Source organism: Patiria miniata, unplaced genomic scaffold (assembly GCF_015706575.1).
Source record: "Patiria miniata isolate m_02_andy unplaced genomic scaffold, ASM1570657v1 HiC_scaffold_9, whole genome shotgun sequence".
Lineage (NCBI taxonomy): Eukaryota > Metazoa > Echinodermata > Asteroidea > Valvatida > Asterinidae > Patiria > Patiria miniata.
In genome coordinates, this window is record NW_024037076.1 from 11,418,605 (window position 1) to 11,476,454 (window position 57,850).

A 57,850-nucleotide genomic window follows, 5' to 3' on the forward strand; every position below is an offset into this window, starting at 1 on the left:
GCTGTTTGAAGGGTTGAGGCAGTAAAATGGGTCCGAAGTAGCATACGCCGGCCAAATCACGATTTGCATGCCCTCAAATTCTTCAGTACCTGAGCACATTGTGGGCCATGCACTTGAGGGTTCGTAAACAGTGAGGATGGAAGCCGTGCACAGGAACGTGAGCTTGTATTTCTGTGCAATTCGCATGAAATTGGGGCTCTAAAAGCGCTCTATTTTGCATTGGGGTGTAGGTGCCGTTTTTCAAAATGGCGATGGGTTATCATATTCGGATGGAAATTTCTCCCACTCAGATAGGCCCTAACCACCAAAAAATTGAGGAAAAATGGGAAGACGATCAAACTAAGCTTTCATTTTAATGTGTGTCTCCAACACCTTAGAGAGCAAATTGTGAGTATTTTCTTGAATTTCTAAAGTGGGGGAATTTATCATTGCAGTCTTTGGCAATTCATTGCAGCTATAGGGGCACTGTTGAAAGCGGACACTCATTGACACTCTTTGGCAATAGGTGGCGCTCTTCATCCCTGCCGACTGACGAGACAAGCTTTTTACGACCGGCCGATGTCGCCGGCCCGATTTTTCTTCGCGCGTCCCCGCCTGACTCGCTCTTAAAATCTGCAGCTAGCAGGGTTTGTTTAATTTTTTTTTTAGGGGGGCGGGGGGGTCATTTGTTTGGTCCACGATTTGACCGATATGTATGTGGCATATTTTCGAGAAGTATAATAGGGGTGTAAGTGGCGCCACCAACGTCCAAATATTCCCCCCCCCAAAAAAAAAACCCAATTTGTTTGAAAAAAAAAACAAAATTGTGAGCACCCCCCCCCCCTCCCTCAGCCAAATCCTGGGTGCGCTATTAGGTGAAATAGGCGCCTAAAATATCGGAAAAGTAGAAACTAAAATATCCAACTAGTTTGCAGGCCTTTACACAGTTCTAAAAATTGGTCCTCCAGCGTGCTCCAGTTCTGAAATTGCGCACACAATTCAAAACGAATAAGGATCGGAGCGTCCCGCTCTAAAATCGAAAATTCAAATTAAATAATTGAGAAAAAAATCAGCTCATGTCGATGTCAAGCATTTAAAAAAAAAAAAATTTGCTGCCAAAATTGTGTGCAATTTTTTTGGATTTTTTTTTAACTTCTACACAATTTTGCAATTGACGTAAGATTAATGGTAGTCATATTGATCGAACGAAACGTAATTTTGATAATAATCAATTATTTAATATTCATAGATTCACGACGTATACCTTTGATTCGATTTTAATACTACCGGAGACCTGCCGGGCACATGTAAATATCCATCTAAAGCAAAGTTTTAAAAAAAAATAGAGGATTCAAAAAAAATCAAAAAGTTATGTGCTAGCCAAGCTTTCAGGGGTCGGTCTGAGCCATAACAATGCCCCAGCCAACCCCTTAGTTCTCTTCCAGGGTCTGGGTGTCCCCGACCAATACACACTTCCTTCCCTGTCCATCCATGTAACCCCGGAGGGCCAGGCGCCATGTAAAAGCAAAGAGCTAAGGGAGGAACAGGGCGGCACCCTAAGCCCTGATCCTCCGAGTGGACCACATGCCCTGAGCCTGTACGAAGACGCCAACCTGGAACTCACGGACAGTACCAGCCGCAGAGCTTACCGATTAAGCTAAGGTACCGTTGGTATTTGACGACGGGAAATTAAACATCTTGTGCTAAATGTATTTAGAGTTACGCAACAGTGAACACTATTATTATGCAGGCTTTTTTGAGCTAACGGGTGCGTTCAGGGGCGGATCCAGGATTTTTTCCGGGGGGGGGGAGGACCGGGCACCTTATATATTTATATCCGATTTTTGAGGACAGGCGGAGCGTGTCATTATTATATATGATTAAAAATTATTTATTTTTCGCGTGTGTCTGACCGGTGGGGGGGGGGGGGGGTGTTTTCGTCCAAATTTCATTTTGAAAAGCACATCTGTCCAGAAATCGAATTGAAATGTTTTCTGGGGTCCTATGGGCATCTTTCCAGCAAGTTTAAAACAATTTGATTTTTTGGCCAAAATTGGAAAAAAAATGCAAGGGTTAAAAGACAAAATGATAGCTGCGGCTGTTTAAAGGGTTGAGGCAGTAAAATGGGTCCGAAGTAGCATACGCCGGCCAAATCACGATTTGCATGCCCTCAAATTCTTCAGTACTTGAGCACATTGTGGGCCATGCACTTGAGGGTTCGTAAACAGTGAGGATGGAAGCCGTGCACAGGAAGGTGAGCTTGTATTTCTGTGCAATTCGCATGAAATTGGGGCTCTAAAAGCGCTCTATTTTGCATTGGAGTGTAGGTGCCGTTTTTCAAAATGGCGATGGGTGATCATATTCGGACGGAAATTTCTTCCACTCAGATAGGCCCTAACCACCAAAAAATTGAGGAAAAATGGGAAGACGATCAAACTAAGCTTTCATTTTAATGTATGTCTCCAACACCTTAGAGAGCAAATTGTGAGTATTTTCTTGAATTTCTAAAGTGGGGGAATTTATCATTGCAGTCTTTGGCAATTCATTGCAGCTATAGGGGCACTGTTGAAAGCGGACACTCATTGACACTCTTTGGCAATAGGTGGCGCTCTTCATCCCTGCCGACTGACGAGACAAGCTTTTTACGACCGGCCGATGTCGCCGGCCCGATTTTTCTTCGCACGTCCCCACCTGACTCGCTCTTAAAATCTGTAGCTAGCAGTTTTTTTAATATTTTTTTTTAGGGGGGGGGGGTCATTTGTTTGGTCCACGATTTGACCGATATGTATGTGGCATATTTTCGAGTAGTATAATAGGGGTGTAAGTGGCGCCACCAACGTCCAAATATTCCCCCCCACCCCCCACCCCCCCAAAAAAACCACCAAATTTTTTTGAAAAAAAAAAAAATTGTGAGCACCCCCCCCCCCCCCCAGCCAAATCCTGGGTGCGCTATTAGGTAAAAAAAAAAAGGCACCTTAAATATCGGAAAAGTAGGAACTAAAATATCCAACTAGTTTGCAGGCCTTTACAAAGTTCTAAAAATTGGTCCTCAAGCGTGCTCCAGTTCTGAAATTGCGCACACAATTCAAAGCGAATAAGGATCGGAGCTTCCCGCTCTTAAATCGAAAATTCAAATTAAATAATTGGAAAAAAAATCAGCTCATGTCGATGTCAAGCATTTAAAACGAAATTCATCGGCCAAAATTGTGTGCAATTTTTTGGGATTTTTTTTAACTTCTACACAATTTTGCAATTGACGTAAGATTAATGGTAGTCATATTGATCGAACGAAACGTAATTTTGATAATTATCAATTATTTAATATTCATAGATTCACGACGTATACCTTTGATTCGATTTTAATACTACCGGAGACCTGCCGGGCACATGTAAATATCCAACTAAAGCAAAGTTTTAAAAAAAATAGAGGATTAAAAAAAAAATCAAAAAGTTATGTGCTAGCCAAGCTTTCAGGGGTCGGTCTGAGCCATAACAATGCCCCAGCCAACCCCTTAGTTCTCTTCCGGGGTCTCGGTGTCCCCGACCAATACACACTTCCTTCCCTGTCCATCCATGTAACCCCGGAGGGCCAGGCGCCATGTAAAAGCAAAGAGCTAAGGGAGGAACAGGGCGGCACCCTAAGCCCTGATCCTCCGAGTGGACCACATGCCCTGAACCTGTACGAAGACGCCAACCTGGAACTCACGGACAGTACCAGCCGCAGAGCTTACCGATTAAGCTAAGGTACCGTTGGTAGTTGACGACGGGAAATTAAACCTCTTGTGCTTAATGTACTTAGAGTTACGCAACAGTGAACACTATTATTATGCGGGCTTTTTTGAGCTAACGGGTGCGTTCAGGGGCGGATCCAGGATTTTTTCGGAGGGGGGGGGCCGGGCACCTTAGATATTTATATCCGATTATTGAGGACAGGCGGAGCGTGTCATTATTATATTTGATTAAAAATTATTTATTTTTCGCGTGTGTCTGACCGGTGCGGGGGGGGGGGATGTTTTCGTCCAAATTTCATTTTGAAAAGCACATCTGTCCAGAAATCGAATTGAAATGTGTTCTGGGGTCCTATGGGCATCTTTCCAGCAAGTTTAAAGCAATTTGATTTTTTGGCCGAAATTGGGGAAAAATGCAAGGGTTAAAAGACAAAATTATAGCTGTGGCTGTTTAAAGGGTTGAGGCAGTAAAATGGGTCCGAAGTAGCATACGCCGGCCAAATCACGATTTGCATGCCCTCAAATTCTTCAGTACCTGAGCACATTGTGGGCCATGCACTTGAGGGTTCGTAAACAGTGAGGATGGAAGCCGTGCACAGGAACGTGAGCTTGTATTTCTGTGCAATTCGCATGAAATTGGGGCTCTAAAAGCGCTCTATTTTGCATTGGAGTGTAGGTGCCGTTTTTCAAAATGGCGATGGGTTATCATATTCGGATGGAAATTTCTCCCACTCAGATAGGCCCTAACCACCAAAAAATTGAGGAAAAATGGGAAGACGATCAAACTAAGCTTTCATTTTAATGTATGTCTCCAACACCTTAGAGAGCAAATTGTGAGTATTTTCTTGAATTTCTAAAGTGGGGGAATTTATCATTGCAGTCTTTGGCAATTCATTGCAGCTATAGGGGCACTGTTGAAAGCGGACACTCATTGACACTCTTTGGCAATAGGTGGCGCTCTTCATCCCTGCCGACTGACGAGACAAGCTTTTTACGACCGGCCGATGTCGCCGGCCCGATTTTTCTTCGCACGTCCCCACCTGACTCGCTCTTAAAATCTGTAGCTAGCAGTTTTTTTAATATTTTTTTTTAGGGGGGGGGGGTCATTTGTTTGGTCCACGATTTGACCGATATGTATGTGGCATATTTTCGAGTAGTATAATAGGGGTGTAAGTGGCGCCACCAACGTCCAAATATTCCCCCCCCCCACCCCCCACCCCCCAAAAAAAACCACCAAATTTTTTTGAAAAAAAAAAAATTGTGAGCACCCCCCCCCCAGCCAAATCCTGGGTGCGCTATTAGGTAAAAAAAAAAAGGCACCTTAAATATCGGAAAAGTAGGAACTAAAATATCCAACTAGTTTGCAGGCCTTTACAAAGTTCTAAAAATTGGTCCTCAAGCGTGCTCCAGTTCTGAAATTGCGCACACAATTCAAAGCGAATAAGGATCGGAGCTTCCCGCTCTTAAATCGAAAATTCAAATTAAATAATTGGAAAAAAAATCAGCTCATGTCGATGTCAAGCATTTAAAACGAAATTCTGCGGCCAAAATTGTGTGCAATTTTTTGGGATTTTTTTTAACTTCTACACAATTTTGCAATTGACGTAAGATTAATGGTAGTCATATTGATCGAACGAAACGTAATTTTGATAATTATCAATTATTTAATATTCATAGATTCACGACGTATACCTTTGATTCGATTTTAATACTACCGGAGACCTGCCGGGCACATGTAAATATCCAACTAAAGCAAAGTTTTAAAAAAAATAGAGGATTAAAAAAAAAATCAAAAAGTTATGTGCTAGCCAAGCTTTCAGGGGTCGGTCTGAGCCATAACAATGCCCCAGCCAACCCCCTAGTTCTCTTCCAGGGTCTCGGTGTCCCCGACCAATACACACTTCCTTCCCTGTCCATCCATGTAACCCCGGAGGGCCAGGCGCCATGTAAAAGCAAAGAGCTAAAGGAGGAACAGGGCGGCACCCTAAGCCCTGATCCTCCGAGTGGACCACATGCCCTGAACCTGTACGAAGACGCCAACCTGGAACTCACGGACAGTACCAGCCGCAGAGCTTACCGATTAAGCTAAGGTACCGTTGGTATTTGACGACGGCAAATTAAACATCTTGTGCTAAATGTACTTAGAGTTACGCAACAGTGAACACTATTATTATGCAGGCTTTTTTGAGCTAACGGGTGCGTTCAGGGGCGGATACAGGATTTTTTCCGGGGGGGGGTCCGGGCACCTTAGATATTTATATCCGATTATTGAGGACAGGCGGAGCGTGTCATTATTATATTTGATTAAAAATTATTTATTTTTCGCGTTTGTCTGACCGGTGGGGGGGGTGTTTTCGTCCAAATTTCATTTTGAAAAGCACATCTGTCCAGAAATCGAATTGAAATGTGTTCTGGTATCCTATGGGCATCTTTCCAGCAAGTTTAAAGCAATTTGATTTTTTGGCCAAAATTGGAAAAAAAATGAAAGGGTTGAAAGACAAAATTATAGCTGCGGCTGTTTAAAGGGTTGAGGCAGTAAAATGGGTCCGAAGTAGCATACGCCGGCCAAATCACGATTTGCATGCCCTCAAATTCTTCAGTACCTGAGCACATTGTGGGCCATGCACTTGAGGGTTCGTGAACAGTGAGGATGGAAGCCGTGCACAGGAACGTGAGCTTGTATTTCTGTTCAATTCGCATGAAATTGGGGCTCTAAAAGCGCTCTATTTTGCATTGGAGTGTAGGTGCCGTTTTTCAAAATGGCGATGGGTGATCATGTTCGGATGGAAATTTCTCCCACAATCAGATAGGCCCTAACCACCTAAAAATTGAGGGAAAATGGGAAGACGATCAAACTAAGCTTTAATTTTAATGTATGTCTCCAACACCTTAGAAAGCAAATTGTGAGTATTTTCTTGAATTTCTAAAGTGGGGGAATTTATCATTGCAGTCTTTGGCAATTCATTTCACCTATAGGGGCACTGTTGAAAGCGGACACTCATTGACACTCTTTGGCAATAGGTGGCGCTCTTCATCCCTGCCGACTGACGAGACAAGCTTTTTACGACCGGCCGATGTCGCCGGCCCGATTTTTCTTCGCACGTCCCCACCTGACTCGCTCTTAAAATCTGTAGCTAGCAGTATTTTTAATATTTTTTTTAGGGGGGGGGGCATTTGTTTGGTGCACGATTTGACCGATATGTATGTGGCATATTTTCGAGTAGTATAATAGGGGTGTAAGTGGCGCCACCAACGTCCAAATATTCCCCCCACCCCCCCCCCCCCCCCGAAAAAAAACCACAAAAAAAAAAATTGTGAGCACCCCCCCCCCCCCAGCCAAATCCTGGGTGCGCTCTTAGGTAAAAAAAAAAAGGCGCCTAAAATATCGGAAAAGTAGGAACTAAAATATCCAACTAGTTTGCCGGCCTTTACACAGTTCTAAAAATTGGTCCTCAAGCGTGCTCCAGTTCTGAAATTGCGCACACAATTCAAAGCGAATAAGGATCGGAGCTTCCCGCTCTCAAATCGAAAATTCAAATTAAATAATTGACAAAAAAATCAGCTCATGTCGATGTCAAGCATTTAAAACAAAATTCTGCGGCCAAAATTGTGTGCAATTTTTTGGGATTTTTTTTAACTTCTACACAATTTTGCAATTGACGTAAGATTAATGGTAGTCATATTGATCGAACGAAACGTAATTTTGATAATAATCAATTATTTAATATTCATAGATTCACGACGTATACCTTTGATTCGATTTTAATACTACCGGAGACCTGCCGGGCACATGTAAATATCCAACTAAAGCAAAGTTTTTTAAAAAAAAAAATAGAGGATTAAAAAAAAAATCAAAAAGTTATGCGCTAGCCAAGCTTTCAGGGGTCGGTCTGAGCCATAACAATGCCCCAGCCAACCCCTTAGTTCTCTTCCGGGGTCTCGGTGTCCCCGACCAATACACACTTCCTTCCCTGTCCATCCATGTAACCCCGGAGGGCCAGGCGCCATGTAAAAGCAAAGAGCTAAGGGAGGAACAGGGCGGCACCCTAAGCCCTGATCCTCCGAGTGGACCACATGCCCTGAACCTGTACGAAGACGCCAACCTGGAACTCACGGACAGTACCAGCCGCAGAGCTTACCGATTAAGCTAAGGTACCGTTGGTAGTTGACGACGGGAAATTAAACCTCTTGTGCTTAATGTACTTAGAGTTACGCAACAGTGAACACTATTATTATGCGGGCTTTTTTTAGCTAACGGGTGCGTTCAGGGGCGGATCCAGGATTTTTTCGGAGGGGGGGAGCCGGGCACCTTAGATATTTATATTCGATTATTGAGGACAGGCGGAGCGTGTCATTATTATATTTGATTAAAAATTATTTATTTTTCGCGTGTGTCTGACCGTGTGGGGGGGGGGGGGTGTTTCCGTCCAAATTTCATTTTGAAAAGCACATCTGTCCAGAAATCGAATTGAAATGTGTTCTGGGGTCCTATGGGCATCTTTCCAGCAAGTTTAAAGCAATTTGATTTTTTGGCCAAAATTGGAAAAAAAAATGCAAGGGTTAAAAGACAAAATGATACCTGCGGCTGTTTAAAGGGTTGAGGCAGTAAAATGGGTCCGAAGTAGCATACGCCGGCCAAATCACGATTTGCATGCCCTCAAATTCTTCAGTACTTGAGCACATTGTGGGCCATGCACTTGAGGGTTCGTAAACAGTGAGGATGGAAGCCGTGCACAGGAAGGTGAGCTTGTATTTCTGTGCAATTCGCATGAAATTGGGGCTCTAAAAGCGCTCTATTTTGCATTGAAGTGTAGGTGCCGTTTTTCAAAATGGCGATGGGTGATCATATTTGGACGGAAATTTCTCCCACAATCAGATAGGCCCTAACCACCAAAAAATTGAGGAAAAATGGGAAGACGGAAAAAATGGAAAAATTAAGCTTTAATTTTGATGTATGTCTCCAACACCTTAGAGAGCAAATTGTGAGTATTTTCTTGAATTTCTAAAGTGGGGGAATTTATCATTGCAGTCTTTGGCAATTCATTGCACCTATAGGGGCACTGTTGAAAGCGGACACTCATTGACACTCTTTGGCAATAGGTGGCGCTCTTCATCCCTGCCGACTGACGAGACAAGCTTTTTACGACCGGCCGATGTCGCCGGCCCGATTTTTCTTCGCGCGTCCCCGCCTTACTCGCTCTTAAAATCTGCAGCTAGAAGGGTTTGTTTAATTTTTTTTTTAGGGGGGGGGGTCATTTGTTTGGTCCACGATTTGACCGATATGTATGTGGCATATTTTCGAGTAGTATAATAGGGGTGTAAGTGGCGCCACCAACGTCCAAATATTCCCCCCCCCAAAAAAAAAACCTATTTGTTTGAAAAAAAAAAAAAAATTGTGAGCACCCCCCCCCCTCCCTCAGCCAAATCCTGGGTGCGCTATTAGGTGAAATAGGCGCCTAAAATATCGGAAAAGTAGAAACTAAAATTTCCAACTAGTTTGCAGGCCTTTACACAGTTCTAAAAATTGGTCCTCCAGCGTGCTCCAGTTCTGAAATTGCGCACACAATTCAAAACGAATAAGGATCGGAGCGTCCCGCTCTAAAATCGAAAATTCAAATTAAATAATTGAGAAAAAAAATCAGCTCATGTCGATGTCAAGCATTTAAAAAAAAAAAAATTTGCTGCCAAAATTTTGTGCAATTTTTTTGGATTTTTTTTTAACTTCTACACAATTTTGCAATTGACGTAAGATTAATGGTAGTCATATTGATCGAACGAAACGTAATTTTGATAATTATCAATTATTTAATATTCATAGATTCACGACGTATACCTTTGATTCGATTTTAATACTACCGGAGACCTGCCGGGCACATGTAAATATCCAACTAAAGCAAAGTTTTAAAAAAAATAGAGGATTAAAAAAAAAATCAAAAAGTTATGTGCTAGCCAAGCTTTCAGGGGTCGGTCTGAGCCATAACAATGCCCCAGCCAACCCCCTAGTTCTCTTCCAGGGTCTCGGTGTCCCCGACCAATACACACTTCCTTCCCTGTCCATCCATGTAACCCCGGAGGGCCAGGCGCGGCACCCTAAGCCCTGATCCTCCGAGTGGACCACATGCCCTGAACCTGTACGAAGACGCCAACCTGGAACTCACGGACAGTACCAGCCGCAGAGCTTACCGATTAAGCTAAGGTACCGTTGGTATTTGACGACGGGAAATTAAACATCTTGTGCTAAATGTACTGAGAGTTACGCAACAATGAACACTATTATGTAGGCTTTTTTAAGCTGTCGGGTGTGTTCAGGGGCGGATCCACGATTTTTTTTCTGCGGGGGGGGCCTCCGGGCACCTCAGATATTTGTATCCGATTATTATATTTAATTAATATTATTCATTTTTCGTGTGTGTCTGACCGGTTGGGGGATGTTTCGTCCAATACAGATACAGACAGATACAGATTTTGAACTCCGTCACCGTACTATTTCAACATAGGGCCTATGGAACACTGGTGCCTGCCTGCCTACGAAATACTTCATCGAGGCCTGTTGCACCTGAAGCTGGCATGGAAACATTGAGCAAGTACTTCCTGGTCCACTTTTTTTCAGCGGACTGTCCGACCTTTCCCTTTATACGATCTTTTTTTCCCGATCGCCCAAATTGTATTTAGTTAACAGCAAATAATGGAATAGGCCTATAAAGGTTAGCATGCAATGCTTTCCGAACCCGAGAACCAATAAAAAGGGCAGGATGGATGCGTAGTCTCATCATTGTTGGAGGAAACTTTCCACTTTCACACACAGCTAGTCTATCTATCTGCAAGATGAAAGTGTTGATGCTTCTTTTGCTCGTCGGTTCTGCACTGGCCGGGACTGACCAGGGGGTAAGTTCAGATAGGCCTACTCGATCATGTCTAACAACAGAATCTAAATGTTTGCAATAGCTTAATTGCCATTCAGGACAGAACGGCCGGAAACTGGTAAATAGTGTCCATCCATAAAATAGTCAGTGGGCTTGTGGTAGCCCATACGCATATTCGGGTACATTCTTTGAAACTCTCAGGATCACTTACAGATTTCAAAACCACTTGATGCCATTTTTTCCGACCCTTTTATGGGCGGGGCCATGACTTTAAAAAGTGGGGGCTTCGTGTTACAAAAAAATATGATTCACTTTTCTTTTTAGCATTTGGACTGCTCACCCAATTTTGCTTCTTCGGGGGTCCGGGTGGGACCTAATTTTATAAGAGCGGGAGGCAAATGCCATTAACAGACAATCGAGCTGTAACCGATTTTTTTTTTTTTTTTTTTTTTTGGTGTTTTCGGTTTTTGTTTCCATTCAGTACAGTAAACTGGGCGGACAGAATGTTTACCTGTCAAATCATAATAAAAAAATGTTCCCTATATGCCGGGGGGGGTGGCTGTGGGGTATGTCACACTTTTTTTATAAAAAGGGGCATATTGCAAAAGTGAGCTTGCGGGAGCCCATATGCAATTCAGATATACATTCTTCGAAACACTCAGCATCGCCTATAGATACCTCAACAAGCCCAGAAAATTGCTTGGTCTCATTTTTTCCAACGCCCTAGGGTTGCCATTTTGAATTTCCAAATGGCACCCTCTTCATAGTACACATATAAATTGACGAAATAATCGACTTTTGAGACATTTATGTTTTGATCTGTTTTGTTTTATCCTGAATACAATGCTGACCTTGACAGAACACTCAAACTGTAACAGTCATTTTAAACTTCAAAATGGCCGCCACTTACAGTTTATATTAGAGATACTATTTGCACATATTGGAAAAAGTCTGAAAATGAGAAAGTTCAACAAGTCAAAAACCTAAGTAATCAAGCTGAGATGATTAAGCGAATGAAATGTAAAACACTTGTAATTGGACACAAGTTTGATGAGGCATTTGATATCCAGGACCTTATTCAGAAGAAAAAAAATAACAGCTTGAGACCTACAGGTATCTGTCCACAATTTCTCAAGTTAAATCCAGATTTGGGTGAATTACACAAGAGTAAATGTTATATTTTTTATGTAATTTAAACTGGCTACGTGCTTTCCTGGAATTTTATTAGTCATTTTATAAGTTTGCAAAAGTGTCAGCATCAGGGTGGCTAGCTGTATTGCACACATCTCTTCAGCCTCACATCTGCATAGTTCAGTGCAAACTAGTGGCTTTGCATGAACATCTTGCAGTTGCACAGTTGTCGGTGGAATTGACCTGATACCTAATGACGTCACGCTTTGTTTACATGTGCGCTTTCTAATGAAAGTTAGGTGTCGATTAGGGAGACATATTGACAGTGAAACGGTAATTGACAATTTCGGTGTAAATGACTTAATCTAAAGTTTTATCTTCGATGCCATTTTCACCATATAATATGATAATATAATAATATCTTTATTCGCACAAATCAATGGCACAAAATACAAAACAGATGTAAGTAAAAACGTAAACACATCAATATAAGAATGAAAGACATACAAAGATTACAAAGAACCAAAAATTATGTCAATGGACACAGATGTCATTAATTATTTCAGAGACATCATTGTCATCAAAGATTTCACATCGAGCAACGCCGTCTAAGTACACAAACATTTGATCTCACACTTAACGGTACACAATCAGGCCATGTATTTCAGGAATCCCTCAGTTCAATGAAATTGTTAAAAACACCGAACAAGGATTGCATAATGCCTCATTGGCTACAGACTTCAACAAAGAGGATCGAGATTTTGTTAAAAATGCTCCAGTTTACAAAAATGGTGATTGTTCCCATGTCATTAATTATTGCCCCTCATCTGTCTTGTCGTGCTTCTCAGATTTGTTAGAAAAGTTAGTGGCAAACAGTCTTTAAAAAAGTCATACTGTCACAATCTCAATACGGCTTCAGGTCCAAATATTCGACTGAACTTGCCTTGATTGAGTTAGTTGGTAAAGAAACATCTAGTCAGTAGTCTGGACAGACGTGAACATACAATTAACATTTTTCATGATCTTTCTAAGGCATTTGATACCATGGATCATGATATTCTAATTAGTAAACTACAAACATATGGCGTCATAGGTACTGCACTCGATTGGTTTAAAAATTACTTGAGAAATAAAACACACAATTATTTGTTTTCTGGCAAAATAAAAAGTCCGGTTACAAACCAATCACCTGTGGTGTACCTCAGGGCTCAATCCTCGGGCCCATCTTATTTCTTATTTATATTAACGATATTTGTAATTTTACTCAACTTTTGATGTTCATCTTATTTGCAGATGATACAAACATATTGTACAAGTAGTAAACATTTAAAGATGCTATTGGCATAATGAATAGAGAGCTAACTAATATATTTGAGTGGTTTGTATGTGGTAAATTATCTTTGAATTTTAAGAAAAAACACATTACGATGGTTTTTACCATTCCTGTCGATTTTTGGGTGTCATTATTAATGATAAGTTAATGTGGAGAAATCATTGTCAGAAAGTCCTTACACTTATATCTCGCAACCTTGCCATTCTTAGAAAACTTAGATATTTTGTTCCATTCCGTATTCTGTTTCAATTTATAACACATTATCCTTGTCTCATCTTCAATACGGTATACTTACCAAATTTTGGCTTTATATTGCTTATGATTGGATACCTGGTGACGTCGTGATGACGTCGTAAAATGTATCACATCTTCGGGCGGAGGCTCAAGTTCATACCAGACTTTATCATCATCACGTGGACCGTTTTAAAAGAAGTATTTTAAAGCAACATTTAAAACAATTTGTCCCAGGCTCACAGACACAGATGAAGGGATTTTAAAAGCCGAAAATTGCTTGTGATTTGATCTACAATGACCTCATGATGACGTCTCAAAATGTTCACATTTGTTGACAGTTGTTTCCACAAGATTTCGTCTTCATGCCTTAAACCGCTCAGAAGAGTTCCGTTTGTGTTAATATTGAGGTCCCTTTTGTTCGTTGGCTCTTGCCATTGAATACAACTATACCTAAAATAGTTTATGTTTCAACAATAATTCTGCCAGACATAATATATTTTGAAGGGCATTTCTGTTGCCGCACATAAAAGTTATAGCTTCTCAAAATAGAAACAGTATCAGCAGACTTCAATATGGAGTTTGACGGAGCCTGCACGTCCTTGGAGTTTGCAAAACATTATGCTCAGCATCTAAAAATAACGTTGTATGGCTGTTTTGCTTTTGCCTGGGCATAATACAATTCTGCTCTGCTGACGAAAGAATGGTTCGTGGCTACACTGCACGAAATAATAAATATTTCGAACCGTGTAGTGAAATCTTTCAATTAGGTCATCAGCCTGGGGGGGGTTGGTCGGTATCAAAAGAGGGGAATAATGCTCATTGTGATTTTTGGCAATGTACGAACCCCTGTAGTTGGAAAGTATGTGATAGCATTGCAGCGGTGGCAGCTTTGTGGGTGTTAAAAAAAAAAATGGCGGCCCAAGCATGCTTGTTTCCACATATGATTAATACGGTCACAAGCATTTTGAGAACAAAAATTAAACGTGATAACAGCCAAACAACTGCCACCGCTCACACTGCAATGCTGTCACACATTTTCCAACTCTAGATGTGCATACCTTGCCAAAAATCGTTATGAGCATTGCTCATTTCGATCATTTGATACCGGTTGCCCAATTTTTCGACCAAAGCTGATAGCCCAAGTAGCTCAGAGCACAGCTTTATTATGCCCATGCAAAAACCCCAAATAAGCCATTAAAAAAATTGCGATGAAAAGCATATGCTGCATTTTCCCTGCAAATGCAAGTTATGCAACATATGCCTATCTTCTAAAAATAAATGATATATGTCCTTTTTGTATTTGCATGAACGTACTAAGGGGCCATTCACAATTTTCAATGTTTTTAAATTTGGATTTTTTTTTCCAAATTGTTTTGACCCACCCACCCACCCCTATTTTCGATTTAAAAAAATATGATTTGTTGTGCAGTATTAAAATTCCAATGCACTTGCATGCACACACATTTGTAAACACTGGCAATCGTGGACCCCCTTGGTTTTGCACACAAATTTCAATCGAGGACTATCGGTCAATCGTGGACGTATTGTTTGTGTCCTTACCCTTATGACCTTGGTCCACGATTGCTGGCGTGTAACAGCAGGTCATTCTGTACATCTGTATTGGGGACGAAATTAAGTCAAAATATCTAGATTTTTGTTTTAACTTGCTTTTTTTGCATGAAAAGTGAATTTGGATTTTCAATTATTTGCCTTGACCCACCCCACCCACAATTTCGAAAAAAAGATCCAAATTTAAAAACATTGGATATTTTGAATGGCCCCTAAAATTATGCTCATAGCTGTTAACCGGGTTCCTGGCTACGCGACACAAATATTACTTGCTTAAGATATGATACGAAAACATGAGGTACGACCACCTTCAAAAAGTTACTCCTGGTCTGGAGACGTCATCATTTGGAGACTTCGTCATATTTCATGTAGTTTGTCACTCTCCAATGAATGTTTTTTAGTATATCGTGCTTTTTCGAGTGGTGACATCATGATTGTTTTTGTTATTACGGGGAATTGTTACCCGAGGGGGGCATTCCCATAGGGTCGTGCACAAACTGTTTCCACCTATAATTATCCCTAACCCCAATTTCCCTTACCCTAGCCCCACAAATTCTGGTATATTTATGTTTTGGACCATGAGCAATCGATCTAGCCTATTTGCTACGACAAAATGTTGCCTTTAAGTAGGAGCTGTGACATTAGGGAGACATTGACATGTCTCCCTAATGTCCGGTGTTTCCCTAAGGTATAACTTAGGACGAAAAAATGTCTCCTTAAGGGTGGAATTAAGCTTCTCACATTGAACATTTTGCATAAATCTCTTTTAATAATACTTTCCGAATAATAAATATTAAATCCATTTATCGCTGCACTTTCGTTTACCCCGGGATTAAGGATTGAGAGGTTTTGTTCTCGACAAAAAAAAAGTTTGCAAAAGGCAATATTTACCACCTCCCAAAACAGAATCAGTTCCAATTTATAAAGCTGAAAGTATTTTGTCAATTCTAAACCATAAATCGCTTCTTAGGTTAAAATGTAAAAAAAAGCTCTTCGTTTTGTCAATGAGTTATTATAATAATAAGTTCTTCCCTTTTTTTAAAACTAAAACCACTGATAATTTGATATGAGATGACGTCATAATGACGTCACACTACATCTTGCAATTAAGATTAAATAAATGTAAAAGTTTCAGCTTTATGCAATGATCCGTTTATAAAAAAAAAAAAAAAGCTGTGGAAAAGTATTGGCTATAGAGGAAAAAACACAGAAAGAAGAGTCAGCACAAAACAAAAATAATGATGGGGAATCAGCCACATTTCCCCAAAAGTCAAACATTAATTTCAAAACTGTGATCGGATTGGACAAAGCATATATCGCACAGAAACAAAGGGTGATCGAGATCGGCCCAATCACTCCATTTTAACCATTTTCAAACGGTTCTCGGGTTGTGCCCGATCACCCAACAACACAGAAATACAGGGTGAGTTTCGGGGTTTTTTTGACTCACCCTGTAGACATCCCGAATCACGCGATCAATCCAGCGGCTTGCATACATGTATAGAGCCACGAGTTTTCATCTGAGGGACGAATAGCTGTATAGAAAACGCAAATGCTTCACTTTTATTTTATGTTCTCGACATAATACAGGGTGAGTCAAAAAAAGTGAGTCATCACGGCCAACGAGATCTACAATGAATACCGTGCCTTATTGTCACATAACAATATTTCACCAGGTACGAGACGAATTCAATGGAGAAGCGGTAGACTTTTTCATGGGCAAGGACAAGATGGCGGCCATGTTGGAGATGACTCCGTCTCCGCATTGCCTGGAGGGCGACATGGAGATGAGTGAGGAACAGAAGGAGGTCTACTCCATGATGCAGGAGGTGACGGCCGAGAACAGTGCCCGAGTGCGCCGTTATTCCAGCAATGCCTTCCGACAGTGGCCCGACAAGACCTTGGTGTACCAGTTCGATTCATCGCTGTGTGAGTAGCTTCATTTTTACTGGGGTTGAGGAGGTTGGTGGGTCAAAACTCGGACTCGAGTCTGACTCGAGTCCCATTTTCCGTGACTCGGACTCGGACTCGAGTCATGATGACAATGACTCGGACTTGGACTCTACCCTGTGGACTCGGACTCGACCCTGTGGACTCGGACTCGGATTAGGACTCGACCTGCGTGACTCGGAGCTCGACCAAAATTACCACAAACCACTCATTTTCTTTCACCAATATCATAAGAAATTATTTTGAAGACGTTCCTCTCCTGAGCAAGCGATACGTGCAGAATAAACGCATCTACTGTACATACACACTCGCAGCTGGTTTGTTTCCCAATAATGATATTGATTTGGGAAATTAATGTATCGAAACATGTACCCCCAGCGTCTACACTTGATATTGCGTAAATGCAACCTTGATAGTCTTTCCAGACACTGCAGGTCCCTTGTCTTATTTTACAAGTTATACAGTAGTTCCGGTTATTAAAGAAAAGCTGTGAAAAATGGAAACATTTTACACTGTGGTGAAAAATGGAAACATTTTACACTGTGAAGCTTCAGCAGTAGGCTACCTCCAGTTTATTTCAATATATATCAAAAGTTGCTCGTGATTCGGACTCCGACTCGACCTGCATGACTCGGGAAGAGGAGACTCGTGACTCGGACTCGATCTGCACACTTACCCCGGAGATTACACACTTACCCCGGATAGTGCTCAAATTTAGTCCCTTTGATAATGATATCACTAACATTATTTTCGCCGAACGACTACACGCGCAATTCGTCGAAAGATCGACTGATGCAATCGTTCAGAACGACATATAGGCCTACACGAAATTTTCTGAAACCACTGTCTATTTGGCGAACTCTTCAGGCTGGCGTTCCGAATGAAATTGCGCCTACGATTTGAATTAAGTACATGAGAGGTTCGACTGATCTGAAAGATCGACTGATCTTCATTCGGAACGAGTCCAGTGTCTAGTTGAAATGGAAAATGAACGCATAAAGTTCGCTTTCTCAAACCAAAATCTATTTGGGTCGCTCCTGTTAGACATATAAACCGGGAGCTAGGTTGAGTTTAATTAACAATTTGAGCACAAAAGGTTTGATGGTACCAATCGATTGCCCGTCGGGGGGTAGTTCCGAAATGGCCATTGTTAAGTTGCCCTAGGTCAGATGGGGGGTCAGGAGACCATGGTCAAGTGTTCAGAATTTCGAGTTTAATTAACGTGTCGTTGACGAATTCTTTTCTTTTTTTCTCGAAGCTGATGAAATAAAAGCATTGTTCATGGCAGCCGTCGATGAGTTCACGGAAAGGACGTGCATCAAGTTCGTTGAGGCCAAAGATGGTTACACTGGAGACATCAGACCGATCAAAGTATGGGGAGACGGCAATGGGTAAGACTGGCAAAATTAAGCAAGTTTTGAACGATAGGATAAAAAAAAATCGGCTGACACCGAAAAAAATAAGGAAGTTGATGTGCGACACACGATTACATTCGACTCACACTTGTTGCATGTTACAGGAGCTTTACTGCACTTTGCTGTATGGTGGGTATTAGCCATACACCCAAACAACAATGGTCTTGGGGCTGTTTATGGTGTAGTACATTGTCCATGTATATCTCAAAGGATTGGAAACAACTACCACTTTAAGCCCCTGTCACACATCCAAGACCAAAGACAAAGACCCGCGCCAAGACCACGAAATTAGAAGGAAAAAAATCTTAAAAATTGTACGAAACACGTAGGCACTGTGGCGCCAAAATTAAAATTTCTGCGATGTCGTCCCGAACACTACGACTCCGACACGACGTGGAACCGAATAGTACGACTTCGCTACGACTTTGCTACGACTTGGATCCGTTCATTTGAATTTCTTTCACAACTGAGTCCCAATCTCGTTACGACATAACCGACAGAGTATCGACAGAGTACCGACACAAAAGACTAAGAACCGATACCGAAATGACAGAGGGACGTCATCTTCGGAACTACACGTCGTAATGGTCGTCTCAAAGTCGGTTAAAAACATTTGGCCGACCATGCACGACCACTACTGATCTCGTATTATGCAGACTACTGCGATTTCGTTAAGACTTTGTTACGACTTCGTTACGACACAACCGTTTGAGTATAGACAGAGAATAGTCTCTGATCCGTTTTGGATTTTTTGCCAACCATCACGATATGTTTTAACTGTTGAAACTAATCGTGGCTCCACTGCCGACCATGCACGACCTGTAGGATACCGAAACGGCGCTCAAGAAGTCGCTCCGATATAGTTCAGATATCGTTCAGATTTTCACGATGTCTTGCGTCTCAACACTGTCTTATCGTGATCAGGAGGCTACATCGTGACAGCGTGACAGGCGCTTTGCACGTGTTATTCACCTTTTATGTTTGCATACGGAACTTGTGAAATATGAAATTTTTGACCCAGAATTTTTGGAGTAATTGAGAAATTACGCAATAAATACTCCAAAATTACTTACTCTGAAGCGAGGGGTACAGACATTTCTACACATTGCCGCTCGTTATCCCCTCTGGGTTGTTTTAATACAACATTGACACTTTTATAATGTGACGGTTCTTCCAATTCGTGTCAAGGTGCTCCTCGACTATTGGTGGACCAGGCGGAAATCTCAAATTGCCGGACCTCTGCAATAGCGTGAGTTGCAAATTAGTTGAAGACAAATGGACGTTGAAACAACTGCCATATGACAATACTAACAGTGTTTGAATAATTTGGGAAAACAAGTCAGTTTGGGGGATTTTCTTTTATGGGTTTATTTCAAAAGATAGATAAACTGAGTTGCTTGGCAAATGATTGGTACAAACAGGAAAATTAGGAATCTTTATTTAATTTTCATTTCTGAAAACTACAGCAAAAGCAAATGTTGTATACATTCTTGTATTTCCTTTAAAGAATGATGTGGCTCATGATGACGTCATCGTGGGTTATGTGACGTCATCATTAGACGTCATTTTAATGTCTGATATCTAGAGAACTACAAGTCCGGTTGGATTGAAACTTAGTATGTGTGTACGTATGGACGTGTTATATGTAAAAGAAGATGATGTTATGACATGATATAATCTGTCTTAAATCTTTCTTAATTTTAAAGTCGTTTATCTTGGGAACTACAAGATACCAAAACACCACACATCATGGAACTTTGTTCCTACATGAGACCCATCATACAAAATACTCATGGCATACAAAACAATCATGGTGCGGAAAATCCATGTGTTCTGTTCATCGAACAGACATAGTTCTAGCCTGTATGTATATAGGGCTGAGTCAATTCGAATATTTGACTATTCGAATATTTGACCTGCCAGTCGATCGAGTATTCGAATATTCGGTTATTTGGCCACTCCAAATTCCCACACAAAAAAACAGAAATATATATGCCATACATGTACATGTAGTTAACGTACATGTACGGATGCACGTCAACATGCCATGCATGATTTCTAAAAACAAACAGTAGATCTCGAGTCATCAGTAATTTGAAGATTAATACTCACCAGAGAAGCTAGAGTGAACGATTCCTTGTTTGCACAGGGGACGTATTAAGCCGTGAACCCCAAACACGGTGGGTGGCGGCAGCTATTGTGACTCTCCGACCCTTAACTCGCACAAAGTAATCGAGAAAAAATTTTACTTGAAGCCTCTTTGAGTCTAGAAAATGGTGTACTTTCTAGTCACAGTATTGAGGACAAATTGTTGTTTATGTCAGAACAGTACGGGACTATCCTTCACGAATTAGGCCACGCCATCGGTGCCCTCCATGAACAGAGCCGCTCGGATCGCGGCGACCATGTCACCATCAACGAGGAGAACATCTTGCCAGGATACGCCCACGACTTCAGGGTGGCAGACCGGCCGCTGCTTGCCCCGTATGATCTGCACTCGATCATGCATTACGCGTCTACTGTAAGTACACGCAAACCGTTTTTATTTCTGAGGACTTTTTTCAATCTATCGTGAGCAAGTTCGAGCAAGAGCTAGAGCTACAATCCCGGCCAAAATGGTTGGGACACTTGGATATAACTTTAGCCTTTACGGTCACCCACTCCCCCGCTCCCCCGGTCAATGTTGTTCTCTCCAGCTGATGGAGCACACACCGCGCAATGAGAGACAACAATAGGGACCATTAGAAAACGATGCAGATACGGGATGCTTGTGCAGCTCGGAAAAACTGTGTATGACGTCATCAGTTTGTGCGGCAAATTTCAACGCACTCGCACGGCGTTTCTGCATATATCGCACGTCAAAATGGTAAGTTCACGTATGGATTTTCCTCGATAAATCACGGCAAAATACTTATCTTATGAACTCCCAAATTTTACAACTTTCAGTTATAGTGTGCAGATAATGTTACCAGTTTTATTAAAAGAAGAATTACAAAGATGTGATGGGGATTTTATTATATTATTGAGCCTTTACTTTTCAGCTAAAAAAAATCAGCGAAAGTTTATTTTGTTTAACCATGGAGGTATGGTTTATATTGCATCCTTATCGTGACAAAATATAGGCGATCGTGAAGTATAGGGCCCGGTTCCTATAAGGGAACAAAATCCACTTTAAAATTATTAGACCTACCAAACTAGTTGGCAACATTCTCAATAAACAGGTATGTCATAGATAAAGGGCAGGGTTTTGATTTTTTGAGGGAAATTTGGGGGTAAAATGACGATGACCTGATGACAGCGCGGCGACAACACGCGAACCGAAAATAAAGATGGCGATCACCGCACAATGTACCGTGAGCACGCATGGCGCGCTGAATCGCAAGGCACAAACCGCGCAGGAAAATCGTGATTTCTTCCCCAAGAATCTTTTCAAAATTGCAAAATGGGTGTCATTAGAATTGAGAAAAGTCTGCTTTTGATTGTAAAGGTGATTTTTGAGCAATAAAAAATATTTTTGACCCTTATTTGATCAAAACAAAACAGGGGCCCTACACTTCATGATCGCCGTGTTTGATAGCTCCATGATGATGATATAACCACCCAGCATAGCCTGCTTCGTCGTGAACTATAAATTATGGTGAACTCTGTGTGTGAAAAAAAACCACATATATCTGAAGTGCCTGTGTAAGCTCATGTTACAAAGGCAAAGGGCTTCTGTCACTAAAGTAAAATATAGGCCCCCTATTTAAAAAAAAAAAAAAAAAAAAAAAAGGCGAACGTGTAGTGTAGGGCCCCTGTTTATACAAACTGTCTGGACATGCTGAAGTCAAATTATTTGTAAAAAAAATGTTGCAACCTGACGGTCACTTCCGCGATTTGCAACTTATACACACCTACATCATGTAGCAGTATGTATTATTTGACAAGTGGCTGGGATAACCTATGTCATGTATGTGGCAGTAGGCTAACTCAACTTTGATTTCCAGTTGGGTCTGTTGGCATGGTAGAGGATATGGAAGGAAATTCCAATTTTAGTGGTGGGAGGAAAACCCCGGAATGACATTCTAGGGAAAACCCGTGGAATCAAGCAGGGACTGAATACCCTGATCCACATAATGGCCCAGTTGGGATTCGAATCTGGGACACAACCTACAACCTCATTCTCCATGAAGGTAAAATAAGTTTATTTGGGTAACGAATATTTCTAATTACTTCTCTATGTACAATTGAATAGTTGTGTTTGTTTAGTGTGTCGTCAATCCAGAGGGTGTATGGATGGCCAAAAGAATTAAATAAAAACTAAATCAGTGAATAAATATCCATTTTAATTAATTAATCAATTAGTTAATAATTAAGTGGACAAGGAGGCTTGTTTTAATGTTTGTTTAACCACGGAGATAGGAATACCTCCATGGTTTAACAATGTGCATTTTAGCAAGAATCTTAATTGGCTCCTTTATGATGTTGTGTCTCTATACAAAACTCTGTGGCTAGTAAGTATTGTTTTAAAGGTAGAGTCCATCATTTGTAATTTGTGCATTTTGTTCGTTTGAAGCAACAAAAGAGTTCAAAATCTAATGAAGGATACTGAGCAACTAACCTGATGAAGTTTCAGCTAAGCTTCAGCTGTACATTCCGAGAAAAACAGCATTCTAAGATCTCAATTTCAAATCAAAAGTTGCTGAATCATGTTTTGAATTGCAACTATACGCGACGTCCCGCACTGATCCGACGAATTATAACAACCGCGCGCGCGTGTGCGTCGTTCGAATACTTGTGCGCGCTGCGCTGAATAACAAAACGAACTACTAATTTAAATTTTCCTACGGTGCTTCTTAAGAATCACCGTTGGAAATGCCTTCTTTCGTTGATTACTTCAAAATGACAGCTTCCCAGAAAGAATAATTTCACAGGGAGTTTAGTCTCCTTACTATCTTTCAACCAAGTTAGTTTTTCAACAATAATTACGCCACTTACTTTTCGGATGGCTGCAAATGATGGACTCTACCTTTAAGGTAAATCATATATTGAATGCTGTGGTCCTTATGGCATTCACCCTTATTTTTTTTTTCATTACTTGAAAGGTTGAGGCAAGGAAGAAGAAATGCTGGTGCTGAAAGAGTGGCTGGTGGTTCACAGGCCAGATAATGGACTGACATACGTCAGGTGCAAGCAAAGAAAATGGCTACAGGTAAAGCTAACACTTTTGACTCTAAGTCAGTTTTAAACTGACTTAGAGTCAAAAGTCTTAGCTTTTAGAATACCTCTAATTCTGTTGTGAACTGCCAAACAATTCTGTGCCAGACTGTAAAAATCTTATATCCTGATTCCATGTCAGAATATTACTGCACATACAGAATGCTTTGTGTTCCTTGAAAAATGTATTTAAAAAAGTAGGACCAGAAATGTGTTGGGTTGGGAGGCTGTCTCTGCCAGCATATGGGACTACATGTGGCATAATTATGTTAAACAATGTAATGAACATGATGCCAGGTTGAATGAGTCGGTTCAAAAAGACAGTGTAGAGTGCCAGAAACAACAATAGGCCACAAATATACAACTCTATGAATGTTCCCTCACGACTCAAAATGTTAAATTGCAATATTGCATGGCAAAAAATGTTTCTGGTATTTACAGTACGAGATCTTGAGCAGATTATATTTGATATTTTTATTGCTCTTTTACTGCAACACATGCCAAAAATAGCTGAAGTGTTATGGTTATTAATCAGGTTGAAACTAGGAGCAAAATCGTTGTAAGCAGCCAAGTTGATCAGAGTAGCCGGAGGACCACCGACAAGAGACTGAATGGCTGTTAGAAAGGAATGGAATGATTTGACGGTACAGACTCAGGCTACAGGTAATCCAAGACCTCAAACTGGTTTTCTTCTGCCTGACAATAGACAGGATTTTCTTAATTAGGCTTTGATGAAATGTGGTGATTAAATGTCAGCGCCATATGTTTACATTTCTTTTAGGTTCGTGGCCCTTACAAGGTTTGAAATCACTTAGTGAAAAAAAATCACCTTTCTTTTTGTTGTAATTGTGTTGATCTCTACAAATAAATTGTACGTTTGGTCAACTGTTACTCAATAGAGACCCATGCCTTTCTCCAGAAATCCATCTCATTTCCTATTCTGAACTTGTCTCTTACCAGGATAGGAGGATCCATACCAGCATAGGAAACATTTGAACTAGTCATAGATGCCTTGGCACTGCAGACAAAGTATGGAGTCTGAGGACAAGAGACGGAGATGGGTCTCTTTTGCAGTTGGTTGGTGACAAGGAAGTTGCATGTAGGCCTATTGACTTATTGGACACCTTGTCCATTACTGTAATGTACAAGAAAGTTATTTTGTCGAGGCTACAAAATAAGAACTCGAAGTGGAGGAGGAGCTGTTGCAAATTGAGAAGTCCAAGTTGCACTAATGAAACCACATTTGGCTGTTCAGAAAGACATCTTGGAGTGTCTTCCATCTATGCAAATTAACTTGGTCTTTATTTATTTAAATGAATAACTTAAATTCACGAACAAAATCAAAGACATTGAATGGAATTGGAGTAATATTTCAAGTGGCAAGCATGTTTCAAACAATAATTGTCCCTGCACATTTGTACATTTAATGTTAATTTCTTCATTAAAAGTTTGTTCATTTTCAAAAGGGACTTTTCATTTAAGAAGATGGGTGTGGAAGTTGTGTTTACATTGGGCATTATGGGCCTTATTCACGAGTCGGCCATATTGCATTGAAAGTTAGGTAAAATTTTAATTTTTGGAACTTGCGAAGAGAATGAAAGCAACTTAATGTGTAATAAATTCCAGTCTGCTTCAATTAATAATTTAGAATTTGTAATTAAACATTCCCCTATATTTAAAGTCATATTTTGTGTCTGCATAATTAGTCTGGCGCCATCCCATTCAACTGTTAACAATTGAAATACATTCAGGGAACTCGACAAAAATTGCCAACTCGTGAATAAGGCCCACATTGTCTGCAAAACTCAAATTCGGCAACATTTTACCAAAAATCAAGTACCTGTAAGTCTATGAAATGTTTATTTAAAAAAAAATACCTTTTTTGCATCAGTTTAAGTTCAATGAGTATTGAAGTGTTGTCTTCGTGAAATATACATGTCATTGTATTTTTAGATGTGTAGATTATTTTCATGTTTAAAGAATAAAATTGCAGAGGTCTCATCCATACGAGGTCAAACGTTCACTGAAATGTGATGAATTATTTTGGCCCCTGGCAGCGCCCCCGTGAAGTGCTTCAGTAGCATCATTTTCACCTTCATTGTCATCCTATGCATCAAAATAGTTCTTCCTGTCCCTAAAGACTCTGTCCCTTTGCAAAGCACAAGGATTCTGCATCAAAAGCAGCAGAAAAACACATGATAAGTCGCAGCGATTTTACTCACTCTGGCAGAATGTTAATTTTTAAAACATTTTCCCCACCAAAAATTACATTTAAGATTGATCGTTTTATTGCTACAATTGATTCGGATCAAGTGTAAAGTTAAGTTTGATTCGGACTAAAATTTCTTTTTGCAAGGGACATAAGTTTAATTGTAAATTTCAGGCTTTGCTTTGGAGATAAGATTGATTTTGGCAGGATAAGATTATTCGGGAAGTTTTATGAAACGCACCACAGCTGTTCGTCATTAACAGAGGAGGACGCCCTCCCGTATGTCCGTTCGTCACAAAAATCTAATCCTCTCAGCAACGACGCACGTACGCGATACGCAAACGTCGCATGACGTCATAATACGCACACGCATCCCGTACCTGCACGGTTTTCTAATGGTCCCTATTGACAGGAGGCCGGGGGGTTGGGGGCCAAGCGAGATTTGGCCAGGATTGTAGAGTTAACCGCATGGTTGCAGTGGAGTCCACCGCAATTCTTTTCACAAGTCCAGTCGCAAGTCATGTCATAATCCGGTTCGTAGTGTGATGGCATCTCAACTTAGCCATGCGTACTTCACACACAGTAGCATAGCAAGAATGGAACCGGAAGTTAACACAACTAGAACGTTTAGCCAATGGGCGCTTGTAATCAGTGTTACGTGCGCGCGTATGACTAAGTCACAAACGACCCGGAGGGGCCACCCGATAGTCTGAAGGTTCTTTAGTCCGAAGGTTCGATAGTCCGAATGCACACAATTTCCATTAGAGGGGGTTCGTTAGTCCCAAACCATAAGGTTCGTTAATCCGAACATTTTGATACTATAGTCCGAAGATTCTTTAGTCCGTTAAGGTTCATCAGTCCGAAGGTTCGGTAAGGTCCGAATTTAGAATAAGGTTAGTTGGTCTGAAGGTTCATTATTCCCAACTGAAAATAAGGTCCGATAGTCCGAATCGACAATTAGGTCCGATAGTCCGAATCGACATTTAGGTCCGATAGTCCGAATCGACAATAAGGTCCTATGTCCGATTCGGACCATCAAACCTTATTGTCCATTTGGACCACCGAACATTAAAGTCGATTCGGACTACCTAACCCTATCGTCTATTTCGACTATCGAACCTTCCGACAATCTAACCTTCTTCTGTTTTCGGACTAATGGGCCCTTCGGACTATTGAACCTTCGGACTATTGAACCTGAAATGCACGATCATGTTACGTATGACTTTTGGCCATCGTTACATCGGTCGCACGTTGTTAGTAGTGCGCAGGCAAAGCTTGCGTAACGAATAAACCAATATTCAACCAAATTATAGGCATATTTGATAGAAAAAAAATGTTGTAAATATCGAAATTCAACCAGTAAATTAGGAACGGAATTCCCTGCGGCTAATTTTTGAGCGACATTATATATACCCCTATTACGGCTCAGTGCAGTTTATAAACGAAATGTTTCAAAGGACACCTTTCAATATACATGTACTTCAATGTGTTTATCTGCATATTCCTGTAGGCTTACAGCAAAGATGGCGTCTCGGAAACCATAGTTCCTCATGTTGCTAAGAAGAGTGAGACAATGGGATTACAGAAGGGACTTTCCCGACTGGACATCTACACGTTTAACCTGATGTACGACTGCTACGGTGAGGTCAAATTCCCCTGTTCCTCAGTGAAAATATAATTGAAACTCAAACAAAACTTATCTTTGAAACCACAGTACACGGGAACAAATTCCAAAGATGAGACATACCCTCGCACGAATGTTGGACCGTAGGCAGACAATAACACCACCCCTAAACAATTTTGTAGGCTATGAGGTATAAATTAACCATTTAAAAATACATGTTCAGGAAGCGCTCGGTTTTTTATATCTTAAAAATCCCATACATTTTCTATACAGTAGCATTTTATTTTCTAAATTTCTGGTAAATATTATCTTAGTTATTCACCCCAACTTAGTTTAGCAATGCCCAAACTGCAGTTCATATGACGGTCACAACTGTAGTTGAAACGAACTATAAGTTGGCATCGTCTCAACTATAGTATACAAATATTGAATGCTTCGAGTGGTGTAGTAAAACTAGCCTCCCGAGGTGATCCATGGACCATTCTATTTTCCCGAGGCGAAGCCGAGGGAAAATAGAATGGTCCATGGATCACCGAGGGATGCTAGTTTTACTTCACCACGAGATAAAGCATTCAATATTTGTTTTATAACACTTCACCCACAGATTCTGCTTGATTTTAATATTTTTAATTATTTAAATCTGAACACAGTTGAAATAAACTTCAATTTCAATACAAAATTGGTGGAAAATGTACTTCTCTCTTAAAAACTACCCCTTCACGAAATGTTTGAACCCAAGTCTGCGGCGCGCTCTCTTTGGAATAATACGCGCTACGCACAACGTCAACGCGCACACCAGCATGCATTTGCACACAAATACCGCGCCGTGGAAATAGTACTTGGTTGCTATGCACATAGTACTTTTGTTGCTATGCGCATAGTACTTTTGGCCGTGCACAGAAAGATAGCAAAATTAGAAAGTAACATGTGACTCGCTCTCGGCCAATCAAGACACAGAATCTGTGGGTGAGGTGTTATAAACGGTTCTATCCATGTAGGCCTATGCTATAGTTTCGGGAGTGGCGTATCCAGGTGTTTGGTCCCGGGGAAGGGCAAATTTCTTGAAAGTGGTCCCATTTTGTATTGTCGTTTTTTTGTTCGTAACAGTGTTTAAAAACCGGTCCGGTTATCAATAGACTAGGGATGCGAGGTGGTGACGCCGAAAGTTTTATGTATAAGATTGTTTACTTATCTGTTTCAAAGTTGGGCTGAAAGGTAACATAAGGTCTCACTATTCCTGAGGGGGAAAAAAAACAGGAAAACGGTTGGTTACTGACGCACAGGCATTTAGCTGCATACACATACGTATTTCCAGCCGTGCGTACAAGTCTCCTTCTTGGACGTTGCCCTAGCTTCAGTCCATTGCCGGTGGACCATGTGCGGCTGCAATTACGACTAGTACCCAAAATATCCGGTTTCTGGTATGGGGCTTGCCCCAAAAGTGGTGCGGCGACGCGGGTTTTTTCCCCTCTTTTTTTTAATGTCGGCTGATGTTGCAGATGATGCTTCGATCCCCTTAAAACTCTCAAAAATATCCTTCAGGGTGGAGCTTGAGGTGACCTTAGTAAGGCCATAAGGATTGAGAATTCTGCACCGCATCTACTTACGATCTCGATCGACACGAACATTCTTCTTGAAATTTGGATAGTCAAGACAAAAATCACAGAAAACGGTAGTATATAACGTCAGACTTATACCGCGACATCGAAATCGCGCATGAGCTATCAGGCAGGTCATTAGGCTGCTCCCTGATATATTGCACTAATTAAACATCTTTTCCAGGTTCCAGATACACGACCATCGCTTCCTTCCAGACGCGCAATTACACAATTACAACACCGTCTGCAACTGGTGCCCTACTGACTTTAGTGCAATATATATGGTAGCCCAGAAAGGCCACATAAAGCTTATAATCGATCGTAACGCTATCTAAAAACACGTTAAAATTGTGCAGCAGCAGGATTCCAGTCAAACCTGTGAGTTTGGCGGTTTTGAGATCTTATCATCTTATATTGAAAAAAATTAATATTTAATTTTGCCGACGCACATGGCTACGGCGACGCGCTCACAGACCAGAAACCGGACCTTTTTTTGGGGGGGGGGGCCTTACGTACATGCAATATCGTGCGCTCTCCAGGACGTGTTGTGTCCCTTTAAAGGCAAAATGGCATCAATGCCAAAGTGCCTCAAGGTGAATGCGAGGGGAGTCTAACAGGGGCCATGGCCTATGCCACTCATATCCTTTCCCGTTCGGATATGTGAAAATATAGAGATAGAAAAAAAGGTGAAGCTCTCCTAGGGTCAAATATCCCTGGCCTTGCGAATCTGCAACCACCATCCCCACCCCCTGCTTACTGTATCGAGTTCAGGCGTAAAACAATGATACATTTCTCTTTGTCGCCATCTTGTCTTACTTTAAAGAGGGCTGCCCCGAGGACCTGAAGGATAAGTGTCAACATGGCGGCGTGCCGTCCAAGGAATGCACCTGCATTTGTCCGGAGGAATACAAGGGACCTTACTGTGAGATCTTCAACGCCGAGACGGGTAGGTGCACCGACGATTATACCACAGATTGCTTGTTTGAGAAGAACAGACGGTTTCCTATTAGGAGTCCCATAATCGCATGGAACTGCTCGAAGTAACGAGCTACCCTAAAGCCCCTGTCACACAGTGCCGTTCTCAAGCCCCGTACGTGGTACAATGGTCACGGCCCAAACAGATACTTAAACGTGGCTATAGGACGCGGGAAATTTAAAAAAAATCATTTGTGGCTCCAGCCTTAGATCCCAGACCATAATCCGTGTGCTGTTCGTCCTCGTCCCGTCCTGGTCCAGTCCACAAGCCGTTCTCAGACAGGTGTATGCAAGACAAAAGTGGCTCACACTCCCGTCCCCACCCCGTCCTCGTCCGTTCAAGCCGTTGGCGTCACGTCTATCACATGCTTATCCCATGCTAGCAACGGGCGGAGGTCTGGGTAGGCACTGTGTATTAGAACGGCATAGACGTAGGAGACTCGTGAGTGAAAGACAGTCCCGATGCAGCTCCGTGCATGCTGTTCTCACAACGATGCTCCCGACCATCTTTCTGTCGGCCCCATGTCCAGGCCGTTCGAGTTGCAGCATCCCGTTATGATTAGGATGGGAGAGTCGCCCGTTTGTTTTGAACATGCTCAGAAACGGACGGGGCACTTTGCCGTTCTGCCGACCTATGCAGCCCCCACAAGTCCCCAACACGAGCTCCCTGTTCAGAACAGTTGCCGTCAAGTCCTCATCCATGTTTTGCCAAGTTCTGTGGTCGTGACACCATCGAGATGCCAGAACGGCACTGTATGACAGGGGCTTAAAGTTTGTCGGTAGATATTAATCAGTATAAACTGCTTCGCACCAAGTCCATCTGCAACATTGACTTTCGACATGGGCTGTTTAATACGGTCACGTGGAGATGTTTAAAGAACGGCTGTTGATATGAACTTACTCCTCAAACACCAGGAGTCTTGCCTGAATCTCAGAAAGGAGACCTTCACACACAGATCGCATCATTTTTGTTTTCAAAAGAAAACAGGAATTTAACATACAAGGTGGAGTCCAAATTGCCCACTCTCTGTAACTGTTTTCAGTTGCTCGTGTAACAGTGAATTAATGGTAAACAAGGAAGTTTGTTAGAATAAACGTAGGCCTGAGTCCTTGAAACTCTCACAAATTTTCAATTTTCGACAAACAGTTGGCTTTAACCTTTATGAAACAAACTTCCAATTTGCCCTCTCAATGAAATGGTTCAGCTTGCAGTGTGAAGTTGAATGCCACGTCAGGGGTAATCCAGAGCCCGGGCTACCCTGCTAGATACCCCATCGACACCGAGTGTGTCTACGCCATCGAGGTAGGCTCCAAACTCAGCATCCAAAATGCAGCATAATCGCTAAATCAGCACTCATTTTTCAAACATGTATGTCACACATCAATCGAAATAGAAGGGCGGGGGCAAGTTATGAGGTCATTAGAAAGAAAATGGAATTTACCCTCGCTTGTGCTATTGTTAATTGGTATTTAAAAAATCGCTTGGAAAAAAAAATAATGGTACCTTTTCACACACTTTTCGAATTAAAAAGTCAGAGGATGCTCAAAGGTTACATCAGCAGACAGTAGTTTGCCGACATTTCTCAGAAAAAAAGTTTAACAAACAAAGAGTGGAGATTCGAGATTACTATTTACTTGTAAATTCATCAACTTTTACTTAGGGTTTTTGGAGAAGCGCTAAAGGCCAACTGATATGGGCCACTGTGAGAGAACAGTACAGTATGTTATTAAGTAAGTTGCAGGAGTATTATTGTCCATGTTTTATATAGTTCCTTCCAATGATACAGACGTCCTCTTTTCCCCATTCATCTTGTACAGTGTCCTGTCGGTATGACCGTCCATCTGGACTTCAAGGACTTCGACGTTGAAGGATACGGATGCTTCTTCGACTTCCTTGAAACGAAAACTGGTGGCATCATCGATGAAATGTACCCTGACAAGTGAGTCCCATTTTGGTACAATTCAGAATGCATTAAAGACTAAAGAAGTATATATCCAATCACAATTTTTGACCGGGGGTGGGCATTGAATCATCCCCCCAAAAAAAAATAATAATAATAATAATAATAATAAATAAATAAATACTGCGGATTTCGAGGTATTTGTCGAACATCATAACAACCAAAATGTATTCCATAGCACTGAAAAGTGGAGAAAGAAAGTACAAAAGCTTTTGAAATGCGCCATTTTGATGAAGCGCGAATATACATATACATCTATATCCTCAAGAGCGCCCCCTAGTATAATGTGGTGTCCAGCCCTCCCCCCCCCCTGCTTTTCAAATTTCAGCCCCCTCCCCCCGGCTTTTAGAATGACAACCCCCCCCCCCCCCCCTCCAACCACCAACCTGCTTTTCAAATGACTGATTATCATACTCAAAATCTCTCTTTATAGTGGAGGGTTCAATTCAAATTCGGGGTGGAAATTATGTTTTTGAAATCTTCTTTTTGTTAAGGTTTATATTACTTCATACAGTTCGGCATCAGGTGCGGGTATCTGCCGAAGTCCGATGGTGTCGGACGGAACCAATCTTGTTTTATCTAGTAAGTCCAGTATTTTGATCATTATTTGGTTCTTTTTGCCCATTTCTCTTTGACCGACAGGTACTGTGATGTGGCACTAAAAGGTGTCAACATACAGTCCAAAACAAACCTGGCCCTGATGAAGTTCAAGACCGACTCCAGGTTCAACTACATGGGATTCGATGTCGAGTATCGTTGTGAATAAATCCACGACAGACACAACTTGACAGGCAGTTTAGTACAAATACAAAGCGTTGATGTGTGGAAATACAGATGCGCTAGACGTAGACTTAGGATTTTAGTTTAGTGTAGAAAGTAGTTAAGCACGCTTAACCAGCATTCATAATAACCTAATAGCACGCTTAACCAGCATTCATAATAACCTCATAACATTAACAATAACATAAATAATTCACGCTTAACCAGTGATTCATAGTAAGTAAATGATAATCGCTGAACTTTAATTGAAACCAATAAAGTTGTTTGCAGGCTGGTCAGGAAGGTGCATAGCTATGTACCATTATGATCCCCTGTCCCTATGTTCCCCAGTCCATATATGTTCTCCAGTCCCTAATCATAACTGTTCCCCAGTCCTTATGTTCGCCAGTCCCGTCCCTATGTTCCACAGTCCCTATATCCCCTGTCCCTATGTTCCCCAGTTTATAATGTTCCCCGGTCCCTAACCCTAACTGTTCCCCGGTCCCTATGTTCACCAGTCCCATCCCTATGTTCCACAGTCCCTATGTTTCCCAGTCCCTAACCCTATTGTTCCTCGGTCCCTGCCCTTACCCTAACCTAAGGACTGGGGAACATTGGGGACTGGGAAACATCGGGTGGGCCCCGGTTAGGAAATGGGTTGAGGTTATTTTAGTGATGGGGTCTGCCTGATCAGAGTCCGAAGGTTCGATTGTCTGAAGGTTCTTTAGTCCGAAAGTTCGATAGTCCGAATAAACAAAATTCCATAAGAGGGGGTTCGTTCATCCGAAAATATAATGAGGTTCATTAATACGAACATTTGATGCAAAAATGCGAAGGTTCATTAGTCCTAATTAAGGTTTAAGTAGTCCGAAGGTTCAATTGTCAGAAACGAAAATAAGATTTACTATTCCGAAGGTTCATTATTCCGAATTGAAAATAAGGTCCGATAGTCCTAATCGACAATAAGGGTTCAGATTATTTCCCCGGCTTACTCGCGCCTGGCTCCTAGTGTAATGACAGACATGCGCAAAGGAGCTAAATAAATGAACTGTTTCGGGTAGTTTCGTGCAAGAGCTGGAAACATGGGCGTCGCCAGGATTTTTTCTAGAGGGGGCAAAACATTTTCCAAAATAATTCCTGTTTTTCTCAACATTTTCTCGATTTATCAGTTTTAGAGGGGGTAGGGACATTTTGCCCCCCCCCCCCCACACACACACATCCACACACACACACAGACACACACACACCCATTCAATTTACACCAATATGACTTCTCGCCTCTTTTCTTTTCTTTTTTCTCTCTGTTTTTTCTTCTTCTTTTTTTCTTTTTTTTTCTTTTCCAGGGAGGGGGATGTTGCAACCTGACGCCACTTTTTTTCTTCATATATCATCTCAATGAAGGTCATTTATACAAAAATGATGATAAGACATGAATCTGGGACTGAGAAATATTTCCAATTTTGTCAGGAAAATTATTTCTTGACTCTCCATACACTTTGATCACAATTGCGGAAATGGAGTCAGGTTGCAACATTTTTCCCAGGCTGCATCCGATAACTGTCTAGAGCACGTCCACGCCCAATGAAAATACGCGGGGACGCGCTGACAATAATTCGTAGCTGTGCATGCTCCGTGGAAGCCCGTTTCTGACACTGCCTGAGAGGTGCAACCCTAGACTGGTTCCCAAACCTGACAATTATTCCCGACGCTCACGTCTAAATTGTAGGTCAGGCGGCAGCCTCCGTGGCTAAAAATAAACATGACGACATTAATGGCCCTGTTTCAAAGCTCGGGCTCGTTTCCGATTTCCCTTTATCACTTATAGCTTTTAATGTTCTGATCAATTTTTTAAAATAAAACACTTGCTTCGTAATATCATACAGTATAATACAGTTTGATGTTTCTGTAAGATAACATTGTCTAATGTTGATCTGGAGTCTTCAAAATTAGGCACCCAAATAGCACTGTTAGCAGGCGGAGCCGAATGAAGACCGAGTTTTGGAAAATCTCGGTAACGGTCGTCAAATTCAAAATTGTACATGACGCGCAGCAAAAGGTTCGCCCATACGATCCGAGTATATTAATTTGATGCCAAAAAATCGCTGTTGGTGAAATTCTAATTTTCTAAATGAAAGCAAAGAATATTAATTATCAACTCATTTACAAAAATTTAAATAAGCAATTAGCAGTTAATTAAACCTATATTATACTCGGAAATACTCGGGCGCTATCCGATTGTCGATCGACGAAACGAATTCGGCAAACTTCGGAAATTTTCGGAAAAAGGAGGAATTCCTCCCGTTTTAGTCACGTGACGTGAATTGTAATAAAATGTATTACTGGAGGCTACCTGACCTAAGATTCATTAGGAATAGTCAGAATCTTTTGGCCTGGGAACCAGACTAGTGCAACCCTGCAAAAAAATTCCCATAGACACTAGTGCTAAATGCGCATACTTCAAAATTTCTTTGAAAAAAATACTCAGAACTCTCACAGCTATTCAAGCTGCACAGAAAATTATGATCAATGTGTCATCTTTCATTTTCTTTTCATTTTTTGGTGGGTTGACCGTTGACTTTTTCGAGATAATCTCACCCAAAGAAGACATCCCCTATTTTCCCCAAAGCGGACAAGTAGCCATCTTAAAAACCATCACTCCACAACATGGCAAAGAAGCGCCACTTTCGAGCAGGGTGACCGTTGTAGTCGATTTTCGGCTAAATTTGACAGATTGTTTGTTAAAAAAAAAAGAGTTTGACAGAAAATTTGACAAAATTGAATTTTTGGCAGATTTCTGGCAGAATTCTGCAAAAATGGTTATTTAACAAAAAAAACATAGTAAATTTGTACATTTGTTTACAAAAGCTTTAATCTTTTCAAACAAACCCTTGCATAACATGCACAATGGGACAGTATGGCTGGTCTAGGTGCTGAGGTTCCGGACTTCGTCGTGACGCAACAGCGTTTTGCCCGATGTATGCAATTTCATAACATCATTATGTATAGCTATAGATTGTTTATAATGTAATTTGAACCTTAACCAAGGCAATACTACATCATCTGCGTGTGATTTTAAGGGTTTAAAGTGTATTTCGATTTATTCTGGGGAATTTGGCAGATTTTGTTAAATGTGACAGATTTTTGAAGTGCATTTAGCAGAATTTGGCCAGAACCTTACGATCACCTTTCTTTCGAGCCCAATAACATCCAAAATGCTTAGAATTGGAATCCCCCAGTCCGGGCCAGAGATTCATTACCATATTTCTTCAATTCCCCAATTTTATGGCTCTCAAACCTCTCTCAAAACTCTAACCTGGAAACATGTTACACTAGGGCCCTGTTCATGATGTCCATATTTTATGTTTTGTACAATAACCCTTCGCTCGTAACCCCCGCCCTGCAAACAGGGGCTAGGGCGCTGGGCCGGGAATTGAGGGCTGATGCCATTCACAGAATCTTGTGAAGGAAGTGGGGATGGCATTCTGGGTAACATATCATGACCTATATGTAAAGACAAAATTATAGCTGCGCCAAATCACGATTTGCATGCCCTCAGTATTTGAGCATATTGTGGGCCGTGCACTTGAGGGTTCGTAAACAGTGAGGATGGAAGCCGTGCACAGGAAAGTGAGCTTGTATTTCTGTGCAATTCGCATGAAATTGGGGCTCAAAAAGCGCTCTATTTTGCATTGGAGTGTAGGCGCCGTTTTTCAAAATGGCGATGGGTGATCGGAAATTTCTCCCAACTTACAATTGCATTACCACCAAAAAAATTGAGGAAAAATAGAAAGACAATCAAACTAAGCTTTAATTTTAATGTATGTCTCGAACACCTTAGAGAGCAAATTGTGAGTATTTTCTTGAATTTCTAAAGTAAGGGAATTTATCATTGGAGTCTATGGCAATTCATTGCACCTATAGGGGCACTGTTGAAAGCGGACACTCATGGACACTCTTTGGCAGTAGGTGGCGCTCTTCATCCCTGCCGACTGAAGAGACAAGCTTTTTACGACCGGCCGATGTCGCCGGCCCGATTTTTCTTCGCACGTCCCCGCCTGGCTCGCTCTTAAAATCTGTAGCTAGCAGGTTGCAATTTTTTTTTTTTTTAATCTTTGGGGTTTTTTTTGTTTTTTTTTTCTTTTTTTTGGGGGGGGGGAGTCATTTGTTAGGTCCACGATTTGTACCGATTTGTATTTGGCATATTTTCGAGTAGTATAATAGGGGTGTAAGTGGCGCCACCAACGTCAAAATATCCCCCCCCCCCAAAAAAAAACACCCAGTTTGTTTGAAAAAAAAAAAAAATTGTGAGACCCCCCCCCCAGCCAAATGCTGGGGGCGCTATTGGGTAAAATAGGCGCTTAAAATATCGGAAAAGTAGGAACTAAAATATCCAGCCAGTTTGCAGGCCTTTACGCAGTTCTAGAAGTTGGTTTTAAATTGCGCGCTCCAGTTCTGAAATTGCGCACACTATTCAAAACGAATAAGGATCGGAACGTCCCACTCTTATTTTCAAAAATTCAAATTAAATAATTTAAAAAAAATAGCTCATGTCGATGTCAAGCATTTAAAAAAAAAACATTTTTTTTCTGGGGCCAAGATTTTGGGCAAATTTTTTTGGGTTTTTTAACTGCTACAAAATTTTGCACTTGACGTAAATTTAATGGTTACCGTAGTCATATTGATCGAACGAAACTTAATTTTGATAATAATCAATTATTTAATATTCATAGATTCACGACGTATACCTTTGATACTACCGATACTACGTTTTTAATACTACCGGAGACCTGCCGGGCAGATGTAAATATCCAACTAAAGCAAAGTAAAAAAAAAAAAAAAAGAGGATTACAAAAAAATCAAAAAGTTATGTGCTAGCCAAGCATTCAGGGATCGGTCTGAGCCATAACAATGCCCCAGCCAACCCATTAGCACTCTTCTGGGATCTCGGCGTTCCCGGCCAATACACATTTCCTTCCCTATCCATCCATGTAACACCGGAGGGCCAGGCGCCATGTAAAAGCAAAGAGCTAAGGGAGGAACAGGGCGGCACCCTAAGCCCTGATCCTCCGTGTGGACCACATGCCCTGAACCTGTACGAAGACGCCAACCTGGAACTCACGGACAGTACCAGCCGCAGAGCTTACCGATTAAGCTAAGGTACCGTTGGTATTCGACGACGGGAAATTAAACATCTTGTGCATTACAAACAGTTCAGTCGCATCTTCCATAGACGACCACGCGCGTGCACTTGTAGTGGCATGAACACGACGCGCTCTACTCCATAGCGATTCTACACAAAGCAAAGAAAAAGACGGCCTCACGGCTGTTTCCAAGACTTTCAGATTAATGCACACCGAGTTTAAACTAGAAGATATATTACTTAAACATTCTAGAGGAAAAGTTTTACAAAATGAACAACTAAACATCCGTACCTGGTACATTTCCCTACTTGTGACAAACGCACATTTTGACTTACAGCAGAATGAGCAACGGAGATTTGCACGTAATTGACAGTGTGACCGGCGGGCTACCGCAGTGTGCGTACTGCACTGAAAGTTCTCGGATTCATGACGCGCCGTTACTTCAAGTAATAAATGCACACTTGGCACTGTAAAGAGGATTTTGTAAGCTTCTTTTTGATCGGTCATTCAATGCAGTTGGTAAAGCTAATACCCCGTACCAAGGACCAAACAAATTTGTCTACTCAACAGTCCTTTGGCCGCCATAAAATACGGCGAACATCATTTTGCTACGCTCCACCACTGTGTTGTTACCATTGATCTCCATATACACAGACTGGATAGGACATCGCGTACGAACGTGCATCCGCGCGCGCGTTTTTTGAAAAGGGTAAAGAACACAATTTCGCATTCGAGTTGTGTACACTTTCGAACGGAGGATTAAAAAATGAAGTTGGGTTTTCTTCGTTTTTTTGGTCATTTTTGAAAGAATAAAAGAAACAGAGATCTAAATTGATCCAAATCGACGAGGAGTATAGTCAACTTGAAGGTGTGCGCAGCATTAGATTGCTGGAGTCGGGAAGTAAGGAGCGTTGAAGAATAGGACAATTATTCGCAAGTAAGTTTTTTTTTTAACGAGGCCTATACAACATGGCATGGAGGAATATGAACATAGCAAATTATAATATTGTTAATGTTGTCGCTCTGAGTTTGAGGGGATGGAGGCCTGTGTGGTAGCTAGCGAGATATTCTGTTCAAATTCCATGCGATCTAGACCTGTCATGCTGGTCGCCGTCCATGTTTTTTTAAGACATAGGCCTAAACGTGCATGACTGACCCGGCAATGGCAATGAACAAAAGTTGACTTGTTTAAAATAGTTTATTCGAATAACCTATATAACTTTTACATGCAAAATCTGATTGAATTATGTCTGCCTTGGCTTTAGCTCTACTCAATGGAGCGCTGGAACTTCGGTACCCTCCGTACAAGCTTGTACGGAGGGTACCGAAGTTCCAGCGCTCCACTCAGTAGAGCTACCTTGGCTTAACGCCTACCGAAATGTTTCTATTATTTGTCTTTATAAAGAGAAACCGAGGAGATGGTTTATGCTAACTTACTGCACAACTGGCCGATTGACCTTCATATCAAACAAAGAACTTCAACAAAGCCATATAGCAAAAACCACCAGCTGCAGGACCGAGCCGGACGAAAATGGAGAACTTCACGGAGGGATGGAATCGACTGTATCATCCACTGAATGGAACATGCGATAGGCATCTAAGCGTTTGACTTAATCAATTTTTACGATGTGGAACTGTTAACATTGATTGATTTTGGTTTTGGAAAGAAGTTGTGGAGTTCAACGCAAGTATTTTTATGAGCTCCCAAGATGACTGTCACATTATTGACAGTGTAGGGTTCAAATTCTATTTCCCCACATTTTGCCACAGGCCGCCAATTTCCAATAACGCGATCTCAATCGGACCTATAGTTTCTAGAATTATCGATGCTAGAAACCTGTCTATATGAGTAACAGTTGGTTTATTGTTCATACTGCAGGTGTCATTACATACCTCAGAACAGGCATCACAGATGTACATGTAGATTCAACTTAGAAAATGAACAACTCAATGAAAATGAGAGAGAACAATAGAGAACGGTAAAAGAAAATTGTTGTCTAGCTGGCCGTGGCGAACGAACTGAAAACAAGTAGTTGCCACGCGTAACATTTGAAACTGATTAAGAACGCGTAAGTGCGCGCAGTACGCAAACCAGAAGCGCGCAGAAGACTGGCCTCAACAGACAGTTTGTATGGTGAAGAAAGCAATGAGTACTTTTACGGTTTGAAATTATGTTGTGTACGCCGTTATATAAGATTACTAGCTATAGCCATATACACCGTCATATTCGCTCACAAAAACGATTCCCATTACACTTACAAGTAATTATATTTATTTTCAGAAGTACAGCTAAACATTTAATTATAAACAAGACCGTGCGTAGCTTGAATTATTCTTTGACAAAATTAGTATAGTACTATTTTGGTTTGTGATTCATCTCCTTTCACACAATATCACAAGAGGTGAACGATGTCATTCCCTGATCAATCTAGGGACGGGAAGAAGTTTTTACTGATTACTTTGTAAAATTAAGGTTTGTTTACCTTTTAGATTGTAATTGGTGTATGTTCAGGTTCAGTTTAATAAATATATCAATCATTTGAATGAATCTCCATACAATTTTTCGTGTGAGTGTTCAGTTAAAAAAATATGATGTTATTTTAGCATATTATTAAAACAATTATTCATTTCGTTGATGGAGTAATTCAGTGTGCTCTAATGACCAATGTGCCAAAAATGAAATGGCAATTTACTTACAATCATTTTTGGGAGGAGGATTAAAAAAAAAATAAGGGAAAAGGAAAGGGGGGGGTTTCTTGAATTTGGAAAATGCATAATAAGAAAGTGTATATCAAGAAAGTGTGGAAAAGCTGTTTGGAGGGATTGAGGGTAACTCTTCATCGTTCAGTTATTTTTTTTTTAAAGATTGTTTTGGAGGAACGCTTGAACCCCCGTCTGTAAGAAAAAATTCACTCAATAATCCATTTTCCAAAGTAAACAAAGTGAAAGCACGATGCGCGTTTACCCGTCTGACAGTAAACGCGCCGCCATTGTTCGGCCGCGCATTCGTGCACAAACACGGCGCGATGTCCTATCCAGTCTGGTTGTTACCATAGATATAGAATAAAGAGACTAGATCGGACGCGCGTTCGAACGCGCCATTCACTGTGCACACAACTTTTGGGTTCTTCATGGACGCGCTGCAAAGTCACGTGAATAGGGCCACGCGCAAAGGGCAGCTGCTAAATGTTGGACGGGAAAATGTCGCCAACACCTGAATTCAGCTATTCGTTGAAGTTCTTAACAACACATTGACATTTTTAACTACGATTTTCGACATTTCACATTCCTTCGAAAAGTTACACATGGGTTTGCATCTGTGTCTTATTTGAGGCCAAATTCGCGACTGTATTGAAGGTAATTGAATTTCAGCCAAGAATACTAATTTGTACCGAAAAGTAGCCACTGTGCTCTTATATCTTTATAAAGGCAAATGTCAAAAGCGTAGTTAAATGTCAACCTGTTTAATGAGATTTTCCCCTCCTTTTTTAAAATGTGCAATAAATATCAACCGTTACTTGCCTTTCAGACAAAACATAAACTTTTAAAGGGAATATACAACATTTGCAAACATCGAAAAATAAAACTACCAAGTTTTTACGAAATACCTTACTAGGATGTTGGTAAATGACAGTCTCAAGCATCCTGTAAAATTATGGCACCTGGTGTGAAGTCATTTTCAAGAAAATTGTAGTTTTGTGTACACTTCCAACGGTGGTCGGCCGACCACCGTTGGAAAAACCTAACTATTTTTCAACTACTGCTCCAACTTTACACTTTTTTCAGTCCAAATTTTGTTTGCTATTGGTTACATGTTCATGAACGGGTGCAGGCCAGCTAGACTGGTTCCCTTACCTTACAATTTTCCGGCATTTATAAATTGATCCATTTTATCTTTAGTGGAGTCAAGGAACCAGACTACTTGAACATTTTTGTTTTCCTTTGTTTTTCCAGCATTTTCGAACACAAAACTTCAAACATGTCAGTGTAACAATATTTGATCTATTATACTAACCCCTCAAATAGTTCATTTCTGAAAATTACAGCAAAAGCCAATGATGTACATTTCCTTTAATCTTACCAACATCAAAATGAAATAACAGAAAAAACACGCACTCGAAATATTACGTTGCTTTAATACTGCTAAGCTCAATGGGAACATTACATTTGAAATGAATGAATGACTACAAAAATAATCTCTGGCCATCTGTTGTGATTACTGAACACACTGATACTTGAATAATGTATAGGTAATAAACAATTTATATACAACTCGTTAGCTAATATATACACTGATGAAATGGCAGTTCCATATCCGTAGCCATTATTCCAGATGTCAAGAATATCATTGCTCATGAAAACATACATTTGGTTAACACGTTGTTACCATCCGCATATTTATGTGAAGGTCTAGCCAATGCAACTACCAGCAGGTGAGTATTGCTTCCCATAAATTTATGAACCAGAATAAGTAATTTCAATATAGCTTCCTCATATGCATGAACGCAAACAGACGGCTATTCAATCTTTCAATTTCTGAGGAGCAACAATTAGATGATAACGAAATACTGAGCGAAACTTGTTAAATTTTAGTCCATGCTTGAGGCATGGTTATGCGTGCATGGCCAGCTATCTCTTCACTGTACGCACATCAGCAGTGTAATCTTCTTTCTGACGAATACGCTTTCGTCAAGCAGTGCAAACTTCTTCATCTGTTCACTATGACTGTGATTCGTTGAGCAAGGCGCAGTTTTCCCAGCTCCAGCAAAGTGACTTCCAATTGCAGAATAGGAAACTGTGTTTCCATGGTTTCCATCTAGTCGGCCGTCTCTGGATTACAAGTTGCTCCTCTCTCCGGCCTTTATCAACCCTTCTACTCTGACGGATAAGATCTTTTTCGACGTGATCGTCGATTTTCCTGTCGGAGTTGACTGTTTTCCTGTTAAAGCTTGGATATATAGCCTTCCTGCTACTGCCGAGGGAAGATTTATTTCTGGTGGTAGACTTGCTCGATTTCTTGTGTTTGTTTTTCCGATACAGCCTGCACTGAAGTAATATCTTCGACGGGGGCTTGGGTCGGTTCTTTCCTTGTCGTTGGCAGCTTTTCTCTCTCGTGCTGAAGACCATACACGAGACTGTGCAACCTCGTGCCCCGTGGGGCGTTCAGGGGCGGATCCAGGATTTTTTGCGGGGGGGGGGGGGTCCGGGCACCTCAGATATTTATATCCGATTATTGAGGACAGGCGGACCGTGTCAATTACATCAAGGGAATTGTTTCTTTGCTTCACAAACTTACCGACAAACGGACGAAAAGTGTCGTAAAGATTGCTTAGGCTCAAGGGAAAGCGCCCTCTTCGCTGATATGTCCCGGAAATTCTTATGACTCCTTCAATATGAACATGCCCATGGCATACATGTAGTTTACAATAACAGTCCGTCGTATAAAAAGAAACAACAGATCGGGTCAGTGGGTTTTTAAAAAAACAAAACACGCAAGGTCACGGTTAGCTGAGAACCCGGAAACATACACTCGTCCAACCTGTTCTAGCGGGTTTTCTTACAATATTTTGATTGAATCTTTAATACAGTCCAGGATGGGCAAGGCTTGGGAAGTGTTGATCCTAGTGTTGCAGCTCACGACAGCAGTGAGATCATCGCCTACAACTCCCACTCCAGCCACACAACCGATCCCACCTAGCTTCATAGTCATCGTGACAGTCGAAGCCGTGGTTGTCGTTGCCATCGTCAGCGTCATTCTCATCGTGGTGTGCCGCAAGCGGCCAAGCACCGACCATGCCCCTGAGGAAGTGGAAACAGCTGGGAGCTATTTTCCCGTAGGCCTGCCTGGGAAGCGTTGGATGGGTACTGTCTATGACCACATTGTCACTTCTCCGTCCTACCACGGCCCTAGTGTGATACGGGGGACGGTAAACCTCGACCCTATCTATGAGACTAGGATCAAGAGCAACACCGTTTAAGTGATCAGCAATCTACAACCATGTCCACTTCGACTCTGCCTCTTATCGCCGTGTCAGATGTGACAAATTGGGCAGACTGCCTCACACCACCTTATGCAGACCTAAATGTCACTCGTGTAAACAAACATGGGCGGAGACTACAAGGAGCAGTGACATGCCCGCAAATAGTTTCGTTGTAAATACAAAAAAAAACACCAAAAATTATTCAAGTGCGCTCTGAATCCCATCTTCGTTGCTGTATGATCTCCCTCCCTCCCTTTTTAATGAAAAACTGCCACTCTTGGAATCAAAATTCTAAAAAGAAGACGGATAAGAGTCACCACGCAGTTAGTCTATGAATTATTGCGGCATGATTGTGTGGATGCCTTGCGTATGGTTTGGAGTCTCCCATCCCAGATAGTTACCATAAGCCTGCGAAGAATGAGAATCGGCAAGCAGTAGCGTGGCAGGAGAAGATCCAACCTATCCAGAAGACCGCAAAGCAATCGTCGTGAGATTTCTCCACGTATACTTCAGTGTTTCTAAAAAAATGATCATTGATCTACATGACGCCCCCCCCCCCCATGAAATGTTCCAGCCCGGCGCCCCCCCCCCCCCCAGCGCCCCCCCCCCCCCAAACGGAAAAATTCCTGGCTACGCCACTGTATTGTACTATTGTAAAACTATTACAACTATACACGTACAATGTGAAACAACATCGCTAATAGGCCTTACTATACGGTGAATTCAGTAAACACAAAGAATTCGGATCCATCTTGTAACTTCAAGAAGATATAATGCTATAATAATATTCGCTGATTACGAGAGGGGCGAAAAACCCGCGAAAAACCCTTTTAGGAAAAACACGGGGAATTTCCCCACCCGACTCCATTTTATTATGGCAACCAAGTTTGTTAACTCTTTTCATTAGAAGTTGTAATTAACTTTTTAATTAATGGATTTGTTTGTCCGCAATGCAGAGGGGGCGTTTAGAATAACTTGACGTAAGTGATTGGAAAACGTTTCCCCAACAGCTTTTGCTCCATGCTGTCAACAAACAACAACCCACGCTGTATAAATACGAAACTAATTACATTTGATATTTCATATACTTCATTAAGCTAACACATCCATCATTTGGACAAAAGATGGATTTGGTCGTAAAATAGCTGCAAACTGAAAACATTTTAGATGAAAAAAGGAAAGGAAATTGTATATTCTAATGTATGTTTTTATCTTGCTAGTCTCATTTCTTAGTTGGTAAATAATTGATATTTTGTAAGGCTTAGATTTGAAGAAAAATAATTCCTTTTAAACCTGTGTGCATGAAATGTAAAAAGTATACTAATCAGGAATTAAAATGTTAGTTTCATTGTGTTGTCATATTATATTTGTTGACTTTATCTCGCATCTGAATGGATGTTCCATCGTATATTAATCAAACTGAATAACTGTTTTAATACACTTTGTATTTATATGCAAATCACCGGGAACACATAAACTAAATTATAAAATAGTCAATTGTCTTAGGAAATAAATATAAGTTGGCAGTTAAGGCTCACCGTACACTAGATGCTCAGCAGAGTCTGGACAAACTTGAGTCTGTATAGCTTTGGCACTCGAGCCAAGGCGAATCATTCTCTGCCACCGACCCGGGTCAAGACATTCTGGCACTTACTTGTCATCGAGTAGAACCAATTAAGTCAAAATAATTCTCAGACCAGCTGTAACTTTGCTGGTCGAGTCATGTTGTTTGTTGGCACTGACTTCGATTGAGTCGAGTTATTTGTTGGCAGTGTATTGATGTTGAGTTGAGATTCGAGTCAATCCATTTACTGTCACTGACAGTGACTTTGATCAAGTTGACTCCTATTTTTATGAGAAATGCACACATCTTTTTCAAGTTGGACTGAGTCGAGTCGAATCAGGACAAGTTTAGCCTAACCTGGCAAACATAATTATGAGCCAAGTCGAGCCTTTAAGTGTTGGAAACATGCGATTCAAGTCGAGTCATAAAGAGTCAAAATTCAAGCCGAGTTGAGTCAAAATTATATAATTGTCTCGAGTCAAATCTTTTCCTACTTTACTGGCACTAAATCTAATCAAGTTTACGTCATTTGTTGGCATAGGCTTGAATCGAGTCTAGTCTGCTATCGGTTGCATCGATGCCAACTTTGATACCAACTATATATGCAAAAGTCTACCCAAAAAAAAACAACTTTTTAACGAGTTCAAATAGCCTGGCAAAACACCCCAGTATTAAAACAAGGATTGTTAGTAGTTACAGGACTATTTATTAATTTTGTCGGGGTGTGGCGTGCGTGTCTGTTCTATTCAAAAGAAGATTGATGGCGACCTCGCACCCCATTGTAACAAAAATGAAATATAGGTCAAAGCAAATAAAGGAATTGGCCTATAGAACAAAGATGACTCGCTTTCGTGTAATCTAACACGGCAGTTTGACGCCTAGCAATCTAGTCATTTCGGAGTCCGCTTCCTGGTCGCACGCAATAGTTTCCGGACCAGAAAACCAATAAAAGGGGCAGGATGGATGCGGACTTGCATCAGTTGTTGGAGGAGAGTTTCCACGTTCAAACACAGCTAGTCTAATTGCAAGATGAAGGTGTTGCTGATCCTTCTTTTGTTGGTCGGTTCTGCACTGGCCGGGACTGACCAGGGGGTAAGTTCAGATACTAATGTCTGAAAACAAAATCTTAATGTTGGGAATAGTTTTGTTTGGGACAGACAATATTTAAAAAAAAAAAAAAAAAAAAAAAAACTGGTACAGTAAGTGCTCATTTATTGGAATGTCTTGTATCAGACAACCATTGTGTACATTTTTTTTCTTAATAATTTGGGAGGCTGATCATTCTTACTTGCAGCTGGTATGCTGAATTGTGAAGGACGCGGCTACAACGTGGTCGGGCCGCTGGCACGTAAAGGCGCCTATGGCTGCCGGCCACATCGACCCATATATATGACCACGGAGCACAGCCTGAGATCGAAATTGTTATCTCTGAAAGGGAAGAATGTAATAGATCTTTTAAGGTTCAAATAGCGAGACTAGTTTTGCCTTGAGATTCCACTTCCTTTTGCCCAGATAAGGTGCAAGATTGACCATCTTGCGTGGAATGCTTAGAACAAAATCTTTGGCCTGCAACACAAACAAGATACGTGATTATATCATAATGACGCCTGGATTTCACACAAACCATTCTATAAAAGGTGAATTTCTAGCCAACGTCCTTAGTACTTGGAAAAAAAATCGGGTAGAGACTCATAATTCTTTATTTTGCCCTATGATTTTGTACGGTGATCCAGTGTTGTAGTACTCGGACCCGTACTTGGGTACATTTTTTGGTACTCGTACTCTTACTCGTACTCATGAAAATGTCCTCGTGCTTGTACTCGCAAGCAAAAAAATACCCGTACTCGATAGTACTCCTACTCGTAGGCCTACTCATGTTAGAGTACTCGTTAATGTACTCACTCTCTGACAAGGGCGGATCCGGGGGGGGGCGAAGGGGGCCATGCCCCCCCCCCCCCCCCCCCCAAGAAACCATTTTTTTTTTTTTTTTTAATGTGACATCGCAATAAAGGCAGGCAATGAGAACACCACCATCTTTTCCTCAAAAACACATTGGTTAAAGTGGTAAGAAATTGCCTCAGATCGCACCACAGAGCATCTAGAATCCACAAAATTTTCGGGGCCCTTAAGCGGGCCCCGAACCCCACGCCGAATTTTTTTTGACCCACTTTTTGGGGGGACCAAAGGATTTTGGGCCCCCCCCCCAAAAAAAAAAAATTGTGTTCTGGATCCTCCCTTGCTCTCTGAGTGATCCCCGTTTGCTATTTACGAGGTCCGTATAGTGACTTTGGGCGTGATCCCTGGCTGCATGGCATACGGGTTTAAGGCTTCTGACAGCTGCGTCCCTTGAACAAAGAGTTTGAGTAGAGCATTTAGGTAGAGCATGCAACCGAGGTGGCAGGTTCAAGCCCGTTCCAGTCAATTCGCTGTTCAACTTTTCAAGAAATTGTTAAAATTCAGTTTCCATTTGTGCTTCATTTGAGAGCATTAATAAGGTGCATAACAATATTCCACCAGGAGCGAGACGAGTTCACTGGAGAGGCGGTGGACTTCTTTCTGGGCAAGGACAAGATGGCGGCCAAGTTGGAGATGACTCCGTCTGCTAATTGTGTGGAGGGAGACATGGAGATGACTGAGGAACAGAAGGAGGTCTACAACATGATGCGAGAGGTGACGGCCAAGAACAGAGCCCGAGTGCGCCGAGCGGCCACCACCGCCTTCCGACTGTGGCCCGACAAGACTCTCGTTTACAAGTTCGACTCACAACTGAGTGAGTATATAGAGTCACTTTCACTTGGGAGTTGAGAGATTAGTAGTCCAAAACCTTCGTTTTGGCTTGGGCTTCAAGATATTTTAGTCTTCTGACTTGAGGTACTCAACCCTGTTATTTCATGGACGAAAGTAGGCACCAGACGGTTAAGAGTGAAAAAACGACCTATTTTATCTACGGGATAGCAACTTGTTACAACTGATAATGTAATTACCAACCAATAACGTATAATGTAACAACAATTGACCGATACTAACTGATAATGTAATAAGAATTGACCAATAGTGTAGCAAACGTTACTACACAATCAGTTTGTTTTTTTACATTATCGGTTAGGACTGATATCGGTTAGGACTGATAATGTAAAAAATATTGACTGATTGTGTAGTACATGTTACTACTTTATCGATATTTTTTGTTACATTATCGGTTAGTGATACAATATTGGTCAATTGTTACATTATCGGTTAGTGATACAATATCGGTCAATTGTTACATTATCGGTTAGTGGTACAATATCGGTCAATTGTTGTTACATTATCGGTTAGTGATACAATATTGGTCAATTGTTACATTATCGGTTAGTGATACAATATCGGTAATTTGTTACACTATCGGTTAGTGGTACAATATCGGTCAATTGTTGTTACATTATCGGTTAGTGATACAATATCGGTCAATTGTTGTTACATGATCGGTTAGTGATACAGTATCGGTCAATTGTTGTTACAGTTTCGGTTAGTGATATCACTCCATTATCAGTTGTAACAGCTCACCAAATCACCATTACATTTCTCCGTTACAGTCCCTTATAGTTAGTAACATACGTTAACATTGTCTAGTGCTCCTATATATTTTGACCGACTTCAACCAAACTTTGTTAAAAGTATCAGCAGCCAAGCTCCAACGTGTCAAAGACCAAACTGGGGTCAAAGGTCATCATGGGGTCACTGGGGTCAAAAACCTGATTTTAGTTTTTACTCAAAACACTATCTCCCTTCATAAATTACATGGCACAATCACGTGACTCATGCATGAACACGAATTCGTTGGCCAGCAGCCTCCGAGATGTTTCCGATCGAGCTTGTTATAATCTGAAGATGAATAACTTCAGTCGCAACTCGTGTGAAATCTTGATCATTTCGATGGAAGGATTTTACTCTAAATTGTCTTGAATGTATACGTTTCTGTGAGTTGGGTGGGAGTGTTCACTCTTTTGAGAAAAAAAAAACAAGAAGTGTTTTTCTGCTCCGTGAATAATCAAGTACATACGAGATCAACCGAGTAAGCGTGTCAAAATTGTTGTTCGTAAGCTCTCGGAAACGCACTATACAGTGTTTATAAAAACCATTAGTACATCGGTGAAGGGCAAAACCCGATGCTTAAACGAGATCAGCGTTTAGTCGAATTGGCATTTAGCTTGAAGTGACATTCAGATTTGTCACAAGTTTAATTCACAAGTGACAGTCAGTCGGTCAGTTAGTCAGTCGGGGAGTCAGTCATGAGTCAGTGAATTGGGTATAAAGAGTATACTAGGCTGGCCCTCTTGAGTCAGCAAAAATGGAAGGAGTATAGACTCGACTATATGAAACAAGTTCAGTCTATGGACTTTATTCACGAGTTGGCCATGCTAAATTGAAAGGCGAGGTCAAATTACAAATTAATAGCAGTCTGCTCTGATGAATGATTTAAAATGTGTGATTTAAACATGCCACATTTTAAGCCACATTTTAAAAAAAAAACTTGAAAGTGAGGCTAGAATGCAAAAATAGTCTGGCACCATCCCGTACAACAGTTCACAATTTATACAATACATTCAGGGAACACGACCAAAATGGCTTCCTCGTGGATATAAGGTCCATTATCTCCATCCATTTTTATTGACACCAATTAAGACATGGTGTAAAATCGCGAAGTAATTCCCACCGGTTCTTAAACGTACTGGTGCAATCACTAACGTACTGTGATTGATGACTTCGCCATGCAGGCCTTCAAATCTCATATCTGGTCAATTAATTATTATATTTTTTGTCGAAGGTAAGACAATGAAAACAAAGTTCGAAGAAGCCGTCGCTCTGTACCGGGAAACGACGTGCATCAAGTTCGTTGAGGCTAAAGATGGCTACTCTGGAGACGTCAGACCGATCAATATCAAGGGAACCGGCAATGGGTAAGACTTACAAAGATTTGAACGATGGGAAGAAGACTAAGCATTGACATGAAACCGTCTAACAGCGAAAAACGGAGGTCATCGTGCGACCGTGCGGCACTCATCAGTGGGGATGTTCATTTTCACCCTCGGTTACATAATACGACTCGTTTTTTGCATGTTACAGAAGGTCACTGCACTTTGCAGTATGTTGAATATTTTCTATAGCCACCCAAACAACAAGTGGTCTTATTGCGGCTGTTTGGGGGTAATATATCTCAACTGGGGGGGGGGGGGGACACCAAAAAGAGGCACTTGCTCAGTAAAAGGCGTCTTCCGTCGGTGCAGCAGCGTATCCGACATTTCTTCTTCTTCTTTTTTTGCACATCCGTGCTGAAATGTCGACACTTTTTTTCACCGGACACTTACAACCTCCGTAAAATCAAATGGTGGGGGGATCTGGTACCATCTTCCAAAATAGGGGCGCTCTTCAAAACCGGTCATTATGCAAAACTACGCATTATGTGCACATTTTCAGGGCGCATTGTAAGGGTTCTAGGGCTTGGTTTAATTATTCCTTTTTCATATCAGAACTCTCTATACCATTTTGGAAAATGGTTACTGAAAACAAATTATCCGAAATATAGGACCAGTTTTGTTTTCATCTCGAGACTGTACATGTCCGCAAGAGGGGTACTTTGGTAAATCTTGGGGGGGGGGGGAGGCAGTGCCCGCTTGTTATCCCCTTCCAGCCAATTTCTTCAAGTCTTTTTTTTTTAAATACTATATCGATATCGGAGTTTTATACTGAAATTTGCTTCGAATTTGTGTCAAGGTGCTACTCGACAGTTGGTGGACCAGGCGGAAATCTCAACTTACAGGAAAGCCGATGCGATCACGTAAGTTGCAAAATATTATTGTTTGAAACTTCGTGCAAAAAATGTAGGCGTACGTGGTTCAACTGATGGGAGTTTGAATCTGAATCTTTACTTCTTTCTTTCTTGTTGATGTCCGTTCAGCTCGGGGTTTGCCTTCACGAGATAGGCCACGCCCTCGGCGTCTACCACGAACAAACCCGCTCGGATCGCGGCGACCACGTCACCATCAACGAGAAGAACATCAGGAAAGGATACGGCAACAATTTCAAGATGGTGGACCGGCCGCTGCTCGCCCCGTATGATCTGCAGTCTATCATGCATTACTCGTGTGATGTAAGTGCACGCAAGCCGCTTTTTTTGTAGACTTTTTCGATATACACATTAGTTGCTCACCAGTTTCAACCACAGCTCTACTATGCCGGTTTGAACTTAGGCTGGTCGACGACGGTTGGACCAGCCTACACCAATGATGACCGTCGCATTGCTGGTATTAATAAGCCTCTGTACTGATGACGTCACACTTTGTTAACATGTGCACTTTCCTATGGAGCCAGTGGTGGCCCACGGTCTACTGAGCACCATAGGAAAGCGCACACGTAAACAAAGCGTGACGTCATCAGTACAGAAGCTTATTCAATGGCCGCGCGCGTCATTCAAAATGCACAACACTGAGCATGTCTAGACCGGGAAGCGTCCCGTTGTTCCATTGTTGCTATATTACTTACATGTACTGCGCAGACGTAGTTTACGTCACGAATAAACCCCTTACTACGTCTCATTTTCGTTAATAAACGAAATATTTTATCTAGGAAATCTTTTAATATACTTAAATGTGCATGATCTACATGTTCCTGTAGGCTTTCAGCAAAGATGGCCGCTCGGAAACCATCGTTCCTCAAGATTCTTCGGTGAAGGAGAAGATGGGATTACAGAGGAGACTTTCCCGACTGGACATCTACAAGTTTAACCTGATGTACGGCTGCTACGGTGAGGCCAAATTCCACTGTTCCTTAGTGAAAACATATTTGAAACTCAAGTTAAAGTTTATATTTGAAACCACAATACACCGGAACAAATTCTAAAGATATGCTCTCACACGAATTTTAGCCCGTAGGTAGACAACAGCTAGTCTATGCAATAGACCATGGCAAAACCATGGTCCATTACATTTGAATAGGTTCGCTCATGCAAGACAACCGCATCTTGACCTCTAGATTTTGACCAATCAGCGGGCGCTTTCTTTACCGGGTCTTCGATCATTCACCCTACGTTGCGCGTCGTAGACATGGATAAAAAAAACCTGTGTCACGCGCCTGTATCATGTTACGCAATATGCGCCCTGCTGTTGTATTACATAACACTGCATTCAAATTGACCACTAGTCCTGATTTGGGAATGAAATGACGTCACGCATGCAAGATTCAGTACGATACACGCCCGAACGCCCGCAGCATGTGATTCACTGGTCGAACGTGTGTGACTGAAAATACAATTTTTGACAGTTACACATTTTTTATAGTCACAATTTTGAACCCTGAAATTAGTTCTCGAAAGAATAACACAAAAACGGCATGGTTGTGCGGACGTTTATATTCTACTTTTAAATGCTCTTTCCAATTAATAGCCTTTCATTTAAAATGCGTTTCGTATACCAATCGGGCACACTCCAGGACTTATAGTGTGGACGTAAGGTGAATCCAAGGGGAGTCCAACAGGGGCCATGGCCAGTGCTACTCGTACCCTTCCCTCGCAGATTTGTGAAAATATAAATTTAAAAAGAGAGATAGAAAAAATGGGGAAGCGCCCCTTACGTCATAATATAAGCCCCAGCTTTTTGAATTTTCAACCTCCACCCCACCCCAGCATTGGCTACTCCAGACCCATCGAGTTGGGGCGTAAAGAAAGTAAAAATGTCTCAATGTCGCCATCTTGTCTTACTGAAGAGGGCTGCCCCGAGGACCTGAAGGATAAGTGTCAACATGGCGGCGTGCCGTCCAAGGAATGCACCTGCGTTTGTCCGGAGGAATACAAGGGACCTTACTGTGAGATCTTCAACGCCGAGACTGGTAAGGACACCGACGGTTACACCACGGCTTGCTTGTTTTTAGAAAAACAGACGGTTTCCTGTAGATGGTCGCATAATCGCATGAAACTGCTCAAAGTAGCGAACCATACCCTAAAGTTTGTCGGTAGAAATTATTCACACTGCAGAAACTGCAGTGTTGAATTTACACTGTTGGTATCTATATAGGACCATCTGGTGTTAAATTTTACTGGTGTTGTCCTATATAGATACCGAATGGTGTTAAATTGACACTACAGTTTTTGCAGTGCAGTGTAAACTGCTTCTCACGAAATCGTTTCGTAAACATTGACTTTAGGCACGGGTTGTTTTCATTAAATTCTCTGAATTTACTTCTCAAACAGTCTTGCCTGGATCTCAGAAAAGAGACCGTCTCGCATAGATCGCAACACATCTGTCAAAAGAAAACATGAATTTAACTTCAGGTGGAGTCAAAATTGCCCACTCTCTGCAACTGCTTTCGGTTGCTCGTGTAATAGTCCATTAATGGGTTAACAAAGAACTACGTTTAATCTAAACTACGTTTAGAGAGGCCTTATCAATTGAATGTTGTCGTTTTTTTTTAGTTTTTAAAACAAAAGTTGGATTTAACCTTTACGAAAGGAATTGCTATTGACCCTTATTACATGATATTAATTTGATCTCTCAATAAAATGGTTCAGCTTGCAGTGCGCTGTTCACGGACACGTCAGGGGTAATCCAGAGCCCGGGCTACCCTGCAAGATACCCCAGCAACACCGAGTGTGTCTACGCCATCGAGGTAGGCTCATAACTCAGCATCCAAAATGCAGCATAGTCGCTAAATTCGACTCGTGTGCCGCGGTACATGGGTTCGAATCCTGACCGTGGGAACATGGTGCTTTGTGCTCTTAAGGCACTTTACCAGTATTGCTTCGTCCTTTGGATGGGACGTAAAGCCGTAGGTCCCGTGTGTTGTGTAATGCACCTTAAAGAACCTAGTAACACGTATCGCTAAGAGAAGGGGTTTGCCCCGGTGTTTCTGGCAGTGGCTGCAATATGCGCTGCAGCACCTTGAAAACCCTGTATAAGGTGCTACATAATGGGTCTCATATTTCTCATAGACTTCATTTACCTGTCTTTAATAATAGACATAATTTCCAGTGCCTTGAGTACCTAATTGTTGGTAGGTACGTGCGCTATATAAGACTCCGGTATTAGTATTATTAAATAGTAAGTACTCATTTTTCAAACATTATTTCACACATCAATCGAAATGGATGGGCGGGGGCAAGTTATGAGGTCATTCGAAAGAACCTGGTATGTACCCTCGTTTGTGCTAATTGTAAATTGGTATTGGGAAAAAAATCGCTTGAACAAACAAAATCAAAGTACCTTTTGACCCACTTTTTGAAATAAAAAAACAAACAGAGGATGCTCTCACTTAACATCAGAAGACAGTTGTTTACCGACATTTCCCATTAAAAAAAAGTTTAAGAAATTGAAAGTGGAGATTCGAGATGTACATGTAAATTCATGAACTTCCACTTTAGGCTTTCGGAGAAGCGGTAAAAACCAACTCATATACCGATTTATGAGAACAGTACAATAAGTTATAAAGTAAGTTTTAGAAGTATTAATGTCAATGTTGTATAGTTCCTTCCAGTGATACAGACGGGCCTTTTTTTTCCCATTCATCTTGTACAGTGTCCTGTCGGTATGACCGTCCATCTGGACTTCACTGACTTCGACGTTGAAGGATACGGATGCTTCTATGACATCTTTGAAACGAAAACCGGTGACATCATCGATGAGATATACCCTGACGAGTGAGTCACATTTATGTACAATTCAGAGTGCATTTTGGACTTAACAAAATAATTGGATCTATACGGATAACAATCATTGCTGGATATGTTGACCGTTTCGTTTAGGAAAATGTCCCACTACCTAACAACCCCTGAACGGAGACTCAACTTGAATGGCATTATCGTATTCATAATCTCTCTTTAAGGGGGAGAATTTGATTCACTGTGGGACCTGGGGGTAGAAGGGATGTTTCTGAATTCGTGTTTTTGTTAAGGTTTATTTTATTTTGTAAAGTTGGAAACAAATTGCTGTCAAATCTGACCGTGCAGTTGCCTGTCGACGCAACGAAGCGAGTTTTTTTTCTATCCAGTAAGTCCAAAATTAAGACTTGTTTTGTTATTTTTACTTACTTTGCTTTGACCAACAGGTACTGTGACCGGGAACTGAAAGGTGTCGCCAAACACTCCAAAACAAACCTGGCCCTGATGAAGTTCAAGAGCGACTACATGTTCAACTACAAAGGATTCCAAGTCGAGTATCGTTGCGAGTAAATCCACGACAGACATCACCTGAGTGGCAGTATACAACACGAGGATTCTTATGTAAACGACGATTGAGAAAACAGATGCGCTAGATTCAAGACTAAAGATTTTAGTTTAGTGCAGTTGCTTTTGTAGAGCTAATTATCGTTGCTTAGTAGAGACATTTAAGCACGCTTGATCAACATCTTTAATGTTAGAAGCAAGCAAGTCACCACCAATAAATTGATTTATAATCGTTGAAACTTTAATTGACACCAAAAATTGGTGTCTTTTTATGAACAAGCTATACATGCTTGCAGGCTGGTCGGGGAATGGGTTAGTGCATTTTTCTTAACTTCATCTCCCAAAACGATCCGAAAAAATGCTGTGTTTTGTGAGAGTAGCGTTATACAACTTTACAAAGTGTTCAAAGACTGTACAATTTTTTTTGGGGGGGGGGTCAAATAATATGTGATTATCAATAGCTAAGGCGCAAGCAATACAATAGCAGGTGTAAGTAAAACAACCACTATCATGACACTGTGAATAGTTTGTTTTAATGCAATGGGCCAACACAGCACAGAACCAAACTTTCACTATCTTCTTTCAACCATAGTTCTGATTCTGGTCAGCAAAGGACATTTCCTTCAGAAAAGAAAATGAACAAAATTCATCTCTTTGTAGACAACGTGCGGGGGAGAAACTGGGGAACAACAGAAAAAAGAGGGGGGGGCAAATGTCTTCACCCCCCCCCCCCCCCCGCACCACTGAGCACAGATCAAAAAACTTGATATAGAACCATCCTTTTTTTTGGTAAAATATTTTGGCGATGTTTCCCGCCCGAAGAATAATCCTGAAGCCAAAACTTGAGGTCCTGCATTATGAAAAAAAGTTCTTTCCATTTCAAGTAGGGAGATACTTCGGTCAAAAACCATGCCAGCCCTGTTAAGAAATTGCTTGATAAATTCACTTTATGTAAACTGAATAATGTCTTAGAACGTTCTAGGACAAATAGATTGATTTTGATCGGTGAAAGCTATTCTGGGCCTTTTTTTTTAAAAACCCAGTTGCAAACCTTGAAGTTGCATTTTCTTTAATCTTGCTTGACCTTAAAAGCAGAGAGATGAATTCATCTGCCTTAATTTCAGTTGATGGAATCAGTAATAAGCCCCGATAATTACAGTTGTGGAATTATTGATTAATCTCATTGTAAAGAGTTGCTTTGCTTTGCAAAAATAAACAAACACATCAAGAAAGAATCTGTTCATGACCTCTTTACTCTGCCTGACCTGAGATTCATCAAAAATAGTCAGAACCAGACGAATGAATTTTTAGTACCTTACATTTACTCTCTAAATTCCAAAGAGTGATTATTCACTCCATTTGAGTGAAGATTCACTCCCACAGTCGGAAACTAGGGACGGGACGTTTTGGAGTGAAATTCCTTCAATCGAAACGATCGAGTTTTTTACTCGAGCTTCGACTGAAATGGTTCTTTTTTTTCAGACTTTTTTAATCTACTAAGTAAAATGAGAGTGATTTTCACTCTAAAACGTCTAGTCCCTAATTTCACTCTTTGGAATTTAGAGAGTATGACCGTCTTTGGACCGTTCATACCAGGTTTTATGATCACCCCGTCCACCGTTTGGAAAAAAAAAATCTTGGTTTGTTTTAATTTGAGGCTCATTTCTATATTTTAATTCACCTAACTTTGACCTTCCGGTAGCCCCGGAAGGAAAGGTCAAACGATTTTGACATCGGTAATCACAATATTATGGTGTATCAGATCACAAAGTATGAACGTGATCGTTCATTTTGTTAATGAGGTCTAAATTGACCTAAACGATCGCTTGTAATTTGATACCTATGACGTCATTATGACGTCAAGTAAATATGCACCACTCGTACCCAATCACCCAAAAAGAAAGAAAGATGAAGAGAAAAGAAGATTTCATAGTTGTCATTGGAAAAGAGTGATTAGGTCGTATACCTGATCACCCAATAAAGAAGACTAATTGCTACCTTTTCAAAACAGTGATCGGTTTATGCCCGCTCACTCTATGGGCATTATTCACAAGTTCACCATTTTTGTCGAGTTCCCTGAATGCATTTCATTAATCGTTAACTGTAGGACGGGATGGCGCCTGACTATATTTATGCAGGCACAATAAAGCCTGCTATTTTACTGTGGGTTTTTTTTAATCTGGCTTTAAACATTAGGGAATGTCTAATTACAAATTTTAAATTATGTATTGAAGCAGAGTGAATTTAATTTAAAATTAAATTAATTTCATGTCTCTTCGCTAGTTCCAAAAGGTAAGATATTACCTCACTTTCAGTTCAATATGGCCGACTGGTGAATAAGGCCCATAAACACTAGGTGTCTGTTACCACGACGGTTACAGTCCGATAGTCCGTATGGTTCGATAGTCCGAAGGGTCATTACTCCGAAGGTTCGTAAGTCCAAAGGTT

At 41.2% G+C, this 57,850-nt stretch overlaps 2 protein-coding genes across 2 annotated transcripts; both read left to right on the forward strand.

The window, feature by feature from the left end:
• The first annotated feature begins 10,532 nt into the window (after window positions 1-10,532).
• On the forward strand, window positions 10,533-33,153 carry LOC119719946 (dorsal-ventral patterning protein tolloid-like). Its single transcript, XM_038189430.1, has 10 exons — window positions 10,533-10,592; window positions 16,514-16,766; window positions 18,046-18,178; window positions 19,391-19,451; window positions 20,532-20,723; window positions 27,118-27,247; window positions 29,653-29,775; window positions 31,010-31,107; window positions 31,623-31,744; window positions 32,408-33,153. Exons 1-10 carry the CDS (start codon window positions 10,533-10,535, stop codon window positions 32,529-32,531), a joined length of 1,296 nt encoding a protein of 431 aa, XP_038045358.1. The 3' UTR covers window positions 32,532-33,153.
• A 13,045-nt stretch (window positions 33,154-46,198) lies between these two features.
• Window positions 46,199-56,637, forward strand: LOC119721109 (blastula protease 10-like). The gene is made up of 10 exons (XM_038191005.1): window positions 46,199-46,302; window positions 47,728-47,980; window positions 50,018-50,150; window positions 50,965-51,028; window positions 51,149-51,340; window positions 51,865-51,994; window positions 52,951-53,073; window positions 53,753-53,850; window positions 54,756-54,877; window positions 55,285-56,637. Exons 1-10 carry the CDS (start codon window positions 46,240-46,242, stop codon window positions 55,406-55,408), a joined length of 1,302 nt encoding a protein of 433 aa, XP_038046933.1. The 5' UTR covers window positions 46,199-46,239; the 3' UTR covers window positions 55,409-56,637.
• The last annotated feature ends 1,213 nt before the right edge of the window (window positions 56,638-57,850 follow it).

What these genes read in the sequence shown, in the direction of transcription:
- LOC119721109 (XM_038191005.1), top strand. Translation starts at nt 46,240, where the DNA reads ATGAAGGTGTTGCTGATCCTTCTTTTGTTGGTCGGTTCTGCACTGGCC. An exon ending in CAAGTTCGACTCACAACTGA is followed by an intron (nt 47,981 to 50,017) that starts GTGAGTATATAG and finishes TTTTTGTCGAAG; the next exon opens with GTAAGACAATGAAAACAAAG. An exon ending in GATCTTCAACGCCGAGACTG is followed by an intron (nt 53,074 to 53,752) that starts GTAAGGACACCG and finishes AAAATGGTTCAG; the next exon opens with CTTGCAGTGCGCTGTTCACG.
- LOC119719946 (XM_038189430.1), top strand. Translation starts at nt 10,533, where the DNA reads ATGAAAGTGTTGATGCTTCTTTTGCTCGTCGGTTCTGCACTGGCCGGG. An exon ending in CCAGTTCGATTCATCGCTGT is followed by an intron (nt 16,767 to 18,045) that starts GTGAGTAGCTTC and finishes TTTTTCTCGAAG; the next exon opens with CTGATGAAATAAAAGCATTG. An exon ending in TCATGCATTACGCGTCTACT is followed by an intron (nt 20,724 to 27,117) that starts GTAAGTACACGC and finishes ATATTCCTGTAG; the next exon opens with GCTTACAGCAAAGATGGCGT.